Raw genomic sequence first — 60,948 nt, 5'->3', positions numbered from 1 at the left:
TATTGCAGTCTGTGCCAAAAACCCTCTGTCTGCTACCCCAATCTGATCTGTTGTTAACAGCTTGATTATACATTATTCACAAGAAAATTGGGCTTCTGTCATGTGGTTTAAGGCACACACTGTGTGTGTACTAGAATATTGAAATCCTGATTAAAAAATGATACTTCTAACTCACAATGAGAATAGTGCAAGTAAAACAACACTGATTACTCATTGATCAATCACACTACACAGAGTCAACAAAAACTCATAGCACTGTGAAATGTACATGTGTCAATCAAGTTACCCATAACAGATTGTTATTCGTACATGTGTCAATCAAGTTGTCAATAACTGATTGTTATTCGTACATGTCTCAATATAGTTACCAATAACAGATTGTTATTCATACAGGTGTCAATCAGGTTATGAATAACAGATTGCTATTTAGCATGATGCTGACAGCCATACTGGATGTATTACCTCAATATCATCACAACTAAAAACATTTTAGAGAAAGTTAATTTTTATACACATATTGATTGAAATGACTTATTTGACCTCACATTTCCTTTACCTTTCACAAAATTACAAACATACATATGCACAATATTGATATCATGTGCCTTGTGTAGGACAAATAAATATACTAAAATAAGGTACTCTTCTTAAAGGTGATGCAAAAAAAGACTGAAAAATAAAATATTTTGCATGCAAATGGAATGACTAATGAGATATAATAGGTTGAGCGACATTACTTGCCAAGTGTGTGAAGGATTTGATTTGAATACACACAACTGTTTCTTATTGTTTAACTGAAAAAACTTTCTACAAAGATCCTCAAACAGCGTGTGATAAAAAAGCTTGAATATGAAACAGATATTTTAACTAAGGCATCGATTACAATCTTTGTGGATTGGTGCAAATTTATGATTGTTACTTTTTACCACGGAGGACATTCTTTACATATTCAATGTGCTTAAAACTGAAAATCATTTTATGTCAAATATCAACAAAATTTACATCATTGACAAGATACTCCTGAGCTAATATGTACATGTAACCATTGCAACAAGTGCAGGCAACTCTGGATATGACCAAATCCGAAGAATCTTGATGTTCATGATGTTAAATACGACACTCAGAATACAAATGAATAGGCATTTTGGCCGTTTTTTGCTGTGACCTAAATAACAAACATGTTTTATCCAAGGTTGACTGCATATGCGTTGCTAACGAATATTTCTGGTAATTAACTCCAAGCAACTGTAGCAAAACTGTAAATGTGAACATGTTTGAAAAATCACTAACCTTTACACTATGACAAACAGAGGTAGGGTGACATTATGCTGGTGGTCGGTCTGTAGTTATATATGGCAATGAACACAAATAATCTGCAAGGTTACAAAGAAGACAGTCTTAGCAAGGGGAAATTGTGTCACTTGAACATTTAACTTGTTGGTCCAATCTTGCAGTAAAAAGATAAGAAAGAAAATGACATAATGTTTTTCATTTCGAAAAAAATCTTATATTATGTGTGCCATGTTTATAAAGCTGGTCTCAATGGTTTTGCAGAGTTGTCACTTGTGAAATGAGAGTTATCTCCCTTTTGTACATTGTCAAACAAACTTACTAAAGACAGATATCGCATCATTGGCCATTTCACGTAGTCACATTACGTTAATCACATAAGTTTGTTATGCCATAATGTAACATCAGTCATTAAAAAAAATGAGTTTCTGATCCAATTTATTTTCTACAATTAATTATTAGCATCAACAGATATTTACAAAAAAAGTGACATTTTTTTTACATCATCATTCATAATATTTCTACCCAATGATAATTTATCAGGGAACATACCAAAAGGCCAGTCCTCAAACATGAGAAAAAAACCTCATGGTCTCTGACTGGCTGTTTCATGGACTGCTGCGAGTAGTGTAATTTGACACCATGAAGACATTAGACATGTCACTATTCTACTCCCCAATCTGACTATCTGAGTGACGGGAGTGAAATTCAAATTTGGATTACATACTTACATAACTTTCTAAATGCAGTCATATTCCAATATCTGTGTCAGTGTTTTTCACAGTCTGTATTCCTGCCACCCTTCACAAGGTCAAACCAGACAAATATTATCATGAAATTATGTTTGGTTCTTGTGATAGTTCATCAATGGAGTGTTGCTCTGCTTTCAACCATAAGACAACAGGTGCCACTGGAAGGAAACGCCTCCTCCATCTTTTATACTTTTAGTGTGAGTGAGTGAGTGAGTTGGGTTTAATGCCGCTTTTAACATTATTCCAGTCATATCACGGCGTGTCAGCTTAATGTGGGAGGAAAGCCGAAGTGATGCAGGTCTTAGACGTTTACCACTTTGGTGAAACCCACGAGCATGGGTATGGTGCTGACAAACCTAGAAACATAATTGGGGCGAACCGGGATTCGAACCCACAATCATAGGTTTCTGGCGTGCCCAAGGGACGCAACTCTGCACAGCGAATCACGGCGCCTTAGACGACTGGGCCACCCGTGCCCCCGCATCCTTTTAGATGCTTCATCACCTCAATGTCAAATCCTTCTTTGCCCTAGGTTTCATAACAACTAGAAACATCATCCAATTTGATCACAGAACAAGATCAGAATTGCATGATTACACAAAGAATTCAAATGTCATCAACTAATTAGTTTTGATTGGCACAGATCTACATATACCATGAAGGTGAAATGCATACAAAGTTAGGATTTCGTATAGAAATCTTCAGAAGCTGAGCTGATGTAGTTTCAAATGCTAGAGTAAACACCATGCTGTGATGAATCACAGAGCTGACTTACAATGTGTGGAGAGCAAAGTGAAGCAAGTGTATAGACAGGCCACTCAAAGACTAGACAAGGAGTTCTTATTTTGCCATACATCAATAAATGCTCTGAAACTTCTTCTGAAAGTGGTACAGAGAAGCTTTCTCGCAAACAGGATTAGGAATATATCAGCTGGAATTTTAGAAAGAGCAGTTCTGGTTCGTCTGCACTGAAGTCATCATTTTGGAACCAGGCCTCGAGAAGTCGGATATTTCGGATCAGTGATCCCGAGCTTCTTGGCTGTACGTGGTCTGAAAGGAAATAGAAATGTGTGAGAGTGCAGAGACAAAATGTATTAAGTTTTCAAACATTCCACAGGACACTCAAAAAGATGTGAATGTGTGCCCTCTGGAATAGAGGTGTGCCAACTAGAAGAATATTTTGATCCATCATTGAACTAGTTACATCATTTCACCAATAATTGATAAGAAGTAGACAAGAGTCTTCCACAAAATCTGATCCAACTATCTAAATAACAAAGCAAAAGGACACCTGCACTCTATATTATGGCGAAATAATTCTTGAAAGTACTAGACATGTTTAGGTCAGTGTCCGAAATACAGTTAATTACACTTATAACAAACACGCTTATAACGAACTGACGTATATAACCAACATAGTTTTTGGCCCTTGCCATTTGCTGTATATATATGTTGTATATATGCTTATAATGAACTACGGTAGTATCTTACTAAAATCAGTTGTCCCTTTGAGTTTGTTATAACCATGGTTTATTGTAAGTGCCTGCCCGCCGGCCCGTGGCTAGTAACTTTTCTGTCAGGCTGCATGGAATTTTCCTTCCCCTCCCCGACTGTCTGGCAGGTAATTTTAAGACTACTTACGTACTTAGTTTTATTATAACGCCTCATAGATTCTCAAGTAATTCTTTGCATTATTTCAACTGAATCAACACACGATTTGTCTCTCATTTTTCACAACTTTTTAATCTATATAATGTCTGAATGGGGGCAGGTGACTATGAAGATGGGCAGGCAACAGTTATGGGTCACCTGCCCAACTGTTGTTGGGTTTCAAAAAATATTTCAAACACTGGTTCAGGTAACTCACCTTGGAACAGTCTTTTCTCTCCTCTTCCCTGACTTGGGACGTGAACTGAAGATACTCGGACTGGAGAACAAAAAAGGAACTGATAGTTCTTCAGTTTAACATTAAGCAAAATCAGTGAGCCGCTTTGGACAGTATTTCAGTCATATCACGGCGTGTCAGCTTGATCTTCTTGAGTGGTTTATCAGTATCACCTTTCTCAGTATTAATATCATCACATCAAACATTTCTCTTATCGCCACTGTATGACTCTGTTCCTAGGTCCTGCATACATTTCCTGTACATTTTCTCTGCCAGTGAATATCTTAAAAGACCTGTGAAGATATGGGTCAGAATAGGTCTTCAGCAATCCATGCTTGCCACAAAAAGGCAATTAGGCTATGCTTGTCGTACGAGGCGACAAACGGGATCGGGTGGTCAGGTTCGCTAACTTGGTTGATGCATGCCATCGTATACCAATTGGGTGGATCAATGCTCATGATGTTAATCACTGGATTGTCTGGTCCAGGCCGCCGTCGTTTAGCTGAAATATTGCTGAGTGCGGCGTTAAACAGCAAACAAACAAAACAAATTTAAACAATATTCTCTGAACAATTTAGTAAAATCTAAATATTTTTTACATTTGTATACTTATCCTGCATTACTCCGTATTGCATTTACTGCTATGTTTGACAGAGAGACGAACTGTGTGAGATCCAGCTGCTGAAGAAAGTTGTCCCAACCAGCCCAGGAGGCAGCGCCCTCTCACAGTCGGCACGTGACCCGGAAGTCATGACGTCACACAAAAAGACATAACTGCTTTAAACATAACATCTGAAACTTCGTGGGGAGGTAGCGTAGCGAAAGGGAGGGCACTTAGACTTCGTAATGCAGGATAAGTATACAAATGTAAAAAATATTTAGATTTTACTAAATTTTTTAACTTATCCTGCATTACTCCGTATTGCATCTTTATCAGACGGCTTGGCTGGTGGGCATACCTGCAGATGTGAACCATATTAAACCCTCGTCAAGGTCCGATGAATCCGCACCGCATACAAGTGATGACCGGAACATCTACGACCATTCCTGTCTTCAGGAAACAAGAGTCGATGCAAAAACGAAACGCCCGAATAGGTAACCGACATACAATGAGGCGTGTAGCCAAAATATATAACTTACCGAAGAGCGAAAGCGAAACGCAGTAGAACCCTCTAATCTGAGGTGATAAACACCAGAGAGTTCGACGGGCCCCGCTCGGGGAATCGAAGAATCAGCGGCGTCGGCGGCAAAATCTACGACCAATCCCAAGAGCGAATGCGAAACGCAGGAGAGCCCTCTAGGCTGGAGGCAAGGAACACCGGTGAGGTCGACGGGCACCGCTCAGGTACCAGAGAAGCAGCGGCGTTGGCGTTGGCGCCGGTGTCCACATCTACTACCATTCCTGTCGTCAGGAAACGAGAGTTGATGCAAAAAGTAAAACCCGGATAGGTGACAGCAATAGAATGAGTCGGGTAACCCAAAACTAAAACTGACCTAAGAGCGAATGCGGAACGCAAGAGAGCCGTCTCGTCTGGGGTGATAAACACCAGAGAGGTCGACGGGCCCCGCTCAGGGTATCGGAGAATCAGTGGCGTCGGAGATAGATGACCTGTTGGGCTACAACCAGGGACCAAAACTGTGAACGCTGGCGACAACTTTCAAGGCTACATCACTGAAGTAGTGGTTGGTGAAGGCGGTGTCCGATCGCCACGAACAGGCTTCCCTGAACGACGGGATGGAACAGTATACCGTGAAGAACCAGTGTAAATACGATCGCCCTGATCTCATTTTATTTCAGGTAATAGCCTTTGGGGGGAGGGTCCAATCCGGCGGCTCATACGCTTTAAGGATGACCGCCCGGAGCCACAGGGAAAAGTATTCCGGCTGACCAACGACAGCGACGAAGGGGAGACCGGCAGAAAAAGGTGTTTCCTAGACTTGCGGCAGTCTTTAGATCGTAGAATAACCTTCAGTGCCCTTACTGGGCATAATGACGCTCATCCTCATCCTCGGCACCCACACTGGACGAGGGGGGAGGGGACAAGGAATGATCTATCAGGCTGTCCTGGGAGTTGAGTCTTTACGCTGACGTCCCAGTACGGTCCATGATGAACGGCGCCCTGGGTACCGCATTCGAACCGGGCATGGGAGACGTCGAGGGCGTGCTGTACATGGACTCGAGCGGCAGTAGTCAAAACCAGTAGAAACACCCGTCTTCTACTTAAGGTCGTAGAAGGAAGACGAGGGGAGTGGTTCGAAGGGCGTTGAAGACCACATTCAGATCCAACGCAGGCGGTCCGAACTTGGTATTCAGGTCTTCAAGACTGAACGAGCGCAGCCAGGCCCGTAGGTCGGGAATTTTCGTCTTTCTCCGATCGTCCGGGATGGCCAGAACGGAGTAGATGGCGACCAGGTATGTGGGGGTGGTAAGCCCTTCAACCGACGGGTACTACACAAGTACAGAAGGAACTGATCCAGAATCTGCGGTGACGCTGTCATCGGATCCTGGTGTTTGTCAGAACAAAATGCCTGGAACAAGCATCATTTATCAGCATACAGTCCCCCTGTAGATGGACGGTGGGCTGAAGCAATAGCCTTGGTCGCTCTAGCCGAATAGCCCTTGGCTTTCTGCATGCGGGTATGAGGGTGTGGCAACAGACCGTGTGGTTGGACCACACAGGAAGTTCCAGGGGTTGTCTCTGGCTATGTTTCGGAGGTCGATAACCCAACTTCTGGCTGACCAATAAGGCGAGACCAAAGTCAATGGCAGGGGTCGAGTGGCCTGGATCTCTGAAGAACCGTGGGAGGGAGAACCGGAGTCGGAAAAGCGTACGCGCGTAATCCTTCTCAGGAACGATGGAAGGCTTCGACTGCCACAGCGGTCGTATCCGGCACAGGTGGAATGGAAGACGACTGCTGGCCACATTCAGATATGAGGCAAACAGATCTAGGGTTGGGGTGTCGACCGTTTCACATAGTCTGGCCCGAGGCGCCGGAGAGCGTGAGGCGTCGGAGAGCTTGAGGCGCCTGGAACGCCAAAGATGGTTATTCTCGGGGGCGCCGGTCGAGTTTGTAGCGCCGGGAGAGGGGCGAGAACTCTGGGTCCGCAAACACCACACTACGGTGACGTCGTCAGTGGACACGATCAACAGGGCGTGACCGAGAATGCACTGTCAGCAAGTGCCGTCCTGGATAAGCATTTATCTCGAGGCTGTTGCTGTGCCTATGGTGTTGATCTCTGGATCACAGGTGGTCACAATGTGGGCTGGCGTGGGCCACTAGCCACTGACAAGGTGGCAGGGGAGGTAGTCAGCAACAGGGGTCTGCGATTGCGTACCGTCGGTACGATTCGGAAAAAGGTGTGATCGCCTGCGAGCCAACCTCAAGTAGACGAAGTAAACTAGCTTCACAATCGACCGCCGGGGCATCGACGTAACCGGGTAGTAGGAAGTCGAGGCAATATGGCCATTGCACGAAGTAATGAGATCGTTTTCATCCCTGAAGCGGCGTATAAGTACTCCTGTTCTTATATCGAGGTGACGATGGAGGACGACAACACGATACGAGGCAGGTATGCAACAGGGGTCAGTGGGACGGCCGAGGGACTTTAAGTATCAAATCGACACTGTGTCCGGTAGTCAAGGCGGAAGATAGGAAGGTGTCGTAGTCGAAAAGATCAAACCGGACGAAGGAAGGCGATCTTTTCCATCCCTTGAACGCCTATAGGCGCTATCGTTCTTATAGCGAAGGGTTGATGAAACAAGGTTCCTCGTGACAGCCGTGTTGGTAGAGGAGGTCTATTGTTTCCAACATCCGTGCATGGATGGACTGCGACAGGCGCCTGGTTGAGTGGTATCACCAAGCGTACAGGTAGACATGGAAACCAATCTGTAGAAATACATGGCACCCCTTGCCATGGTAAGTTGACCTAAATCCGGTCGGAGTTGTTGACAGTCCGAGTACTTGACACGTGACATGTAAATCACTCTGCGCAGTAGCCGAGAAAACCGCCTTGGAGTCGGAACTGAGGTGCAAACTCCACACACAGACAATCCTCAATGAACTGTGTGAGAGACGATCAAGTGGTGTACCCGAGTTTTGCGATAAAACACGGAACCCCATGGGCGTCGTGTAAAACCCGGGGAGAGCCGAGGAAGAGTCTCTCTCAGGAACGCTGGCGCTAGGGTAGGGTAGAACAGCGTTGATGTCTGCGATGTCGACGAAGTAAACTCTTTGTAAGTGGATGTCGTCATCGAATCTGATACAGACGCTGTTCACATGACGCTCTGTTTCGATGGAAACCCGCAGGTCATCTCTCCGGAATCATAGCGCTTTAAACGACGGGATTATGGATAACGTCTCAGTGGGCAAGCTGAATCAGACCAACTGTCTATTGGTTGAAATGATTCCACCCAGGAAGTAGTACGATAGTCACGATCCCGAAGACCGACGGGAGAGTAGCGACAGGAGCGGCGACAGTTGTTTCACCATGCTTCTCCGTGTGACGAGTTATGAGACGGCAGCAAGAGAAGAGGGCAGTGGCGCCGGGGAGGCGATTGCCGATGGTGCCCCTTAAGCCGCAGTAGAAGATCGGATGGTCGGCTCGTTGATCTGAGCTTGATAAAGCTTGTTGATCTGAAGCTTGTTGAGCGCCGAAGACATCAGAGGATGCGGAGGCGCCGGAGCGCGGAGACATCAGAGGCGCCGAGACATCAGCGGCACCGAGTCATCAGAGGCGCCGGTGGCACCGAGTCATCGGAGGCGCCGGGAGCGCCGAGTCATCAGCTTGTCATGAACAAGTCATGAAGCTTGTTGAGCGCCGAGACATCAGCGGCGCCGAGTCATCGGAAGCGCCGGAGGCACCGAGTCATCAGAGGCGCCGGGAGCGCCGAGTCAGAGGCGCCGAGTCATCAGAGGCGCCGAGTCATCAGAGGCGCCGAGACATCGGAGGCACCGTGTCATCAGAGGCGCCGAGACATCGGAGGCGCCGTGTCATCAGAGGCGCCGAGACATCGGAGGCACCGTGTCATCAGAGGCGCCGAGACATCGGAGGCGCCGCGTCATCAGAGGCGCCGCGTCATCAGAGGCGCCGCGTCATCAGAAGCGCCGGGAGCGCCGGAGGCGCCGTGTCATCAGAGGCGCCGCGTCATCAGAGGCGCCGGAGGCGCCGAGACATCGGAGGCGCCGGGGGCGCCGGAGACATCAGCGTTGACGGTGTTGGAGACCGTGAACGGTCGTATGTCGTGCCAGGGGAGGCAGACTCTACGTTGGGAGCGCTGGAGCCGCCGGTGGAGTAGGAGACCGTGAACGGTCGTATGTCGTGCCATGGGAGGCAGACTCTACGTTGGGAGCGCTGGAGCCGCCAGTGGAGTAGGAGACCGTGAACGGTCGTATGTCGTGCCATGGGAGGCAGACTCTAAGTTGGGAGCCGCCGTGAAGCTCCGCTGAGCGCTGCTGCCGTCAACGTAGGTGGGGGTCGACGAGCACGTTGAGCGAGGTGTGTCCTGGATACTCGCATGAGCTGAAGGATCACAGCGACGAATGACTGCAACATCGGCACTGCCTTGTGAAAGTACAGGGCGTCGTACAATCACGGCAGAAAGGGGCGGCCCCGGCCAGATTTGTTCCCGCGGCAACAAGTGCAGCGAGGCAGAAAATCTGGAATTTAAGCAAAACATAACTATGTGGCAAAGCCACAAAGTGCGGGAAGCATAATGTGTGGCCAATCACAAAGTATGGGAAGCATAAAGTAACTCAAAAACAGTATATTTTATTAAAGTTTATGAGATAAACAAGTACGCTAAAAGGGAGCGAAAAGGCAAAGCCTTAAGCAAACACGTAACCATGTGGCAAAACCACAGAGTACGGGAGACATAATGTAACTCATAAACTTCGTATTATATTGAAGTTTATGAGAAGAAACAATTACGCTTAGAGGTAGCGAAAAGGCAAGGCTTTAAGCACACCAAAACAACATACATAAATGTAATGTATTACCCAAGCCAAAGAGAGAATTCAAAACGCAGATCACGACATTACGTGGCCACGTGGTGAATGGCCAAAATGGCGGGAAAGAAAACAAAATGGCGGGAACAACATTGCGCCCGTAAATTACTGTGACGTGAGCCACAGACGAGCGATAAACGTTACAATTTACGAATGGGAAGACCCTAAGGTCACGGCCCATAACAGGTAACAATGTAGCAGCATATAATGAATGTAGAAACACGCAAAATATAAAAAACAAATAATAAGCTTTAATTTCCACAAGGGATACAAAGTACGTCCGTCCGTGGAGGTGACAAAGCAGTTATGTCTTTTTGTGTGACGTCATGACTTCCGGGTCACGTGCCGACTGTGAGAGGGCGCTGCCTCCTGGGCTGGTTGGGACAACTTTCTTCAGCAGCTGGATCTCACACAGTTCGTCTCTCTGTCAAACATAGCAGTAAATGCAATACGGAGTAATGCAGGATAAGTTAAAAAATCTGATTGTTGCAGCCCACATGTTGGGAGCACTGACCTTCCGTCTATGTCCAGGTCATCCTCGTCCTGCAGGGCAGCATCCAGGGCAGCCTGGACCCGCGGGGCCACTGCCGGGCCTTCGTAGTCACGGGTCGTCCTGTTGGGCATGTCCATTTCAATCTCCAGAATATTTTCTCCCTGAAGTTAATTCAGTTTAATACTGAACATGTGTGAAGGTGACAATTTAAGACGGACATTGGAATAAGTACATGTGTTTAAATTAGACATTTCTGTTGAACTGCATTATTTCTGTTTAACATGGAGCACATGATATCGTTTAGTTTGTCTTAGTCTGTATTTCAGCTATAGCTTAATGTGGGATGAAATCCAGAACTAATTAAAGTCTGACTTTTACCACTTTGATGAAAACCACAGTGCTGACAAAGCTGGAAACAATGAGACAGACTCTAGGATTCTAATCTATGATATTATGAGATGAGATACAACTCTGGACAGCAAAATATGGCACCTGGGCCACTCATATTCCCTCACATGTAAAGGTGATGAGGAGAAATGGGGTTTATATAGTGACGTGCATGCATGTGCGTGTGTGGCTGCTTGTACTAGTCTGGGCTAATGCCAATTTTATAGTGCTATAGCCATCTGAGATACCATGCTGCAGTTTCACAAGAATACCTCACTCAGACACTGTATACTGACTCTGAGCTGACCAGTCCTTGTTTTAGTCCTTAATGCTGAGCGCCAGGAAGGATAACAACAAGTACCAACGTTTGGTATGATGAAGCCAGGGGATTAAACCCCGGACCTTCCGCTCTACCACTTGACCATGGAGGCGATCACACATGTTTGTTTGCTTGTTTGTTTGTTGTTTAACGCCACACCCAGCAATATTCCAGCTGTATAACGGCGGTCTGTAAATAATCGAGTCTGGACCAGACAATCCAGTAATTGACATCATGAGCCTCGATCCATGCAATTGGGATGGATGACATGCATCCTCCAAGTCAGCAAGATTGTGAAAAGGGACTAGTAAGTTTCCTTTAAATAACAGTCAGTAAGTGAGTATAGTTTGACGCTGCTTTTAGCAATATTCCAGCAAAATCACAGTGGGGGCACCAGAAATGAACTTCATACAATGTACCCATGTGGGGAATCAAACCCAGGTGATCAGCGTGACAAGTGAACGCTTTAACCACTAGGCTACCCCACCGCCACCAGGAGGGAGGGGGTACATAAACTACTTTCAATAACAGGAGGGAGGGGGTACATAAACTACTTTCAATAACAGGAGGGAGGGGGTACATAAACTACTTTCAATAACAGGAGGGAGGGGGTACATAAACTACTTTCAATAACAGGAGGGAGGGGGTACATAAACTACTTTCAATAACAGGAGGGAGGGGGTACATAAACTACTTTCAATAACAGGAGGGAGGGGGTACATAAACTACTTTCAATAACAGGAGGGAGGGGGTACATAAACTACTTTCAATAACAGGAGGGAGGGGGTACATAAACTTAGATATATATATATATGAATGCAATAATGGCGACCCACTTGCACTTCACACAACTGAAAATGTGTGAGAGCTTGTATTAGTGTGCTAGTAATCCCCTGTAAAAGTATATTTGGGGGAACGTGTGTGATATTGTGTGAATCCATGATTCATTCCCCGCAGTCGTTATAGTTTGATAAGAAGCTGGATAATCCAGGTATGACAAGTGATTGCAGAAGAACAACATCTTACGAGCACCTTTCATATCACACAATTTGGTTACCTTGAACCGTGGGTTGCCTTTCATTGCTGCAGAAACTTTGGCAAAGTCTGAAACAGGTCGCCTGTTGCCGAGAGCCGAGATTGGACGTTTTGCCATTGACTGAGCACTGCAAAAGAATGCATAAAGACTAACTTAAAGAAATAACAGAGTATCTGCAACAAGGCAAAGAAGTCCGAACTCTTGGCTGAATCTGGCACCAAAATATCAATGTTGTGACAAATTCTACATAAAATCAACTCTAGCAACCTTTCCATGATATAAATAGACAGCAATACCAAAAATGGTAAAATAAACGTAACATATATTTCTGCTTACTGTTTTTCACACAAATTACGGCTTGTCCTTCAAACCTTAACCCCCTGGATGCCAGAGGGACATATATGTCCCTCCTCTACAACCCTCACTTTGAAGTCGAATAAAATTCAAAATACATCACCCACACAACAACACTTTACAGTTTTGAATAAGGTGGGAAATTCCCTGTCCTGTGATATCATCCACTGCCATTTTAGGCCAAGCAAAAGTACTGAACATGACCTCTGAAAATTAGGTACATCGTAAATGTCGCCATTTTTTACACATTACTAAATCACCACTCACGGCGTTATTTACAGCATGTTTTGAGATCTAAATTTCGGATATTTACACGGAGAAATGAATTTCAAAAATAGCATATTAGTGATCACGGGTATCTGTCTTTTATGAAATCACCAATGATCATTCCAAAACGTCTCCGATAACCCTAGAATCGTTTAGAATGTTTTGGGAAAAACGAAAACACGAACGCCGAAGTGAACTTTCCGCCATATTGGATAGTGTTTACAAAATCACGTTTCAGGTACACCGGTTATGAGACGCCTGTAACATCACGTATATTTCAAACTTATCTGCAATACCTACATCCTTGAATTCCTCATACATTTTAGAATCAAATGACCAGTGGTCTTTGTCACCAATACAAAGTGGCTAGATGAAATCAAGCAAAATAACTTAGGTGTGAAAACGAACGCTGTGCTCGAAAAACTGCACATGGTTGAAATGTAAACAAAGCAAAATTCAGATTTTACACAGTGTAGCATATTCTCCAATTTTGAGCTATCCATTCGTCTATTCGTTCAATATATTGGCTCAACATTTTCAGAATATGCATGGGAAGAGAATCGTAGGAAGAAGTACGGAATTTCAAATAGATACATTGCAATGATTAGATATTTTCAACAGTAGTGGTCAAAGTTACCGTTCTGGTTGACGCCATGACTGAAGCAAAATCACGCACAACGACAACGGTATTTATCGGAATTTCTGACTATTTCCGTTTGTTTCTATGAAAAATATGACAACAAATTACAGTACATAGATTGTCAGAATGTTTCTGATTACTTACATGTCACATTTATGTTTATACGATCCCTGAATCAACGAACGTCCCCTCGTACAATCCCGCGTACTGTTGAAAATGTACACGCCATTTTGTAAAAGTGGGTCACAGGTAGTGATGTCATACGTCAACATTGTTGTACATATTTGGTCATTTCTTTGAGGTGAAGGTCCTTGAATGAGAGTGCACACGATCACTGTATCATGCTGTTTACAGTTTCAGTTATGGTGTATATTTTGCATGTCTTTTATACATTTTTTCACACAATTAATTTCACTTTGGATATTTGTCAATGTTCAAAATGAAATCATACGTACACATAGGCCACAACATGTATGAAGGAACCTTTGATAATCTCCTGTTTGTTTGAACATTGTTTACATAACAATGTGATAGGTTTATAGTGTCGACTACGATATTTCTTTCCTTTGGACAAGTGTTACAAGATGAAGTGTAAATGTAACTGCAGCATGTACATATTTCTTGGGATGTGTAATAAGTCAATATTATAAGTTCATATAACCAATGTCCATGAACAGCCGTTTCATTTTATTTTATAACTAAAACTGAATATATTACTTTAACAAAATGGATAATATGTTTCGGTAAAATATATGCACACATTTCTGAAATGTCTTGGTCTTGGATTTGTCTTTTATGTCGTTGGATACAAAGAACAGTGATATCTAACGATTCACCAGGGGCGCGTTAGTCACAAACAATTTACGAATTATTCCTCTCGTTTTGCATTATATAATCAATGGTTACATTATTGTTTCAATATTGTGATCACAGGATAGTAAACAGTTTACTTTATTTCTCCAGGAATTGTAAAATGTATAAAAATAAAACCCATGCCAGGTACCCCGTTGGTTCAAACGTATACGATTACCCTGATAATTCTATACCAATAGAGCTTTCTTTGCATCTTTTATTGTGTAAGAAAAAATAGCATAATCATGAACAAATATATGTCCAATATTGAATATAATTCTGGTTGTTTTGAAATATTCTTTTGGGAATTTCATTACGTAAATTGATGCCAAACAGGTGCGTGTCTTGTCCAGTTAAGATACACGATAAACGTTCTAATTGTTTACATATTCAAGACATTATTTACTTGGTGAGAGCAGTCATTTTATGTTGTGTCGAAAAAGCGTCAAATTCCGTTTCACACATCGAGTTTTCCATACCATGAACGGAAATTAGGGGAGATATATATTAATCAAAATACCAGTGTCGTCTTTTTCCGACGTTATCGAAGACATAAAACCAGCCATGACGTCAAAAGGTATCGTGTTATTTTTAGGGTATTTCATAACATTTGGTGATAAGGCTTGTGCTCCATTAATAATGATGCAACATTAGTCAAATTACACTTACACAATCAGGAGAATGTTGGAATCTAAGGACAAAGTTATAGGTTAGATAAGGCCATCCATTTCTCTATTACCTCCTTTTTATGAAGTACGATTTCATCATTTCTGATGGGTATATTTTATAACTAAACGTGTACAGTTTCAATATTGATATTTGTGTCGGAATAGTTTGGTTCCTCCTGAACAAAACACCACGAAAATATATTGTCCTTACCCACAGTTAATTCTCACCAAGTGACCTGAGTTACAACAAACTAGAGCTAAGCATAGCGGAGTTATGCCCCCTTTTCTTTGTACGTGTGTAACCTCTCTGTCACCTTTTGACGTCATAGAGAAAAAATCAGTTTTCGTCATTTACGGCATGCTATTTTTGGAATTGAATTTATGTCGTTATACATACGCATATAACTCCATTTGATATGTTATTATGTCGTTCAGATATTAGGCATTTTTTTGTTCGCTCACAGTTTCCGTAAAGCTTCTTAATAAAAAAAAATGTCGCACAGTACTTTTATCGGTGTACGATAAAAAGCGGAGAAATTTACTGTTTTTCAACGCAGAATAAATTCTCGGACAACACTTAGGAGTGTCTTCTTTAAAAACCGGTTTGATATTTACAGTTAAATTTACACTATTAAATAAGAAATTTCATATTCTCCACCTCTGGGTAATTTTATAGCCAGAGGTAGATCCATTGCCGCGTGAGCGCAATGCTCGCACAAACTTCACTTTTCCGATCTTAGGAAAATGTGCGTCAGAAAAAACACTCGGCATCCAGAGGGTTAAATGAGTAAGTAAATGCAGTTTTGCAGTACAAGTCAACAATAATCAGACTATTTCACAGCAGCTGTCAATGGTCATCCCGGAACCAGGGCCCTGTTCCACAAAGCGATCGTAGCGCTAAGATGATCGTAACCTCCATACTTTAACATAGACTTACGACAGTCGTAGTGCTACGATCGCTTTGTGGAACGGTGTTCAGACACACAAGTGCTGTTCACATCGAGCAAAAATCCTCACCATGCATGATGATACACACTATCAAGAATTACATTGTAACCACTCGATTCTCACTAGTCGGCTGTTATGACAAGCAGCTGGCAGGGACATAACTAGACCTGCTCAGAGGCTGACATTCGGACCTAAATCTGCAGCAAATGCCAGTAATATTCCCAAATTGGAATTAAACATTTCCCAAATTATGCTGTTATAGTTATGGCTGACGTTATGCCTTGCAGAAGTAACTATTATTTCACTGACAACATGACCAATGTAGAGGAAGGGTTTTTTATGCTCACAACGCATGAGATTACACTGCTTGACCCATTTGTTTGGGTGGTGACCATGGTGATGCTCGGATGTGTTCGGGTGAATTGTTTTCAGAAGCTGGAAACTTTGTTCAAGCACATTTCGAAGAAGAAGGAAAATTGCATAGTGTTAGGATAAGTTTAAAAATGAACAATTTGTCCCAGTTTGACTGACAAGGGCACTTAGTTTTCAATCCTAGACAAGTATCACACTGGGGACCTATTAAATGTCAGCAGTCGGCGAGGTGCACCTACTTCTTGTTGGTGATGGGCTTCAGATGCCATGAGTCATCATCCTCGTCGAAGTAAGCCCTGTTGAGAACCTTGTTCTTTTCTTCGTGTGGGATGAAGTTCTCAATGATCAGCAGTCTGTAACAAGGCAAATCACATCCGTCAATGATACTGACATAATGTGAGTCAGTGTGTTTTTAATGCTGCATTCCAGCAATATGGCTGCAGCCAGTTAATAATCAAGTCTGACCAAACAATCCAGTGATTGATATAATTCAAACAACAATCCCTGCATTCTGGGGATAATAATAAGAAGTCCATTAATATTGAGCCCAATTCCATTCCCCAAGCGAATGCTCATGGCACTACAGTATTATTACCCCGGTCAATGGATCAGTGTGCACTCGACTTTCATTCTCAGCTCCATTGGGAGCATACAACCTGAGCTGCCTGCCCCAATCAGACACAGTATACTGACTGAGAGCTATGTGCTGAATAGTCCACTTTTACTCCTTAAGCCAAATGCCAGGCAGGGTAACATAAAGTGCCATTTTTTTACATCTTTTGGTAAGATGTGGCAAGAGGATTAAACCACCGACCTTCCGCTCTCTTGGCATCACAATCTGTGCACCAAAACACTTGTCATATTGCTGAAATTTTTCATTTTTTCCCAGCATTGAAAGAGATGATGCTCACAAGATTAAAAATCTAAATTGAACATTAGGCTGCTACTAACAATTTCTGATATTAGTCATCCTACTTTTATAAATAACGCAATTTTTTTAATTTCCAAGAAATATATTTCAAGGACATTAGAAGCATGTCACCTGCCAAACCCCAAAGTAAGTAACTGAAGCCTTGTCAATTCAAGCCAGTTCTTACTGGTGAAAAGAAATGTGTTGAATCTTACTTGAGTTTGAGTTCCCTGGTGAGTTCCATCTGTGTCTGTTCCAGTTCCTGGCGTTCCTTGACATGTTCCTCCTGCATGTCCTGGATCTCCTGCTTGGTCTGCTGCAGCTTGCCGAACAGCTGCAGGAACACAAACACAGCATTTGTTTGTTTGTTTGTTTGTTTGTTTGTTTATTTGTTGCTGCAATCAGCAGTATTCCAGCTATATTAAGGTGCTGTAAATAATTGAGTCTGGACCAGACAACAAGTAATTGACATCATGAGCATCGAGCCACACAAATTGGATACAATGACATGCATCAACCGAGTCAGCGAGTCTGACCCCGCGATCCTGTTAGTCGCCTCTTATGGCAAGCATAGATGATTTTTATGGCAAGCATGGGTTGCTGAAGACCTATTCTACCCGGGATCTTCACGGGTCCAGAAACAGATGAGAGATCATGAACTGATGTTAGAAAGTGTCAGACATAAAGCCGTGGACAGTTTACATTAGACAGAAGCGTGACACTGACAGCGTACTAGGGATTGAATCTGCTCAACAATCTGTCAGTGTGATGTCGACACTGCTCAACAATCTGACACTTGCGATTGAATCTCCTCAACAATCTACCAATGTGATGTTTCGAGCATTAAAAGTATCCTGAGTCTTCCTGAGTATTCCTGACCTTCTTCAGCTTCTTTGTCTTCACGTCGACCTCCTGCTGCAGGGAGGCGTACGTGCCCTTGATCTCCTCGGCCGACTCCTCCTTCTCCTCAAGCTTCTGCTGTATCTCACGCTCCACTTTCTGTGTAAGATACAATTAGTTGTTACAATAAACATCACACTCATTGGTTTAATTAGCGCCACACTCAGCAAATATTCCAGCTATCATTGGCAGCCTGTAATGATGAAGTCAGAACCTAACAATACAAGGATCTTATGAGCAAAGTCTAACGTAGTGACATGCAATCAAGCAAGTCACAGAGCCTAAACACCTGATCCATTAAGATGCATCATACATGCAGCATTGGTTGCTGGACACCAATTCAAACCCAGAATCCCCACTAGGTTCAAGCTCATTCAGACAAACAGGTGATGAGAGTGAGTGAGTATCCGATACAGCCCATGCAAGTCTAGATAACTGCAGCATCTGAAAATGAGTCTCCAGGCTCATAACTATAATTTAACAACTGTTGTTATCTGTAAAATATGTTCATTTCAGGGACTAGAGTGCGTGAGTGAGTGAGTTGGGTTTAACGCCGCTTTTAACAGTATTCCAGTTATATCACGGCATATCAGCTTAATGTGAGAGGAAAGCCCGAAGTGATGCAGGTCTCGGACAATTACCACTTCGGTGAAACCCACGAGCACGAGTATGGTGCTGACAAACCTAGAAACATAATCGGGGCGAACCGGGATTTGAACCCACAATCATAGGTTTCTGGCATGCCCAAGGGATGCAACTCTGCACAGCGAATCGCGGCGCCTTAGAAGACTGAGCCACCCATGCCCCCCCTAACAGGTGATGAATATCAGTGAAGACAAATATTGAAGACAGCAGTGAGTAGTTTAATGCTGCTTTTTCAATTATTGCAAAAAACAAAATTATTGAGTAAAACATAAACCTCATAATTACCAAATTAATCTGAACGAAATGTCGGTCCATCAAACACTCAAACTCACAACAAATCTGAAAACACATGTTATCATGTTTATCTCCAAACTGGTCGTAAGTGACTACAACTACTTTGATGATAAAGGAGGTCACAGGTGACCCAGTCATCAAAGGTGCGACAATTTGTGCGCAGTTGTGACCCTTAGGGTCCGAATCCCAAAATGGCTCTGATTATGTTTCTAGTTTGTCAGCACCATAACCTTGCTCATGAATTTCCCCAAAGTGGTAAGCGTCTAAGACCTGCATGGCTTAAGGCTTCCTGACAATCTGTGATATAACTGAAATACAGCCCAGAGTAGGGCTAAACCAAACTTGCTCTAACTGATAGTGATAACTGACCTTTCTGTCAGCAATCTCCTGCCTCCGCTGTTCCAGGGCCCTCTGTTGCTCGTTGGTGTGGTCGACAATGTTCTTCCCTCCCATCAACAACTTGCTCTCCATAGCCTGGGGGCACAAATGATTAGCTATAATTTGACTTGGAGATAAAACATTTCTAAAAAACAAATGAAAATTAAATCCTAATTTGATAATTCAACTGAAAAATACATCACCGTAAGAAAAACATACTCCTAGCATAGATTCTTTTATCTAAACTTGATATAGTTGAAAATTGAAACAGTAAAAAAAATATGAAGAATTTGAATTAAATTCTAGGAAATGGTGATTATTTCAATAGCTTGCTATATTATTACACCTCTTTTTGTCAAAATAGTAAATACCAGCTTTCATTCCCTGTAATTTTTTAGAAATTGGGGGAAAATCTAACCTTGTTATTTATTTGAGAAAAATTCAAGGAAAAAGCTGGCCTGGGCATTGTCCAAAGCCATGTTACTAACTGACCTTGATCTTGCCAGCGAGGGCATCAGTCTGGTCCTTCTCTTGTCTCAGTATCTCCTCCTTCGCCCTCATCTCGTGCAGGATTCTCTCTTTCTCCTACAAGCAATCATGACCATCTGTTAGTGATCTCTATTTACAAGGGCCCTAGCGACAAAATCACTCAATTCTTATTTACCATTTTTGCCCTATCGCTATTAAGTACCCCAAACAAATATGACTGACCAGTACGGGCACCCAGTAACCAAGTGCCCATACTATGCTGAAAGTCTGTAAAGTTTTTTTCATTCCTGAAAATATTAAGGCATGAAAAACATTATTTTTTTTATTTCATATATGTGAAATTATGGTCAGCATATCTAAGCAAATTAATTAAAAACAACCTGACAAGCTACATTATTTGTATGCAGTCTTTTACCCACTGAGCATGCTGAGGGAGTCCACGTTGCTGAGTGAGTGAATGTTGCTAGGGAGTCCACGTTGCTGAGTGAGTGAATGTTGCTGGGTGAATGTTGCTGAGTGAGTGAATGTTTCTGACTGAGTGGTTGTTGCTGACTGAGGTAATGTTGCTGACTGAGTTAATGTTGCTGAGTGAGTGAATGTTGCTGAGTGAGTGAATGTTGCTGACTGAGTGGTTGTTGCTGACTGAGTGAATGTTGCTGAGTGAATTAATGGCTCTGAGTAAGTGAATGTTGCTAAGTGAGTGAATGTTGCTGAGTGAGTGAATGTTGCTGACTGAGGTAATGTTGCTGAGTGAGTGAATGTTGCTGAGTAAGTGAATGTTGCTGTGTGAATGTTGCTGAGTGAATTAATGGCTCTGAGTAAGTGAATGTTGCTGACTGAGGTAATGTTGCTGAGTGAGGTAATGTTGCTGAGTGAGTGAATGTTTCTGAGTGAGTGAATGTTGCTGAGTGAATTAATGGCTCTGAGTAAGTGAATGTTGCTGACTGAGGTAATGTTGCTGAGTGAGTGAATGTTGCTGAGTGAGTGAAAGTTGCCGAGTGAGTGAATGTTGCTGAATGAGTGAATGTTGCTGAGTAAGTGAATGTTGCTGAGTGAGGTAATGTTGCTGAGTGAGTGAATGTTGCTGAGTGAATTAATGGCTCTGAGTAAGTGAATGTTGCTGACTGAGGTAATGTTGCTGAGTGAGTGAATGTTGCTGAGTGAGTGAAAGTTGCTGAGTGAGTGAATGTTGCTGAGTGAGTGAATGTTGCTGACTGAGGTAATGTTGCTGAATGAGGTAATGTTGCTGAGTGAGGTAATGTTGCTGAGTGAGTGAAAGTTGCTGAGTGAGTGAATGTTGCTGAGTGAGTGAAAGTTGCTGAGTGAGTGAATGTTGCTGAGTGAGTGAATGTTGCTGAGTGAGTGAATGTTGCTGAGTAACAGGTGCTTGGGACCTATTTCAACCCTGGTCCCCAAAACATTTCACCACCTACCTCTGCCATGATGCTCTGATCGTTGAGGATAGCCTTCTTCTCGGACTCCAATTTTTCCTGCTGGGCTTCCATGTAGGACTCCACATCATCCTCCTCATCACCCTCATCCTCGTCATCGTCATCACTCACTTCGATTATTTCTCCATTTCTGTCTCTTCTCACTCTCTTCTTCTTCTTCTTCTTCGGACCTCCTTTGGAGTCCAGTTGGTTCTTCAACCTGAAGTAGAGGGAAACCCTTGGTATATGTGGGGGTAGCCTAGTTGTTAAAGTAATTGTTTGTCGTGTGAACACTCAGGTTTGATTCCCCCCATGGGTACAATGTGTGAAGATCATTTCTGGTCTCATCCATCGTTATATTGGTGGAATATTCCTAAAAGTGGCATAAAACCATATTTTATTACTAAAAATGTTGGATAGGATTATTTGTAAATTTCACGCAGACCTGTATACACATGGCATATTCCTAATAACACATTAAAATAAACTTCCATGTATACTCAGACCTCCAAATACTTAATTATCTTTGAGCTGATTGTGTTCAAATATGTAAAAAAAACACCCGAAGAGCAAAACAATTCTGAGCCATTTTGTTTGTTTATTTGTTGTTTAACGCAACTTAGCAATATTCCAGCTACATGACGGCGGTTTGTAAATAATCAAGTCTGGACCAGACAATCCAGTGATTGACATCAAGAGCATCTATCCACGCAATTGGGATATGATGCAATGAATCAACCAAGTCAGCGAGCCTGACCACCCGATCCCGTAAGTCGCCTCTTACGACAGGCATAGTCGCCATTCAGGGGAAGCATAGGTTGCTGACAACAGTACATTAATAGGCATATGGAGGGTATATACTTCCTTCGTTCGAATATCATGGAAACAAATATTCTGTATGCTTCACACCCATGATCGTGGATTTCACGAAAGTGGTAAACATCTAATACTTTCATCATTTCAAACTATTCTCCACGTCAAGCAGCCACGCTGTGATATAACTAATATAGTTGATAGAGACGCAAAACCAAACTCGGATCTACCCTGGATCTTCACGGGTCCAATACTGAGATTTACCCAGTCTCTTCAGCTTGTGGACCTGTATTTCCGTACAGATCATTATTCACCGAGTGAGTGCAGGCATCACATGCATGAACACACATAGTTTTCTGCCTTTACAAACCTACCGGGCAATCTCCTCCTGAAACTCTCTCAGTAGGGCATCCTTCGGGTCTTCATTGATCTTGGGTATGTTTTTAATATTCTTGGCTCTGTTGGCATACCTGTCAAACAAACACACCTCAGTCAAACAGTCAGTACTGGCTATGTGAAACTCTGAACCAGTAATATCAGATGTGGTGAGGTGAGGTGAGGGGTTTAACGTCGGGTCCAAGATTATTGCACTTATATAGCGATAGTAATTTCAGAAGTAAAAAAACATGAAACTCATTATGCACAAAGACTTTGTTATTTGAAACACTTCAGGGCTACTTAGTTTCTTTCATATTTGGTCTCAACTGTTACCATGGTTACACGTGATCTCATACACACGAGATAGGATCTACAACCCAGCATATACTGTGTTACGGACAATCCTCACTACAAGGTCATGGGGAATTGCAGTAATCTGCACAGGGTATCATGTTTGTCAAGTCATGTAGCCCTTGAATGATTTTTTGTTGATCAGGAGGACATGGCGTATTGTCGTAAACACCTTATCCTGATGTTAGGTACATTAGTTCTTGGACTTTATCTAAACATCGGTTGACAGATCTGCAGAATAGTGCAAGCAGTGATAGATTCACACATCTGTGGATAATCATCGATTTACAGGGTTAACTTACACATCTGAGGGTAATCATAGATTCACAGGGTTAATTTACACACCTGAGGGTAGTGAATGATTCACAGGGTTATTTTACACATCTGAGGGTAGTGAATGATTACAGGGTTAACTTACATATCTGAGGGTAGTGAATGATTACAGGGTTAACTTACACATCTGAGGGTAGTGAATGATTACAGGGTTAATTTACACAGCTGAGGGTAGTGAATGATTCACAGGGTTATTTTACACATCAGAGGGTAGTGAATGATTACAGGGTTAACTTACACATCTGAGGGTAGTGAATGATTACAGGGTTAACTTACACATCTGAGGGTAGTGAATGATTACAGGGTTAATTTACACATCTGAGGGTAGTGAATGATTACAGGGTTAACTTACACATCTGAGGGTAGTGAATGATTACAGGGTTAATTTACACATCTGACGGTAGTGAATGATTACAGGGTTAACTTACACATCTGAGGGTAGTGAATGATTACAGGGTTAATTTACACATCTGAGGGTAGTGAATGATTACAGGGTTAACTTACACATCTGAGGGTAGTGAATGATTACAGGGTTAATTTACACATCTGAGGGTAGTGAATGATTACAGGGTTAACTTACACATCTGAGGGTAGTGAATGATTCACATGGTTAACTTACACATCTGAGGGTAGTGAATGATTACAGGGTTAACTTACACATCTGAGGGTAGTGAATGATTCACAGAGTTAATAATCATAGATTCACACACCTGAGGATAATCATAGATTCACAGGGTTAGGTTATACAGCTGAGGGTAGTGAATGATTCACATGGTTAATTTACACACCTGAGGATAATCATAGATTCACAGGGTTAACTTACACATCTGAGGGTAGTGATAGATTCACAGGGTTAACTTACACACCTGAGGGTAGTGATAGATTCACAGGGTTAACTTACACACCTGAGGGTAGTGATAGATTCACAGGGTTAACTTACACACCTGAGGGTAGTGATAGATTCACAGGGTTAACTTACACACCTGAGGGTAGTGATAGATTCACAGGGTTAACTTACACACCTGAGGGTAGTGATAGATTCACAGGGTTAACTTACACACCTGAGGGTAGTAATAGATTCACAGGGTTAACTTACACACCTGAGGGTAGTGAATGATTCACAGGGTTAACTTACACACCTGAGGGTAGTGATAGATTCACAGGGTTAACTTACACACCTGAGGGTAGTGAATGATTCACAGGGTTAACTTACACACCTGAGGGTAGTGATAGATTCACAGGGTTAACTTACACACCTGAGGGTAGTGATAGATTCACAGGGTTAACTTACACACCTGAGGGTAGTGAATGATTCACAGGGTTAACTTACACACCTGAGGGTAGTGATAGATTCACAGGGTTAACTTACACACCTGAGGGTAGTGATAGATTCATCATAGTTGTAGCTGGCTGGACCGATGTTGGCCACCATCACAGTGCGTGCATTGCCTCCTAGGGAGTCTGTAATGATAGCAGATAGTTCAGTTGCTTTTAATAAAGCCTTGGCTAGTTTACAAATTAAATTCTTGGTAAGCAGGGTTAGAACTAAACTGAAAAGCTTTATTAGCCTGAGTAAGGATAAAATACCCTTGTAATGTTAAAAAAATGGGGAAATTGGGAAATTTATACTTGCCAACAGAAATATGTACCAGCCCCGGGCTAGCGGGCTAGTGTTAATTTCTAACACTAGGTAAGTGCAGTAAGTTCTCTCCATTTCAAACGCAGTTGGATTTGACAGACCCTCTTCATGAGTGGGTAAATGTTCTTAAATACCCAAGTCAGCAATACTTGAGGCATATCATCATTAGCCATAGCAGTCTGTAAATGATCAAGTCTGGACCAGGCAAACCAATGAATGAAACCAATGAAAATGAAAACTGTGCTGTCTGATGTTAATGATATCTCCACCTACCCTGCAACAATCTGGTGAGTTTGGAGTCTCTGTAGGGGATGTGAGAACACTTCCCATCTACCAGAGCAGAGATGACGTTACCAAGGGCAGACAGGGACAGGTTGATTTTGGTAGCCTCCTTTAAGCGATCACCCTGACAAAATAACAGACAATAGTTAATATCTGTAGGATCGATATGAGCATAATCAGATCACCCAACAACCCAAGGATCATACCAGGGTGGAACAAGTCCAGTTTCCACCCTTGCCGAAATAGGCTGGAATTTCTGGGCTTGATCGTAGCCCCACCAGTGGCTATTACGGCTTTTGTCCCTTCTATGTCCCTCCTATTGACCAATCAGATTCCACCTCTTATATCACTTGCCTTTGCTTAAAAAAAAAGTGGTGCCAAGTGAAGACAATCTGATCAATAATCAAGATCTATATTGTAATAAAACAGGTCCTACTTTGCGAAGCGCATCAAATCACATGAGCACCTTTATTAAAACCATGAAAAGATTTGGAAAATATCTGTTGACACTATGATGAGGCTATGCAAATCCTGCAATCGACCGAAATCTGCAGTGTAGTTTACGAACTGGATGTCAATTTCGTTGCTTGATTTTGTTTGGACTAGGCATACACTCGTTAGTCCAGCCAAAACATAACTCCATAATTCTAGCCTAGTTCAGCAAGGGTGGAAACTGGACTTTCCTAGTCAGTTAATTCCTTTGCCTCAGGAAGATGCTCTTCACACTTAGTGTCTTTGAACACAACGTCACAGTCGTATTTACTGTTCAAGACTGCACTTAGCAATATTCCAGGTATATAATGCAGTCTGTAATCCATCAAGTCTGGATCAGACAATCCAGTGATTGATATGAGAAAAGAACCTTCAGGGTACACAATCAACCAAGTCATCAAGTCTGACCACCCTATCCATTACAGTGTATGACTAGCATAGCTTGCTGAGGACCAGTTCTAACCAAGACAACCACGGACACCATAAAGACTACAACATATACTGACTGTAGCTCCCGTCTTGGCCTGCCGCTCGCTGCCTGCTAAATCCACCATGTTCAACTTGCCAACACGGATGTGGTTTTCACCGTCTACTCCCAACTGAAAACAAATACATGGAGAATGTTTTTGATCACTTAAAACATAAGATTTTACTTCAGCTTCTATTTATACTTAAGAACCACAAGAAAATAAGTCTCCACTGTTGGGATACGGAAAGCGACATATTGAGGTTTGAGTGACAGTAAAGCTTATGATTCATTTAATATCAAAATTAAGGAATGACCTCGTTAACATTACATTACGCTTAACCAGTGTCTTGTGTGAGTTATAAGGCTCCAAACATTCTGCTGGACCACTCAGAACATACCACCAGGATGTAAGCAACTTCTATTATTATTTAGAGTGAGTGAGTGAGTTGGGTTAAACGCCACTTTTAACATTATTCCAGTTATATCATGGCGTGTCAGCTTAATGTGGGAGGAAAGCCCCAAGTGATGCAGGTCTCAGACCTTTACCACTTCGGTGAAACCGACGAGCATGGGTATGGTGCTGACAAACCTAGAAACATAATCGGGTCGAACAGGGATTCGAACCCACAATCATAGGTTTCTGGCGTGCCCAAAGGGACGCAACTCTGCGCAGCGAATAGCAGCGCCTCAGACGACCGGGCCACCCGTGCCCCTAATATTATTTAGAAAAAATTAATTGTCAATAAATAATAGCAGAAAGATCAGTGATGGTTTGTTTGTTATTCAAACTAGCATTACAAGAATAACCTCATAAAAGTTCATTTATTTACCATTTAGACTAATCTTGTTGGGACATAATTACTTCATAATAATTTAAATGCTGCACTTCCTATGTTAAGGTACAAAAGACATCAATGGGCGTGTCCATTGTATATATGACAGACAGGCACTGTACCAAGTACATAAGAACAATTACAATTACCGATAACATGGACACAAAATATAATACGAACCAACACTGAAGAACTTGTTGACTACAAATGCTACTTCTGTTGAGAGTTACAACAACCCGACAAAATAGGATTCACTTAAGACGTACCTCACTACACTCAACAGTGACAATGAAAATGGCATGAGATCGGGAGCTGTGTTCATTCATATTAGTTGCACTGAAATCAGAAATATTAATCCATCAAAATCATTCCTAATATTCCATGCAAAATTGTATGTCATATGTCGCTGACTCATTGAAACGTAGACCTGACCTATCAAATTTGTAACACAACCAATGCACTCAGAAATATTCTATAACTACATGATAGTGACCTGTAAATAATGAGTGAGTGAGTGAGTATGGTTTTACGCCGCTTTTAGCAATATTCCAGCAATATCACAGCAGGGGACACCAGAAATGGAGTTCACACATTGTACCCATGTCGGGAATCGAACCTGGGTCTTCGGCGTGACGGGCCAACGCTTTAACCACTAGGCTACCCGACCGCCCCCTGTAAATAATGAAGTCTGGACACGGCATTCCAGTTGTTGATATTATGAGAAACACTCCACGCGGTCAGGGTATGAAGATACCGAACCCTCTTACGACCAGTGTATGTTGCTGTGGACCTATTCTAATTCTGTAGCCCCATTCGAGTTCAGTAATGCAAGCAGCTGATTCCTGACCAAGAGTATCAAATCTCAGCCAACACATCTATTCTTATTTCCAAGACTCGTCACATGTCAATTATTCAGTAATACAAATGATACAAGACACACAGTATCAAATCTCACCCAACACATCTATTCTTGTTTCCAACATTTATCACACGTCAATTATTCAGCAATACAAATGATACAAGACAAACAGTATCAAATCTCACCCAACACATCTATTCTTGTTTCCAACATTCAACACACGTCAATTATTCAGCAATACAAATGATACAAGACAAACAGTATCAAATCTCACCCAACACATCTATTCTTGTTTCCAACATTCAACACACGTCAATTATTCAGCAATACAAATGATACAAGACAAACAGTATCAAATCTCACCCAACACATCTATTCTTGTTTCCAACATTCAACACACGTCAATTATTCAGCAATACAAATGATACAAGACAAACAGTATCAAATCTCACCCAACACATCTATTCTTGTTTCCAACATTCAACACACGTCAATTATTCAGCAATACAAATGATACAAGACAAACAGTATCAAATCTCACCCAACACATCTGTTCTTGTTTCCAACATTCATCACACGTCAATTATTCAGCAATACAAATGATACAAGACAAACAGTATCAAATCTCACCCAACACATCTATTCTTGTTTCAAACTTTCATCACACATAATTTATTCAGCAATATAAGATAGCTACACAATAAATTGCAAAGAACAATGAAGAACGAAGCATGGAAAATTTCATGATAAAACATTGTTCTATCATGACGTCATTTCTGGAGATTCGAATATGTGCTTGCAACTTGATGACGTTGAAAATTGAACGTTATTTTTGAGAGAGAAGTGTCTAGTGAGTTGTTCATCATAGATGTAGCTGGGCAACGTAGATAAAAGCAATGGCCGAACGATCGCATCCCAAGGTGGGAGATGTGACAATCGGTATTCGGAGAAAAGGTACAGATAATTAACTTGAAAATTGTGAGAATATGTGGAAAAGACCAAATTTAACCCCCATGTTCATGAAATGGACTTGTCCGACATTGCTGAGTTCGGATTCTATTCAGGGAGTCATTATTATTTAAATACGGGTAAATATTCTTATAGCTTGTACATCCTTATAAAGAGGCTGTACCTAATATTGATATCACACATTAGAAATGAATGTTCTGGTTGTTGTTTATCGCACAATAAAACCTGCAGGGAGAATCCATCCCACATGGTTTGTTCTCCCTTCGGTGTTTTATTGTAAGATAAACAACTCCCACTCGCCGCTTATCTCTTAAATACAAATGATACAAGACAAAGAGTCTCAAATCTCACCCAACAGATCTATTCTGGTTTCCCACATTCATCACATGTTCAATTTCCTTGACACTCTTCGTCACAAAGGAAGATAAGTCCTGAAAATAGACAGCATCTATGCATTATCCCCCAGAACCAGCATGAAACACCAGTCAGTTCCTACTACTGGTTTACCTAGTATATACCTGGAGTCAAAACCCTCTGGTGAATACAATCACTGTAAATATAAAACCAACTTTCTACCTCTAGGAATTCTGGTCTTCAAAACTTGGCCCATATGCCAAGACTGGAGATGTATCTAGGATTCAAAACAAAGTGCGCTTGGCAGTCTATTTGGAAAACAATTATGATATTGTTCCATATTGAATGCTTTTAATGTTCTCATTTTTTAAATTGTGAGGAATTGGGATATTTTATATACAAATTGGGAATTTTTACTGTTATGTACTCCAACTTGAGGCTGAATATAGGCCTCAGAGCAGGTCTAGGTAAACCCCTGCATTAGCTAACAGCCTTTTAAGTAAATTAGGTGAGGTGAGGTGAAATTGGGTTTAACGTCGCGTCGAAGATTATTGCACTTATATAGCGACGTGCATGCACATGTGTGTGTGTGTGTGGCCGCTTGTACTAGCCCGGACTGATGCCGATTTATAGTGCTAGCTCACTGAGATACCATGTCGCAGTTTAACATGAATACCCCACCCAGACACAGTATACTGACTCTGAGCCGACCAGTCCTTGTTTTAGCCCCTTAATGCCAAGCGACAGACAGGGTAACAACAAGTACCATCTTTTAACGGCTTTTGGTATGACGAGGCCGGGGATCAAACCCTGAACCATCCGCTCTCCGGGCGGACGCTCTACCACTAGACCACAGAGGTGGTCTAAAGTAAATTAGGTGAACTATTGTTAACTAGTGTGTCTTAAGCCTGACTGCTATTGTCTTATCTCACCTCTTACAGGGGTTCATTGATCTTCATGCAAAAAGAAGCATTCAGAGTAAAAGATCTGATTTTAATGAAATAGCAAAGAAAACATAATTATCGTTTCATTTTCACTGTTAAGCCCAACTTAGTCAAGTTCACATGGATCCTTCTTAGTGCATGGGAATAACATCATATAACATTTTTCATCTGAGACTACATTGACTGTGTTGACTCACCTTCACATAAACACCAGTATCAGGCCTCTCCTTGAGGTCCAGGCGTTTAGACTGATCCTTGGACAACAAGTCCCGCACCTCCTCCTGCACATACAAGCAATGTCAGTCAGATAGTCACCTGGCTTCACACATTCAGTGTGGTGTATATAACATGTGCAGAGATTTGCACTCATTTGGCATCTAAATTTGGGAAAAAGTGTTTGTTTTTCAAATTAGGGATCTTTGTAAGTGCTTAGTTTACTAAACTCAGAGGAACTTTAGTATTGCATTCCAACATTACAGGCAATGCCATAAAGTAAAAGAAAGGATGTTTTTCTGTATAGGTTCTGCTATTAGTGAAAAACAAGTCCCTCAACATTGCCATAACATTACTTATAACTTTAATAGCATGAATAAGTCAATTTTGAACTTTAATTTTGAATTTTTGCTGACATCTGCTGTTGAATCTCGGACCCCAGGCAGGTAGTTTTATGGCAAAATTCTCCCATACATATTCCCAGCAATTAATGGCCACCTGGTAGGATGGTTGTTAACCTTCTAGCACCTAACAGGCAGCTTGGGTTGTATACTCCCCAGGGAGCTGAGAATGATTGTTGAGTGTACACTCATCCATTGACAGTTAATAAAGGCCTAAGCGCTTAGAGCATGCTTATGCATGGAGTACAGCGCATCATAAATGGACTATTATTATTAGTATATTTGTCCAGATGTGTCAGTTGGTTTGTTGATAATTTCAAGCACAAGAGAAAGAGAAATTCTGTGATGTTAGAAAGTTAGCGATGAGAATGATGGAGATGGTGACATCACTTTCAAGATGAAGCAGGGGCACAGGTGTCCCAGTCGTCTGAGGTGTCGCAATTTGCTGTGCAGAGCTGCATCCCTTGGGCATGCCAGAAACCTATGATTGTGGGTTTGAATCATGGTTCGCCCCAATTATGTTTCTAGGTTCGTCTGCACCATAACCGTGCTCGTGGGTTTCACCAAAGTGGTAAACGTCTAAGACCTGCATCACTATGGACTTTTCTCCCACATTAAGCTGAGACGCCGTGATACTGGAATACTGTTAAAAGCGGCGTTAAACCCAACTCACTCACTAACTCACTCCAAAATGAAGCTATGATGGTGAATTTATTCAAATAAAAGAGGACACATAAGTATGATACTACAAGAAAACAAACAGAATAGTTTCAGCCACTTTACAGCAGGGACACTAAAAATGGGCTTGACACATGTTGGGTGAACAGAATCCTGGGCTCTGTTTCACAAAGCGATCATATCGGTACAACTGTCGCATAAACTTTAACACAAACTTAAGACAGTCATAGCACTAAGATGGCTTTGTGAAATGGATCCTAGAACACTGTTCCACACCGTGATCTTACTGCACAAGTCGTAAGTCAATGTAATAATGGGATCTCGGGTGTGTCAACATGTGTAAATGACAGGCCAATGTTTTAACCAATAGGCTACTCCACTGATTAGTTGGTGGTGTGTGCACACAATCAGGCCTGGTGCACCAACATTGTAAAACAAGTGGGACAGTGTTGCAATCTCATTGAGAAAAGCTGTCAAGTATGACTTGAAGCTCACACGTCTTCTCACCTTTCCACTTTTTCTGAAATACTTTTCATGTTGAGCAGTTTTCAAACCTAAACATGAACTCATCAAGTCCATGCTATTACCTTAATGTTAAAGAGGTAAAGATAAAGAGGGACCTTAATTCAAATAGACCCGTAAAAATCAAGGGTAGAATAGCAACCCGTAAGAGGCGACTATGCTTGTTGTAAGAGGCGACTAATGGGATCAGTGGTCACATTTGGTTGATGCATTTCATCGTATCTCAGTTATGTAGATTGATAGACATGATGTCAATCACTGGACTGAATACTTACAGACTGCCCTCATACAGCTGGCATATTGCTGAGTGCGGTATTAAACAACAAACGAAACCAATTCAGATACCATAGGACCAAACATCAAGGAGCACATGACCACCTTTATTATCAAATACCTTAAGTACCGTTTTTTCCTTCAGTTGGTTGGTTGGTTTGTTGTTTAACGCCGTACTCAGCAATATTCCAGCTATATGCATGATATGACGGTGGTCTGTAAAATAATCGAGTCTGGACCAGACAATCCAGTGATTAATATCATGCCCATCGATCCACGCAATTGGGACCGATGACATGTATAAACCAAGTCAGCGAGCCTGACAACCAAATCCTGTTAATCACCTTTTACGACAAGCATAGTCGCCTTTTTACGGCAAGAATCACAACCCAAAAAATAAGCTGTTTTACACAAAGCAGTATTTTTTCACTTAAATTTTGTTGTCAACTTCATGGACATCAAGTAATACTTACCTGATATATTTCTAAATACGACGCTCGAACAAGGTACTGTTGATTCTGTGAGCGGGAAATATGCTGGAATATGTGTTCAAAAGAATTGGGAATCACCCCTCGCATTTCTGGATCGTTCTTGACACCTGGACAAAACAAACAACATAGAGATCAGACCAAATCAAACAATTATTAAGACAAATCATTGGAATAGTTCAGCTGTTTCAAGACATGTCAGATTGATATGCCAGGGAAGCATCAAGTGATTCAGGTCACAGACCTTTGTTGGATCCTTGTAAGGCGAAAGGAGTGAGTGAGCTGGGCTTATTGCCACTTTCAACACTATTCCAGCTATATTGTGGTGTGCCAGCTTGATGTGGCAGGAAAGCCCAAAGTGGCGCAGGTCTCAGATGTTTACCACTTTGCCGAAACCCACAACCATGGGTAAGGTGCAGACAAACTTAGAATCATAATTTGGGCAGCGTTAGAAAGTAACAATTTTAGTCCACATAAGTGAGTGAGTATGGTTTAACGCCGCTTTTAGAAATATTCCAGCAATATCACGGCGAGGGACACCAGAAATGGGCTTCACACATTGTACCCATGTCGGGAATCGAACCTGGGTCATCGGCGTGACGAGCGAACGCTTTAACCACTAGGCTACCTGACCGCCCCTAGTCCATATAATGTTAGCATATAGCAAAACCTTTATCATTGTTTATAAGGAGAAATTTTTACTAGTCCTCATGAAACCTTAACTATTGGGCACTTTGGCAAGGACTATAGGACCATTGTTAATTTCTAACGCAGCTGGGTGAACCAGGTTTCAAACCCACAATCATAGGTTCCAGGTGTGCCCAAGGGATGCAACTCTGCATGGTGAATTGCAACACCTTGGCCACCCATACCCCTTGAAGGGACACTACTCGGATACAAATTGTGTCACTTAAGGCCACCTGTGCTCTGTATGTCATTTGACAAAGCACTGAATCAAGTTATCGGGATGATAGCATGTTAGAAGTTGTCTGTCCATACCTTGCATGGTGAATGTTTTCCCTGTTCCAGTCTGTCCATAGGCAAAGATTGTACCATTGAATCCCTGCAGGACCGACTCCACCAGGTCATGGAACGTCTCGTCATACAGATCTCTCTGCTTGGAACTGTAGTCAGCAACACAAAGCAGGGTGAGTAAGTTTTGGTTTAATGATGCTTTGAACAGTATTTCTGTTGTACTAAGGTGTGTCAGCTTGATATTGAAAGAAAGCCTAAAGTGATGTAGAGTACATAGTTTTTTTGTTTTTTTTTTAAATATTACAGCTATATGACAGTGGTTTGTAAATAATCAAGTCTGGATCAGACAATCCAGTGATTGACATCATGAGCATCAACCATGTAATTGGGATACGATGACATGCATCAACCAAGTCAGTAAATCTGACCACCGGATCCCATTAGTCGCCTCGTACGACAAGCAAAGTCGCCTTTTACGGCAAGCATGGGTTGCTGAAAATCTATTCTACCCTTGATTTTCATGGTTCGCTGACATATCAAGTAACATATCCAGGGTGAACCCAGATTCAATCTTGAATCATAGATCTGTCTGGCACTTCTAAGCAATGCAGCTCTACACAGCCGATAGGGGCACCTAAGATGACTGCCCCATACAGGACAAGGAGTGAGATGGTTTTATGTTGCTCTTTACAAAATGTGAGACAATATCTAACAGGAAATTGTATATAATTTAAGACATAGAAAAGCATAAAATGTTTGTTTGTTGTTTAACACCACAGCCAGCAATATTCCTGCTATATGACAGCGATGTGGAAATAACTGAGTCTGGACCAGCAAATCCAGTGATGATATTTGTGAGCAACGATCCACATTGTCAGGGTACAAAACCACACTATCAAGCAAGTCAGTGAGCCCCACAACCAATTCCATTCGGTCGCCACTTATGACCAACATAGGTTTCATGCGACCAATTCTGCCCGGAATCCCCATGGATTCAAAGCATAAAATAATAGAAAAATGATGGAAAAAGCAATCTCTGTATGGGAAAGAACAGTTGTCGTCCAAGACTTACTCAGCGGGAAGGTGGCATATATTGCACTTGTGCCCAATTCCATTGTCTTTTTGGACAATAAACTATGTGTTAACTAACAAAGACTTACTTCCAGTCATAGACGGAATCAAATGTGAAAGTTTTAGGCGGTTCTGTGGTGGAGCCTTTGGTACTGCGGAGGTCTATCACGCCCCTGTTCACATCCATATTCACCACCCTGGAAACACAACATAATGCCATAATAACATTTGGCCCACTATAGTGTATATAGTTCGGACAAGTATACTGGTCCACGAAACAAATGCCAGTCAACATAATATCAGGACCAGAATGTTTTAAATTGAGGTGGACCAACTGTTTAGTGAGTGAGTGAGTTGGGTTTATCGCCGTTTTTAACATTATTCCAGTTAACAGGTTAAATCACGGTGTGCCAGCTTAATCTGGGAGGAAAGCCCGAAGTAATGCAGGTCTCAGACATTTACCACTTCAGTGAAACCCATGAGCACGGGTATGGTGCTGACAAAGAAACATAATCGGGGCGACCCAGGTTTGGAACCCACAATAATAGGTTTCTGGTGTGCCCAAGGGATGCAACTCTCCACAGCGAATTGCAGCACCTTAGACGACTGGGCCACCCGTTCCCCCCACCTGTTAAGTGGAACACTAGTACATAAATGGTTTCATTCTTCATAGAAGGAAAGGTTCAAAACCAGATATCAGGGTTATCAGAGCATGAATAAAATCATAATGACACAGTTAATAAAGTTCCTGTTGCCATACAACCATGGAGATGAGAGCAAATACTGACCTACTAAACCCACTGGCTGTTTCTTTTTCGTTCATGGGCCGACATCTCACCACCACCTTCACACATTCACCACCTTTGTTTGACTTGCTCTGAAAACAATGTTGACAAAATGATGACTTGTGGTCAATCACAGTATGAACATCACCAAGAATATAGTCATGCCAAATGCAGTTTCTGTTGGTGCCTAGTTTACAGGTTGTTTTGTTTATTTGTTGTTTAACGCCACACTCGGTAACATTCCAGCTATATGATGGCGGTCTGTAAATAATCAAGTCTGGACCAGACAATCCAGTGATTGGTGAGGTGAGGTGAATTTGGGTTTAATGTCGCGTCCAAGATTATTGCACTTATATAGCGACGTGCATGCACGTGTGTGTGTGGTTGCTTGTACTAGTCCGGACTGATGCCGATTTATAGTGCTAGCTCACTGAGATACCATGGCGCAGTTTAACATGAATACCCCACTCAGACACAGTATACTGACTCCGAGCCGACCAGTCCTTGTTTTAGCCCCTTAATGCCGAGCGCCAGACAGGGAAACAACAAGTACCATCTTTTAACGTCTTTTGGTATGACGCGGCCGGGGATCGAACTCCGGACCTTCCGCTCTCCGGTGGGACGCTCTACCACTAGACCACGGAGGCGGTCCAATCCAGTGATTGACATCATGAGCATCGATCCACGCAGTTGGGATACAATGACATGACATCCATCAGCGAGCCAGATCACCCGATCTCGTTAGTTGCATATTACGATAAGCAGTCAGCTTTAAAGGCAAGCATGGGTTGCTGAAGACCCATACAAAACACAAAAGTACCATTTTGTCTTTTTGATGTATTTCTCTTCCAAATGATCCTCAACACATGTCAATCAGCATCATTTTCATCAGATCTGAAAAGATAAACAAACCATAGAATATTTGAAAGAAATGTTGGTATATTTTGTTATAAATATCATTTACATTATTACACCTACGGTATCATGTAGGGCTGGGACGAGGCCAAATTTACCACCCAGGTACCCCACCCCCATTTACCCGAAAATACCTCGGTACCTGCAGAAGGTTTGGTACAAAATGTCCTCTTAGGAACTATTTTACTGGAGCCAGCTGGGAGCCCTAGCAAAAACCATTGATATACAAGTTTAAAATGATCAGATCATGCATACACTAAAGATGACTGAATTTATCTTTACTCAAACATATAAAAGTCAGGAAGAATGTGTGCATAGTCAGATAGAAACACGAACATTAGCAACTTGTAGTAAAACCATGGTGTTTTATTGTCATTTACAATATATCACGTGACTAACCATGGGTCCGGGTATTCCTGTGGGTCCTACTCTGGACCCACTGGACCTTAGGACCCAAGTTACCAACACCATCCCTAGTATCATCTGATACATGCTATAGCTTGAAGAATTTGTAACAGATGGAAAAGAATCCAGCTGATCTATGGGTTAAACATGTTAAATGTTATCACATACTTAGAGAGTAATCTACATGAAATTATCATGATAATGGATTCCTTGGCCTTGGTGTTTTTTTTGGTTTGGTTTGTTGTTTTACGCCGCACTCAGCAATATTCCAGCTTTATGACGGCGGTCTGTAAATAATCGAGTCTGGACCAGACAATCCAGTGATTTACACCAGGACCATCGATCCACGCAACTGGGATACGATGACATGCATCAACCAAGTCAGCGAGCCTGACCACCCGATCCTGTTAGTCACCTTTTACGACAAGCATAGTCGCCTTTTACGGTTGCTGAAGACCTATTCTTCCCAGGATCTTCACGGTCGGCCTTGGTGTACACTGTAATTCCAACTTGTGACTGTGAGTAGGTTATTTTACATTTGATCAGTAAATATGTATCCGTAAAAAAATCCATGTACAGGTACGTCAGCTGAAAAGAATACTGAGTACTTACACAGTGTTTTTAAATAATTGGTTTTTAAAAAAAATTTCCATGCATATTTTAAAGTAAGTAGCTCAAAACTACCTGGGTAATGATGATTTTTTTTGAGCATTTTACACAAATACACAACTTATCTGGAACTCTTTTACAATCTATAACACAGGGTCTTACAATGACTTATAAATGGTTGCCTTTCAGAAAGTACTTGCAATAAATGTGCAGTAATTACCTGTTATGTAAAACACTGTATCATACAATATGTTTTTTGGAATTTCTTCTTCAGATGTGTCACAGCTAAGAATAGAAAAACACTCATTGTTTTAAATAGGAACCAAAATTTTTGGAACTTGTCCAAATTCCCCTGTATTTTGATACACATGTAGTTAGTATAGTTGGGTTATAGCTAAAATGGCACTTCAGCAAAACGTCACCGAGCCAAACGGCATCAAATGGCAAAATCGTCACCTCCCCTAAAGCAACAAAAGGCTACTATTGCCAGGTGAAAACGTCACCTTATTTTTTTATACCTTGGTACTGAAATACATGAAATTTAACTCACATGGTCACTTACAAACACAAATAATTGTCAAATGTTAAGATAAATATCAATTTTATAGATATTTCAAATATATCTCCCCTTTCTTCTAGCAGCTGACATCACAGGAATGTCTCTGCTGATAATAGACCTTGGCCCCGCCCAAGGAAAGCATACATACAACATAACATAATAAAGCATGTAAATAAAGCATATATATACTACTACATAAATCGTTCTTATCGTTATTAAAAACAGAGGTGACGTTTTCGCCTGTCAATTAGTAGGTGTTGTTGCCAAATGAGCTGCGGTTTTCGCCCAAGAAATCGGTGACGTTTTGCTGAGGTGTTGTTTTAGCCTGCAGCCCTGTAGTTTTGGTCAGGGTTTGGTTTCATTGTTGTGGGTTCCGTAACATGCATTATTCCTGACCTCAAGTGAGCAGTGATACCTACTGAAACAACATCTTGATGTATTTAGATCAAATAGATTATGGGGATAGAATTGACAATAATCATCATGATCATGAATATTCACACAAATTTAATGATATTTTGAGGAGTGAGTGAGTGAGTTAAGATTTAACGTCACAGATATTTTGAGGAAATGATACAGAACAAAATTATTTTTTTTTTATTGCAAAGAACAAATATGATAAATATCACCAGAAGATTTCGTGGTCTAGTCAATGTAACAAAGCATGAGATTGTTAGTGTTACTGTCACTGTGTGTGTGTGTTGTGTGTGAACTCCAATAAACAACGTACTGTTGATATGACACACACAGTCACATACCATCACTAACTGATCCCTCCGTTTCAAGTTGTTTTCTACCAAACTGAAAAGTGAACTGTCTCGATCTGAACGCACGATAATACTATTAGAATATTCATTCATAATGAGAATTATCATAATTACAATGCATACCTCAACGGTTTACTATTTGGGGTGATTTACGAACATGAACAATAAAGAATTAGACTCCTGTATTACCATGTCAACTGTCAAAACATCATCGTCGCCGATTCTTGTCAAATCCATGCAGACCAAACACAAGTATTTTGGCATGCGCTCTATGAACTTCCTGTTTATACAAGGGACATAACTCCATTCCATTCCAACTATCGGATTCGGATGCGAAATGCGTTCGTAAAATATTCTCCTAATAACCGATGAGCATGAGCTGTTCCCTTATTTTATGCGACCAACCCCGCCCCCAAACAATAATATCATTGTACTATTCGTTGTTCTTTAGTGGAGTAACTGGGCACCAATAATATCATTGCACTATTCATTGTTCATTAGTGGAGTAACTGGGCACCAATAATATCATTGCACTATTCGTTGTTCATTAGTGGAGTAACTGGGCACAAATAATATCATTGCACTATTCGTTGTTCATTAGTGGAGTAACTGGGCACCAATAATATTATTGTACTGTCCGTTGTTCATTAGTGGAGTAGACCCGTGAAGATTCCGGGGTAGAATAGGTCTTCAGCAACCCATGCTTGCCGTAAAAGGTCTCTGCTTGTCGTAAAAGGCGACTAACGGGATCGGGTGGTCAGGCTCGCTGACTTGGTTGATATCATTGCACTATTCGTTGTTCATTAGTGGAGTAACTGGGCACAAATAATATCATTGCACTATTCATTGTCCATTAGTGGAGTGACTTGGCACCAATAATATCATTGCACTATTCGTTGTTCATTAGTGGAGTGACTTGGCACCTATAATATTATTGTACTATTCGTTTTTCATTAGTGGAGTGACTCGGCACCTATAATATTATTGTACTATTCATTGTTCATTAGTGGAGTGACTCGGCACCTATAATATTATTGTACTATTCGTTTTTCATTAGTGGAGTGACTCGGCACCTATAATATTATTGTACTATTCGTTTTTCATTAGTGGAGTAACTTGGCACCAATAATATTATTGTACTATCCGTTGTTCATAAGTGGATTAACTGGGCACCAATACTAATATTGTACCATTCGTTTGTTCAGTAGTGGAGTAACTGGGCACCTATAATATTATTGTACTATTCGTTGTTCATTAGTGGAGTAACGAGGCAACAATAATATTATTGTACAATTCGTTTGTTCATTAGTGGAGTACCTCGGCACCAATAATATTATTGTACAATTCGTTTGTTCATTAGTGGAGTACCTCGGCACCAATAATATTATTGTACAATTCGTTGTTCATTAGTGGAGTAACGAGGCAACAATAATAATATCGTACAATTCGTTTGTTCATTAGTGGAGTACCTCGGCACCAATAATATTATTGTACAATTCGTTGTTCATTAGTGGAGTAACGAGGCAACAATAATATTATTGTACTATCCGTTGTTCATTAGTGGAGTAACGAGGCAACAATAATATTATTGTACAATTCGTTTGTTCATTAGTGGAGTACCTCGGCACCAATAATATTATTGTACAATTCGTTGTTCATTAGTGGAGTAACGAGGCAACAATAATAATATCGTACAATTCGTTTGTTCATTAGTGGAGTACCTCGGCACCAATAATATTATTGTACAATTCGTTGTTCATTAGTGGAGTAACGAGGCAACAATAATATTATTGTACTATCCGTTGTTCATTAGTGGAGTAACGAGGCAACAATAATATTATTGTACAATTAGTTTGTTCATTAGTGGAGTACCTCGGCACCAATAATATTATTGTACAATTCGTTTGTTCATTAGTTGAGTAACTGGGCACCGATGATATGATTGTACTATTCGTTTGTTCATTAGTTGAGTAACTGGGCACCGATGATATTAATCAACATGCTGAGGGTGTCCCTTGGACCGATGTACAGAGAACAGGTAACAAATGAGGCGAAGTAGACCAACGATGGTCGCGTACATGTTGATGGGGGAGGCCCATCGTGAAGCAAGCTTGACTCTTGTAAGTTTCTGGGGCTTCGATCCTGCCCCACACTAAAACACGTGACACATGATGTCTCCCTCGGCAAGTAGATATGTTCGAAATATGCCTCTGTTTCCCCGGCATTGAATGGATGGCCGGAAGGATGATATGGTAATGCAACTTTTGTTGTTTGTTGTTTAACGCCGCATTCAGTAATATTCAAGCTATATGACGGTGGTCTGTAAATAATCGAGTCTGGATCAGACAATCCAGTGATTGACATCCGCAGCATCGATCCCCGCAATTCGGATCGATGACATGCATCAACCAAGTCAGCGAGCCTGACCACCCGATCCCGTTAGTCGCCTTTAAGACAAACATAGTCGCCTTTTACGGCAAGCATGGGTTGCTGAAGACCTATTCTATCCCAGATCCCTACGGGTCTAATGCTTTGTGTTGTATACTTCCCAGGAGCTGAAGCTGGAGTGCATACTGATCCTTCGACCGGAGTAATAATATTGTGTAGCACATCTCAGTGGCTATTCTAGTTGGAAGTCAAGAGCCCGATCCACAGAGCGTTCGTAACTTGCACAGATTGTAAGAGTTAACGATCGAAATTAAGATAATTTTACTAATATGTACGACAGATCCACAAAGCTTTTGTAACGTACACAGATTGTAAGAGTTTCTACCTTTTGCCGTAACGCGAAATGTGTTATGCATTAATAATAAACCGCAAGCATATTTTAATAACTTCCTGTATTTACATGAGGCGGATACATGATTTTTAAAAAAGGGGCTGGGTGGGAGTTATCATGTAAGTTATCTGAAAAAGGGGGATGCGAAACTCATCCCCACTCTTGATCCGCCAGTGCTCGTAGACAAAGTTAAACACATATACTGACAACAATGTACACAATACATTACACAAAGTGGTATCCAGCCTATATGGTTATGGTATACTTGAACACAATCTATATCAACATTAAAAGAAATAAAATAACTGATGACCACATGCATCGCACGTTTTGCTGTAGAAATGTAAATGCGCGCTTGTACATTCCATGAAACGCATAGTCATTAAAAGTGTACGTAAAATGTCTGGTCAGACATAGCTGTAGGCTCTTATTATATTTGTTTAACTTTCTGACTCTTAGTTTACTTTGTGCACGCTACTCATAGAGGGCGCTTTGAAGTTTTCAATTTGTATTTTGTTTGCATGTATGCGACAATTGGAAACCCCAGGAATCCTTTATATCGGCGTTCATCCTAGGCAGGCATTGTTTGTGTGAAACAATTCAATATTGTTTCCAATGTCTCTCCTCGATGACTCTTCGTTGTGTCGCTTGAATCGGCATTTATGATATAACATTATTCTAATATTTACGGTAGGTTAGAAAAAACAGTTCGCTTTGGGACCATAACGTGGAACTTTGTACACACACCAGCAAACTGTTAAAAGTGCTTTTTGTTATTCAAGATTAACAAAAATGTGTTCGTTTTGTTTGCGTTTTCACGGCAGAAAATGTGACTGTGGAAATGAAGGTTGGGTTTCTCTTCCTAAGCATTATTCATAACCTGTTCAACATTAATCATGAAACTTTGTAGACACATCGGAGACGAACTAAGGCAATACATTGAATTTATGTTCATAGAGTTCATAGAGTCGGGTTCAATTTCGGAGTTTAACTCATAAGCTGTTCTATATCACTTTCTTGTGAAAGTTTGCATAATATCAGAAAAGTGCTGAACTGGTAGTTTCTACTATTAATTATATTAATTATTCGTTTGAAAGGGCTAAACAAAATGGACTTTGTTGAGATGTAGGTCGGTTTCACTTCCGGAGGGGCGGTCGGGTAGCCTAGTGGTTTAAGCGTTCGCTCGTCACGCCGAAGACTCGGGTTCGATTCCCGACATGGGTACAATGTGTGCAGCCCCATTCTGGTGTCCCCCGCCGTGATATTGCTGGAATATTGCTAAAAGCGGCGTAAAACCATACTCACTCACTCACTTCACTTCCGGAACACTATAACTCGTAAATGGTGGGTTTCACCGAAGTGGTAAACGTCTGAGACCTGCATCACTTCGGGCTTTCCTCCCACATTAAGCTGACACGCCGTGATATAACTGGAATACTGTTAAAAGCGGCGATAAACCCAACTCACTCACTCACGAACACGTGCTTGTGAATATTGATCAAATAGCGATGAAATCAGGTGTTCACAAAAGATGAGAGTATCATGTACATCCGATAATACCCATCGCAAATACTTTGTTTGTTTGTTGTTTAACGCCGCACTCAGCAATTATCAGTAAACCATCCATATCATTTTCACTGTTTTTTTGTCCTTTAATGCCAAGTGGAATCTGTTTTAGCAGATTATCGAGACTAAGTATTCTGTGGCTTTGACGTTATATTTTTTCAGTTTAGCTCAAATTCCTGAAAAACGATCCATGACTGTGTCGTGAAACAACGAACAAACACAACCAAGTTTAGTTACAATAGCAGCGTACTCTATTACAATTGAACATGGTCCATATATAAGTACTGGTCTTCAGCTTGGTGGTGGTTGGACAACTGACATGTCTTTTCAAGACCCGTGAAGTTTCGGGGGTAGAAAAGGTCTTCAGCAACCCATGCTTGCCATAAAAACTGACTATATGCTTGTCGTAAGAGGCGACTAACGGGATCGGGTGGTCAGCTCGCTGACTTGGTTGATGCATGTCATCCTATCCCAATTGCGTGGATCGATGCTCATGATGTCAATCATTGGATTGTCTGTCCAGACTAGATTATTTACAGACCGCCGTCATATAGCTGGAATATTGCTGAGTGCGGCGTACAAGAAAAAACAAGCAAAACATATAAATATGATAAAATAGATGAACATGTTTTGTAGATAGGATTGGTCTTGTGTTGGATAGAGGCAATTGCTTCAGTGAGTGTTCCTAGTAGACAAGGATTTTGTGGTTATATTTGGAACATGCTCATCCTGAGTAACAATCAGTGAAGCAGAAGCGGCAAAACTAGCTCCGTAATCTACGGAGCATGGAATATTGCAAGGAAATATGATAATGCTGTTGATGTCTTTGATAGTGGAAATGTCAACTTGTTCACATGGAATTTTCCCTTTTTGTTAAATGTTTAACCCTGGCAAAACTGATCATCAAGGTTGAAATTAAAGTGTCAAATGTTCTTACAGTGAAACACAACACTAGTCTCTGAGAAAATGGCATCACAAGTCAGTATCTCGTGTGTCCACCATTTGCATTGATGACTGCCGTGCAACGTCGATACATGGAATGGATGAGGCGGTTGATGAAGGCCATAGGCACTTGAGTCAACACTCTGAGGAACGCCTGACGCAGTTCAGCTGCAGTTGTCGGCCTTGGTCGGACGTCATTCAGCCGTCTTTGAATCTCGTCGCACAGGTGCTCAAAGGGCATGGTTCTGATGTCATTCAGCTGGAGGAAGTCTCTTGTTGCTCTCGCAGTGTGGACACGGGCGTTATCATGCTGAAACTCGTTGTTGCGGCGACGTTCCCTACAGCGTCACCATCTGCTGTTGAGATACAGTAATGGCTCTCGTCTGAGAAGAGGACTCTTCTCCACTGCTGGTGGCGCCAATGCTGGTGCTGTGTTGCCCACTGAAGACGGTCCCGGTGATGACGTGGTGTCAGAATGGGTCCTCGGTGTGGCCTGTGACAGTAGAGGGGTCTGCTCGTCAATCGTCGACGCACGGTGTCCGCACTAACGTGTCTCTGGTGTGTCCCCATGGTCTGTCCAGCAGTTTCCGCAGCAGAAACAAAGCGATCTTGAAGATGCTGTCGCACAATCTGACGATCCTGACGTCGGGTGGTTACCTTTGGTCTTCCACTACGTGATCGGTCATCTGTAGTGTTGGTGGTCTGGTACCGTTGCTGGAGTCTGTATATGGTACTTACATGGACTTGAAATGCATTGGCTACTTGCCGGGCGGTTTGTCCAGCTTGCAATCGTCCAAGGGCGTGGTGTCGCTGATTTCTTGTCAATCTTGGCATGTGCGAGCAATTCAATACCGAATGAATGTCATCCGATCTGGATGGATTTTTATAGGGCAATAAATTGGGAAACGCATGTGCATTTCAATTTGCACGGACCTCAATTTGCATCGGATTACCATGGCTGTTGCCGTGATGCGTTTTGACTATCGGTTTTATTGTCATCTGCTTTGTTTTTTTATCCTCAAATTTCATTTCTCCGGACAAGGTAATGCTAAATGTTAGTAAATTTTACAAAAATTACTCAGATATTTAAATGACAACGTTTCATGCAATGTTACTTCGGGTGAACTTTCTTTTGCGGTTCAGTATATATTTGAACTGTTACGATATCGCAATGCGTATTTCATTATTAGCAATGTGCGAGGACGGGTTATGTCCCTTTAACGGAAGTGGGGGTGCACATGTTATGAAAAATATTAGATTAGATGAGATAAATTTTTAACGCCGCACTCAGCTATATGACAGCTGTCTGTAAATAATCGAGTCTTGACCAGACAAAAGCATCAATCCACACAATTTGGATATGATGACATGCATCAACCATGCCAGCGAGTCTGACCTCCCGATCCCGTTAGTCGCCTCTTACGACAAGCATAGTCGCCTTTTTGCGGCAAGGATGGGTTGCTGAAGACCTATTCTGACCCGGATCTTCACGGGTCGGTTTTTTATGGTTACCCAGACATGTTGGTATCATTGGTAAAACAACGGCCAATGCTGCAGCTAAAACAGCACTCAACAAATCTGTGACACCACTTCCATACAACGATTGTAAACCTGTGATCAGATGTTACATCAATGACCTTCTGCAACAGAATACGGATACCCAAGTAGGTATAAATAAATTACATGAAATATAACCAACTATTGGTTACACTTACTTAGGTTGTCAGTCCCGATTTGAAGAGGTCATTTTACGACGATGTCTTATTGGCCATTCCCCATACATTCATGACTATTTATTTAGGCGAGGATCCTCCGACTTGCATCACTTGTGATGAAATATTCGCCCTAAAGCATGTCCTGTTTTATCTTCCCGAAGCAAGTGAGTTAACCGACTTTAAAAGTATGGAAAATATGAAGTATGCGATGAGGTGCCATATGTCAGAACGTTGCGATTGCAATACCCATTGAACTTGTCAAGTTTTGTTTGTTTGTTGTTGAACGCCGCACTCAGCAAATATTAAACATATATGACGTCGGTCTGTAAATAATCGGACATTTTGAGCTGGTTGGGAGGTCTACCTCTTGCTTCACCATCTGCCAGGGAGGAGAAGACGGTGGGTGATATGATGTTGAGATCTATTTTAGCTGCAGTGATGTGTGGTTGCTAAACTTGCTAAACACTCGCCAGTAACTAAGGGGAGGTGTAAATCCTTCAGCGTTGTTCACACCACTAATGTAAACAGACTGCAGCAACTGCATGCCATGAAATTGTGTTCTTACCGAGATGCTTGCATTACATGATGTTTGTTTGTTTGTTGTTTAACGCCGCACTCAGCAATTTCCAGCTATATGGTGGCGATCTGTAAATAATCTATTATGGGCCAGACAATCCAGTGTTTGACATCAGCAGCATCGATCCACGCAATTGGGATACGATGACATGCATCAACCAAGTCAGCGAGCCTGACCATCCAATCCCGTGCTCGAGTCGCCTCTTATGACAACCACAGATTGCTGAAGACCTATTAAAGCGTAATTTATTCATGAGGGCGTTTAACAGGATTTATCACAATCTATATCAACGAGCCTTTGTATACAATCTGTATTGTATTAAACCAGTTTCGAATATTAATTTTGCAATGTTAGATTTGGTTTGTTGTTTAACGCCGAACTCAGCAATGTTTCAGCTATATAGAGGCTGTTTGTAAATATTCGAAGCTGAACTAGACAATCCAGTGACTGGCATCATGAGCATTAATGTACGCAGTTTGGATACGATGAAATGCATCAACCACCTTATTGTCGTAACTGCTTTCGGGCGTCAAGTATTGCCGTTCCTGGTCATCATGGTCAATTAAGCCATGACTTTGCCACTCGCCTTGTCATCAGTGACTCGGCTCCGTCAAAGAGTGATTGGTCTAACGACGCTTACTCCAAGTTGTCTCTATCAGCATTCATACTCGCATAATAAAGAAACGCAACACCAGCTTTATACTCACATAGTTTTACTTACTCTCAGCCCATCTATCAAAACAGGACAGGATCAGAGGGTCAGATTCGTCACTAAATGGGGAAAACTTAGAACGATCGGGATTCGACTCGATCGATTGCAAACCGCGCTAATGTTGAAGGTATCATTTTATAGTGTTCGGGCCTGGCCTGTCTTTGTTACATGTCACAATACCTCATTTTCATTCGTTAAAAGTTAGATCTGACTATGATCTCATGTGTGTCGTAATCGGAAAAATACCGAAGCCTACGTGCCGGATTGAACATCTCTATTGATTTTGTAACTGACTCCGGATGCTACAAATGAAAAATAAGTATCTTGCCTGGACGATAACCTGGAACCAATCCAGTGATAAACATGAAATATCAAGAATACACTTGTGATAAATGTGAAATGTCTTTTATCTATTTATTCCATTCAAACAAAAGGTTCTCTGTCACTAACTATATCTAATGCAACTCCTCATTGCAGCTATAACGGTTTTATTTGTTCCCATTTTCTAATGTTTTTGAGATGCATTTTTTTTACCTTATAACATTATCATCCCGCAAGTCGCCTCTTATGACAAAGGTTGGTTGTTGAAGACCAATTATGTCACTATCAAAGCATCAAGACATATCAACAGTTAAATATCTTACTATATGACACCATATATATTTAACAGTTAAGTTTCTGATTGTTTCTCCAAGTGAAAAGTCATCATGTAATACGAACACAACCCAAATCTTAAGATTACTCAGCCCGCAGTACAATATGTTGGTTGGTTGGTTGGTTTGTTGTTTAACGCCGCACTCAGCAATGTTCCAGCTATATGACGGCGGTCTGTAAATAATCGAGTCCGGACCAGACAATCCAGTGAATAATATCATGAGCATCGATCCACGCAATTGGGATCGATGACATGCATCAACCAAGTCAGCGAGCCTGACCACCCGATCCCGTTAGTCGCCTTTTACGACAAGCATAGTCACCTTTAACGGCAAGCATGGGTTGCTGAAGACCTATTCTACCCCTGATCTTAACGGGTCGCAGTACAATATGTACATGTATCAGTCAGCGTTTTGTGTTCCAGGAACACTGTCGTTCTATGACAGTGACTGCGATTTCTCTCATGTCATCAGGACAGCGAAGAGACATCGTCAACATCGTGCATGTAGAGACCGTGTTCTTGTAGACAAACCCCACACATTTCGGTTCCATAATACAGGCTTTTGCGCACTTCAGTCGACTACCATCTCGACGAAATGACGTCAGGGGACAGTGGCTTTCATAGGCTCCTTGTTGTGTTCCTTTTGAAATGCTAAACTCGCCTGAAATAAATCAAAACTTAAATTAAAGTGATTGAGTTTGGTTTTGCGTCTCTATCAACTATATTAGTTATATCACAGCGTGGCTGCTCGACGTGGAGAATAGTTTGAAATGATGAAAGTATTAGATGTTTACCACTTTCGTGAAATCCACGATCATGGGTGTGAATCATGCAAAATATTTGTTTCCATGATATTCGAACGAAGGAAGTATATACCCTCCACATGCCTATTAATGTACTGTTGTCAGCAACCTATGCTTGCCCTGAAAGGCGACTATGCCTGTCGTAAGAGGCAACTAACGGAGTCGGGTCGTCAGGCTCGCAGACTTAGTTGATGCATGTCATCGTATCACACTGCTCGGATCGATGCTCGAGACTCGGATTATTTACATGGCATTGTGTTGAATTCTAGTTATCAAACACTAAAATTATATTGAAGAGTAACAATAAAATCGAAAATGAGAAAATGCTATGATGTCTTGATTAGAATATACACGCACGCCAAATTTCTGTGGCGTCTGTCAAGCAATTTCAAAACAGAACAAATGTTCCTTGCCCAATATAATTGACTGGAAACGTATTATCAAGTACAAAGGTCCAATCAAAAGGTCAATATCCCATTTATGATATCCCGTTACTTCAACTAGATTAGGGTGTTGTTTTGTTCAGGTTGGTTCAATTTTGCACTCGGCAATGTTCCAGAGTTTTTATATAATTTTATACACCAGATGATCAAGTGATTGATATTCTGAGCAACCATGGGATATTATTGAAAACAATGAATTGTCTCCGAAACAATTGATATGAAATATTTTTGCTTCATACTTTAGGAAAAAATATATTGATTACCACAAAATTTACATTGTTGCAAGATGTCTTTCAGAAAAAACATATCTAGGTAAGTAAAAACAATCTGGTCTTGCAGCTGTAGCTGAAACATATCTAGTCTCCATTGAAATCCTTGCCCCCAATATCAAATGGTTGATCTCTTATACTGTAAATGTCTTGCTTACCAAACTCATGTCGTTTTTGGCAAATGAAATGGTAATGCGTATTACAAGTTTGATCGGCCAAAAGGTGTCTTTTGTATTCCCGATCAATATATGTTCGACACAAGCGCACACAGGGACCACTGCCATTCGGCTCCTCGGGTCGCCAATTTGATGACTCGGGCAATGCTTTGTTTTCCCACCTGAAAGCTAAAATCAATGCATTAATTTAAGGATCCACGTGACAGTGATCTATCTATCTATCTATCTATCTATCTATCTATCTATCTTTCTCGTTTAACCCGTCACGTCATCTAGCCTGCAAGCTAGCTCATATTGTGTATGATTAATTACGCAGGTAAGTTAAAGAAATCATACTTCATCGACCTCCTAACTTATATGTCACTTAATATTCACATTAGAACAAACGTATATACATAATTACAAGTTCAGCCGCTCACTCAACATTTCTCCATAGAAAGTCATGGACAGAACGCTATCAGGTATTGGTATCTGAATGTAGGTTCCCCAACAGTCATTCCAGATGATAGAGCCTGGTTCAATCCAATCCAATCCAGATTGTCTTAATGACTTCTTTCTGACAGTCAAATCGTACATGTCCTCTTTTTGTTACCACAATCTCTTCCTCCAAAAACCCATCCAGGTCCTCTGCTTTTATTTCGCTTGACAAATTTGGACTCGTCAATTTCTACGATGACTCCTGTCTTGCCCCTTTCCCTCAGCTATTTAAACCTCCAGCTCAAAGGTGGCCCAGATGACATCGGTATTGTTGGGTAACCCCATTACATGAGGAATAGTCTTCAGTGGCGTTCTATACACTCAAAGGTAAAGTAAAGGAAGTCCAACACTTCCTCGAGAGTCATGTTACTCTTCTAAACAAATGTCCTTGTTCTAATTCTCAGCCTATTTTCCTGTTTCATATAGGTCTTGTCGTCTGATAGGCTGTCGTCACATACACGGCAATTGCAATCCAAACGCTTTACAGAACACAAGGGTGCTCTTCTGCTCAGTACGTAAGTGTGGGTCATCTTCTTGTTGTAGCTTACCATGTGCTCATCGCTAACTTATATTCATACTTTTCTTGTCGCTCCATGTTCTTTCTTCATAACTTTTCATCCTTCGTCGTATATGCATTAGATGCCCAGACTGCGCAGAATCTCCGACCAGACCGTACTAAACCGTTTAAGAGCAGCAGGTCTACGCGCAAGACCTCCCGTTCGACGCGTCACACTGAGACGTCAACAACGACTGCATTGGTGTCGTCAACACAGAGTATGTCCTTAACTGCAATGGAGAGATGTCTGTTTCAGCAACGAATCAACATTTCTCCTCCGTCGAGGTGATGGAAGAGCATATGTCTACAGACCTCAGGGAGAACGTTACGCCGGAAACTGCGTACAGGAAGTGGACAGGTTTCGTGGGGATAGCGTTATGATGTGAGCGGCTATCTCAAAATGCCAGGACAGGTTTGGTCCATATCCAGGGCAATTTTACGGACCAACGATAAATCAACGAAATTCTTCGATCACACCTCCTACTAATTGCAGCCAACGGCAACGATGTATTCCAGCAGGACAACGACCGCATACATCACGGATCACAAGAGCCTGTCTGCACAACAACAACGTTGATGTTCTCCCCTGGCCCATCTTCCCGAGGCAAGTGAGTTAACTGACTATAAAAGTCCAGTTTCCACCCTTGCCGAACTATGCTGGAATTCCTGGGCTCGATCGTAGCTCCACAAGTGGCTATTACAAGTTATGTCCCTTCTTTTCCTCTCCTATGGACCAATCAGATTCCACCTCTCGTATCACTTGCATTTGCTTCAAACAAAACGGCGGCGCCCAGTCAAGACGATCTGATGATAATCAAGATCTCTATATTGTGATAAAACGAGTCTTACATCGCGAAGTGCATCAAATCACGTGAGTACCTTGATTAAAAACAGGAAAAGATTTAGAAAATATCTGTTGACAACGAGTTAGCGGTGCACATGCTTTGCAAATCCTCCAATCGACCGAAATCGGCATGACAGTTTACGAACCGGATTTCGATTTCGTAGCGCGATTTTGATTGGACTATGCATAGACTCGTTAGTCCAGCCAAAATGTAACTCCATAATACCAGGCTAGTTCGGCAAGGGTGGAAACTGGACTTTTAAAGTCAGTTAACTCACTTGCCTCGGGAAGATGCCCCTGGCCCTGGCCCCCGGATTTGAACCGGATAGAGCACCTGTGGGGTGAATTGCATAGACGGCTACGCCGACGTCAACCACAACCCCAGACGTTGCAGCAGTTGACCTTTGCGTTGCAGGCCGAGTGGGCAACCATTCCCCGTGATGCGATTCGCATACTCGTCTCTTCCATGGGCAGGAGATGTCAGGCCGCTATCGATTCCACCGGGGGACATACACGTTATTGATGGTAGCTTAGACTTTTCCTATGTACCGATAACTGAGAATACTACAATCACCAAGTATTCTCTCCACAACATTTTGGCTTATACCTTGTTAGGTTCCTCGTATAAATGTACTTTCCTACATCACACAAATCTGGCTTTGCGTTTTTTATAAGAGTATACTAATTCGCTCTCTTTTCTTGCAGATTTACATGTACATATTCTCATGTTTCACAGGTTTCCAGATGTCTGGTAACTATTGTGGTGAGTGAGTGAGTGAGTTAATATTTAACGTCACATCAGCAATATTTCAGCCATATTGTGACGAGAGGTTATACATTATGACTCCATATATTTAGACTAAATAAAATCCTGTCATCGATGGACAGTATAATAAATAGAATACCACAGATTAATATCTAAAAAATCATACAACCATACACAATATCAAGATATGGAACAATAAAAAAGGGCTATAGATGGCCAGCAACTGAAGGTAGATCACCATACTAGGGACCATGAGGACTTACAGTACGTTTGCTACCTGCATGGACCACAGCAGGATTTACCCCATCCCTTCAGTGGCTGGCGATTGTACGCAATAAAGCTATCACTTAAAATGAACAAATGTACGACGTTTAAAACTGAGGTATGAATAAATACTTTGAATGATGTGGTCTTACTTATCCTCTCAGGGGGACAATAATTTTACGCTACTTCACCTCATTTGAGGATACAGCCATTAACCATCTAAGTTACAGATTAAACACTACCAATATTATAAAAATAACTATCTACACAATTCAAAATTTATTCAGTAAGTTCTATTTTTTTTTAAAATGATGAATTGAAATACTTATCCCTTGTCATGGAAAAATCAATACAGTCATGCAGGACCATCTTCCCGAGTCAAGGGAGTTAACTGAGTTATCACTTACATTTGCGTCAAACTAAATGGCGGCGCCCAGTCAAGATCCATATTGTGAGGAAACGGGTTTTACATTGCAAAGTGCATCAAATCACGTGAGCACATGAAAAGATTCGGAAAATATCTGTTGACGACGAGTTGGCGGTGCACATACTTTGTAAATCCTGCAATCGACCGAAATTTGCACGACTGTTTACAAACCGGATTTCGAATTCGTTAAGCGATTTTGATTGGACTTTCAAAACACACACTTACCACGCGATCCTATATTATTCAGGCCAACCCAGAATTGATCCTTGCTTGTGGTAAGCATGCCCGTGATCATCTCGAACACCGCCTGGTCGTGAAGCTGGGCCAGTTTTCCATTCATATTTTCGCATGTTTCCTTAGCCTCGTAGAATGTTTTTTTCTGTGTGGAGAACCAGTAGCATATTCCAGCATTTTCAAAGGAATAGCATATTCCTGTAATACAGACCCAAACATTGTATTTAGCATCATATTGTTGGTCGAGGGGCAAATGTTAGGTCATAAACTTGTGTTACACGCGTCACAAACACATACAAAGGCAAGTCAATTGTCCACTAAAAAACACGGAACATACCGTACAAGTCAAATCAGGGAATTGCATTGGACACCATATTTGTTTCTAAGTGTCAAATTTGGCAATGTTCCCCACATTTCTACAACAGAAAGTTTACAAATCTTTACTGGGCCTTGAATGTTGTAACCCGTTGAATAATATATATGATACACATTATTTGACGCTCTTCTATCGGATACGTCATCTGGGCCTGCATTAGGAAGAATCCATGTTGGAACAAGATTCACTAGTTCAAGTGACCATCACATAACAACACAATCTTCAGGCTATCACTAAACTTCTTTAAACGTTGAACAATGTCAAATTGTACAACTAATCTCTAATAACCTCAAATCCTTTTCCATATTCGACCATCTTGCAGGAAGAACGTATGCAGTGTATAGTGAAATCATGCATTATAACTGCTCCCTTACAGACTGAGTCATGTAATTACCGGAAAACACCGAGTGGTCCCGAAGTGGTCCAAATATTCAAAAGCCAATGTTCACTTGTAACAGGGCGGAGGATTATTTTAGGTCACATTTTACCGCCGTACGCTAACATCAGCTGTATAATGGAAGTCCGGACCAGACCATCCAGTGATCAAGTCACCGAGGTTCACCACCCGATCCATTTACGAAAGACCCGTGAAGATCCGGGGTAGAATAGGTTTTCAGCAACCATTGCTTGCCGTAAAAGGTGACTGTGCTTGTCGTAAGAGGCGACTAACGGGATCGGGTGGTCAGAGTGGCTGACTTGGTTGATGCATGTCATCGATCCCAATTGCGTGGATCGATGCTGCGGATGTCAATCAATGGATCGTCTGGTCCAGACTCGATTATTTACAGACCGCCGTCATGTAGCTGGAATTTTGTTGAGTGCGGCGTTAAACAACAAACAAACAAACAAACAAATAAACAAATATAAACGAGAAAGCCTAGCTTGCTGTTTAACCCAACATACACGCCAAAGTTCAGTTCCCCTCAGTCTAGCTTTGTCAGCATGTTCCTGGGAGAAGACTTTTACAGAGACCTATATGTCTTTTGAGAGAATTTATGAACAAGGTTGAAATGGCCAGTTAATGGCCATCATCAGATTTTTCAATAACACTGCCGTAAGTTATACTGAATGAAAGCGGACTGACATGCATTTTTCTCGATCTCCATACAAGTACACAACTGAATGGCTTTGTATTGGTTGGTTGGTTAGTTGGTTTGTTGTTTAACGCCGCACTCAGCGATATTCCAGCTATATGACGGCGGTCTGTAAATAATCGAGTCTGGACCAGACAATCCAGTGATTGCTTTGTAATGGGTCAATTTATACAAGACAGGAGATGTAACAGAGCAACGAATTCAAAAACTCTTCTCTTTTGCTTAAGTATGCCATTTCTGAAATTTAAAATAAGTTACTATACTGTATCAGTTGACAACAGCCGTAAGAAGATGGACAATGTACATTATATAACTCTGCAGGTTGATTCATAAACCCATGTTTAGAATAAGGCACGAACCAGCAGGATTCTATTCTGAGCGTTTTATCACTTTTTTTAGATCTGTAAAGTTGGTTCGTTTGTTGTTTAACGCCGCACTCAGCAATATTCCAGCTGTATGACGGCCGTCTGTAAATAATCGAGTCTGGACAAGACTATCCAGTGATTGATATCATTAGCATCAATCCACGCAATTGGGATCGAGGACATACATCAACCAAGTCAGCGAGCCTGACCCCCCGATCCCGTTAGTCGCCTTTTACGACAAGCATAGTCACCTTTTACGGAAAGCATGGGTTTCTGAAGACCTATTCTACCCCGGATTTTCACGGGTATAAACATGCGAATAACAAAACACAAACAACAACTCGGGTGTTATGCTTTGATTATTCTAATGTATGGTTGAATAGTCATGGAGTGAAATGTCAGTGCTGTTTATTTTACGTCTGCAACTTACTCTATTTAAACATCCCCGTATTAATGGAGAATGGATTTACGAAACGTAAAGATCCGGGGTAGAATAGGTCTTCATCAACCCATTCTTGCCGTAAAAGGCGACGAAAGGGATTGGGTGGTCAGGCTCGCTGACTTGGTTGATGAATGTCATCGGTCCCAATTGCGTGGATCGATGCTCATGATAACAATCACTGGATTGCCTGGTCTAGATTCGATTATTTACAGACCGCCGTCATATAGCTGGAATTATTGCTGAGTGCGGCGATAAACAACCAACCCACGAAACGTGATAATATATTTTTGGCAATATGATATCAATATTGTTGTACACAGTTACGTCAGTTTACACTCACCTTTCGCAAATAATAGAAGCATGATCACACCTAGAACATACGACACATAGCACATTAACTTCATTGCGACTTTGAACGTGCATGCAGACAAGTCACACAAGCTACATGTGCTTCGGTAATTCTTAGCGACGATTTTGGTCATAGATTAAGAATGCTTGTTCTGAATTGTTAATAATTCAGACGTAGCACAATACGCGAACAACGGAATCGTACAATCGATTTTGCTTTTGGCAGATTTCAAATGAATATGGAAAGGATCATGTCGTTTTTATTGTTGGTGTTATTGTATTTGTTATGGAAAGGGTTTTGTTGAACTGACTCATGTTGTGATTTGTTACAGCAAATATAGAAAGTATTTGATTAAATCCCCAAACCCTTTTTTCATTAAAGCTTAACTTGATTATGTGTCTCTAAGGCACAGGGGGCACGGGTGGCCCAGTCGTCTAAGGCCCCGCGATTCGCTGTGCAGAGTTGCGTCCCTTGGGCACGCCAGAAACCTATGATTGTGGGTTCGAATCCCGGTTCGCCTCAATTCTGTTTCTAGGTTTGTCAGCACCATACCCGTGCTCGTGGGTTTCACCGAAGTGGTAAACGTCTGAGACCTGCATCACTTCGGGCTTTCCTCCCACAGTATGCTGACACGCCGTGATATAACTGGAATACTGTTAAAAGCGGCGTTATACCCAACTCACTCACTCACTCACTCCAAGGCACAACCTTGGACTTCGTTCAAATGTAGGACGAGTCCATTTCCGGACCATAACACATGAAATCCGCGAAGATCTGGATTAGAATATGTCTTCAGCAATTTATACGTAACATGTGACTAACGGAATCGGGTGGTCAGGCTTGCCAAAGATGATGACATACATGCATTTGTTGAATGGGCTTACTGTTGTGTGTGACCTGAATAGAACGTTATAATGTATCTTCCTGTCGCTGTCCTTTTAAGTCCAAATTTAAAATATCTAAATCTTGTGAAACACATTCTCAAATGTAAAGGAACAGCAATGCACATGTAAACATGCACAGTTGGAACATTTATGAGAAGTGTGTAGTGCTGAAATAGAATATGTTTCTGACCCACAGCACAATATTGGTGTAACCATTGCATCATAAATCCTGAAAACATCAGTACAATATTATCTACAAATCCTTGTACTTCCGAGGTAGAGGCCCATGCGGGATTCGAACCCACACTGTCGCCTAATGGTGACATGTTTTCACTTTGCAGTGAGTGAGTGAGTGGAATTTAACGTCACATCTGCAATATTTCAGCCATATCGTGACGAAACAGTTATAGTAATTATATTTTGATTTAATAAAAAGCTGTCAACGATGGACAGTGAGATAACTAGAGTAACACAGTTTCGTTTACAAAACTAGTTGAGAACAGTTAAAAGAATACATTTTCAATCAATAATATAATATAAAAATGGGCTATAGATCACCAGCAGCCAAAGTAAGGTCACCTTACTAGGGACCGTGGGGACGTACATTACTTTTGCTACCTGCACGGCTCCCCGGTAGGATTTACACCATCCCTTCAGCTGCTGGTGATGGGATGCAATTAAGCCAACAATTAAAATAAACAAATATACTACGTTTAAAACCGATATAAGAATAAATGTATTTTGAATGATGTGGTCTTACATATCCTCTCAGGGGGACAATAATTTTACGCTACTTCAACCCCCTTTGAGGATAGAGCCACTAACAATCTAAGTTACATATTATACATTACCAATATAAAATATAGCTATTTATACAATTCAAAATAGATCAATAAGTTCAATTTCTTTAAAAAAATCTATAATTAAATGAGAATTGATTCTATTAAAAAGATCCGTTATTGATGATGATTTGAAACATTTATCCCTTGTGATGGAAAAAACAAGTCAAGCAGGACATGCTTGACCGTGACTCTTTCATCACAAGGGCCACACAGAGAAGGATCCCCACCTGTCAACAAATACTCCTGGGTGTAACGAGAATGGCCAATACGACATCATCGTAAAATGACCTCTTCAAATCTGGACTGACAACCCAAGCAGGTGTAACCAATATTTCGTTTAATGTCAAGTAATTTATTGATACCTAAATGGGTGTCCCACTTCCTTTGCATCAGATCCCGGATATATGATCCAATAACGGGCTTGTAATCGCTGTATGGAATCAGAAATGGTGTCATAGATTTGTTGAGTGCTGCTTTAGCAGCAGTATCAGCCATTCTGTTACCAATGAAAACCAGGAAAAAACGATGTCGTATTGGCCAGTAGCAAGTTGATTAGATAATTCAAGAATTTCCATTTAAAGTGGATGTTTTGAAGACTATTTGCAATTGCCTGAAGACAAGAAAGAGAGTCGGAAAATATAATAAATTGTTTACGTTTTGATTGTTTATTTATGTATTCTAGTTCTAGTTATATTATATTATGCTGTTAATATGGCCTTTGATTCGGCTGTAAAAATTGAACAGTTATCTGGTATTCTGGCTGATATAGTTCTAGATACAATGACAGTGGCGTTGGCAACTGCATCACCATCATTGGATCCATCTGTAAAAATAGATTTGTAGGTACTGTAAACACTTCTTAATTGATTATATTCTTGTTGATAAATTAGTTGATTGGTTTCGGATTTCTTTAGCTTAAATGATGTAAGATTCACCTCTGGTTTTACAAACTGCCATGGCGGAGAAGACAAAAGCTGAGTGGGGGCTGTATAGTCAAGATTTGTTTTAGCAGCAAGGGGCTTAAAAACACAGTCAAACGCTGGATTGGAGTCATTAGAACGTAATTTAGAGATATATTATAGAAGGAAGTTCTGAAGGCTCCAAGGCAAAGCCTCGGGCCCTGATGATGAGTAGTATCAAGTAAATTACTCTTACAAGCCCCACCATATATGATATAGTTGGAGGAGTTTTTTTAATCTCCTCCCCACTTTGAATTTGAGACAACTTTTGATAAATCCAGGTCCTTCAAGCATTTATTCTTTAAGTATTTAATGTGGGGCAGAAAGGTCAAATGAAGATCAAAATTTACCTAAGAATTTCGATTCCTTTACAACTTAAATGGGATTGTATCTAAAATTAATTCTGGATCTTTGTGGGGTTTATATTTTCTACAAAAATGTATACAGTTTGTTTTAGATTTTGAAAATTTAAAACCATTTTCTAAAGACAATTTGTGGATTTTTTTAAACATAGCTGCAGTTGCCTTTCAATAATAGTATGCATGTTTTTGCCACGACAAGAAATATTAAATAACCAAAAGGAGCGATCCGTCTATTAAATCATTTAAAACTTTAGACAAACAATTTATCTTAATACTAAACAATGTGACAGACAAAAAAACTGCCTTGTGGGACACCCTGATCCTGATTATAATGATCAGACAGGGTAGAAACCACGTGGACTTGAAATTGCCTGTCACTTCACAATTCGGATATAAATTGAGGCAAACGTAGTCCAACATCATGTAAAATCTTTTAAAAATAGTGTCATATGCTTTTTCTCGATCGAAAAAGATAGACGCTGAATGTTTTTATTTATTATTGCATTTTTAACAAATGATTCAAAGCGAACCAAATGGTCGATGGTACTTCTGTTTTTCCAGAAACCACATTGTATATTAGTTATATCATTATTGGATTCCAGGTACCAAACTAGTCGATTATTTATCATGCGTTCCATGGTTTTGCACACGCAGCTTGTCAATGATATCGGTCGGTAATTTGATGGGTCAGTATGATCTCGACCGGGTTTTGGTATCGGGACAACTATAGCATCACACCACGAAGGAGGAAACTTCCCTGAGGTCCAAATAACATAAAACATATTTAATAGTGTTTCTAAAGATGAATCTGTTAAGTGCTGCAGGAGTTGATAATGTATGTTATCAGCTCCTGTAGCAGTATCGTGATCTTGTCCTAGGGCAGTGTGGAGTTCATGAATAGAGAATAGTTCATTATAATCTTCCCCATTATCTGAATTAAAATTCATAGGTTTCTTTTCTTGCTGTTTTTTGATACTTTTGGAATTGAGGTACATAGTTAGATGAGGAAGAGTGTTTAGCCAAAGTTTCACCAAGTTTATTAGCAATATCTGATTTATGAGTTAATGAATGAGTGAGTGAGTAAATGTTGCTTTAAGGTGCATCAGCAAAATTCCAGCTATTCGCGGCTAGAAAAACAAAATCAATTTCCTTTAATTAACATTATTTAAAAGTGATGACGACGATACTATAACTTCAGTCCATTATCACAGTAAACAGTAAAAACTGACATTCAAAATTTAAAATCTATATCTTTTCATATAGTTTAATTCTTTTAAATAGGCTAAAACTACGTGGTTAGAAACGGTATTGAAAAGTTCAGAAATAGTTTGAACTGTGTAAAAACGTTGACGAATAAGTGCGAAATCCGCACATTCCAACAAAAGGTGCTTGATAGTCGAAGGACAATGGCAAAGTATACATTGAGGAGGATCTTCTCCCTTCAATAAAAAGGAATGAGTCAAATGACTGTGTTCAATACGACACCTTCGTATTACAACTTCATCTTAAGTTGTTTAATGCCATTGTTAAACCCAGTAAGGGCATGATTTCCAATCAAGGATTGTACGGGATGAAGCTTATTCCACCTTTGCGGCCACATAGTTTCCTGCAAACAAAAGGCTGATGGCTTGAAATCTTGAGTTAATAGCTGCAAATAATTAAAATCATTTTTTAAGTCCTCTGCAATTCATACAGGTCATGGTGGTTCTACTGGGGACCTGGACCGGGAGCGAGGTCTACTCCCATGGTCTGTTTGTGATTGAGTGACCTCCATCGCCAAAGGTTCAAATTGGTTGTGAACCTTAAGAGTCGTGCACTGAGAAGGCACCTCCAAGTGTTGGAGTGCCCTTTCTTCAGTTTCTTTTTCTCTGATTTTGATAAAAGAAAATCTGTTGCTTGTTCTGTGATTTTATTTGCAGGCTGTGAAGGTTGTACAACCTCCGTTTGTGAAGCTGATGTTGCGGTATCAGTCTGAGATGTTTGAGCTGTAATATCTGGCAGCATCCGCTGATCACCAATCCAGGAGATGGTAGTTTGGCATTCCGTGGACACTGTGGCAACTTTGATAACAGGAATAGCAGTTATTGCAGCCGAGTAAGATTTAGTTGAGGTATTTGGAGATTGTGACTGAACTAATTTTTTAGCTTAATGAAAAGAGATATTGTTTGTGTGTTTGATGTTTAATATTTGTGATTGAAGAAGAAATGCTGGACAGAGTTTAGCTGAGGCCAAATGGTCCCCCTTGCAATTGGCACATTTTATGGCAGCCGTGCACTCAATACTCTCATGCGACCCACTGCAGCGGGCACAGATTGTACTGAGAGTGCAGGTCTTAGCTCCGTGCCCAGACCGCCTCCGTGGTCTTGTGGTAGAGCGTC

At 41.2% G+C, this 60,948-nt stretch overlaps 1 protein-coding gene across 2 annotated transcripts; it reads right to left on the bottom strand.

Moving 5' to 3' along the window:
* Positions 1-2,401: 2,401 nt before the first annotated feature.
* Positions 2,402-38,969, bottom strand: LOC124151670 (kinesin-II 95 kDa subunit-like). Of its 2 annotated transcripts, none has more exons than XM_046524255.2 (23): positions 38,882-38,969; positions 36,258-36,331; positions 35,441-35,529; positions 34,742-34,849; positions 33,606-33,730; positions 32,592-32,716; positions 30,229-30,312; positions 29,085-29,164; positions 27,172-27,241; positions 26,110-26,202; positions 25,103-25,235; positions 24,564-24,651; positions 22,503-22,598; positions 21,319-21,535; positions 19,889-19,981; positions 19,388-19,492; positions 18,059-18,178; positions 17,395-17,513; positions 16,509-16,622; positions 12,190-12,295; positions 10,448-10,587; positions 3,910-3,969; positions 2,402-3,092 (listed from the first exon to the last, which is right to left on the bottom strand). In XM_046524255.2, the coding sequence occupies exons 2-23, from the start codon at positions 36,258-36,260 to the stop codon at positions 3,020-3,022; spliced, it is 2,241 nt and encodes a 746-aa protein (XP_046380211.1). In that variant the 5' UTR covers positions 36,261-36,331; positions 38,882-38,969; the 3' UTR covers positions 2,402-3,019. The 2 variants fall into 2 exon arrangements, with proteins under 2 accessions (XP_046380211.1, XP_046380212.1); XM_046524256.2 differs by lacking the exon at positions 38,882-38,969 and adding an exon at positions 37,173-37,192.
* Between the last annotated feature and the right edge of the window lie 21,979 nt (positions 38,970-60,948).

Source organism: Haliotis rufescens, unplaced genomic scaffold (genome assembly GCF_023055435.1).
Source record: "Haliotis rufescens isolate VD_foot unplaced genomic scaffold, xgHalRufe1.0.p SCAF_6, whole genome shotgun sequence".
Taxonomy (NCBI): Eukaryota; Metazoa; Mollusca; class Gastropoda; order Lepetellida; family Haliotidae; genus Haliotis; species Haliotis rufescens.
This window is presented reverse-complemented; position numbering and strand designations above follow the sequence as displayed.

What these genes read in the sequence shown, in the direction of transcription:
- LOC124151670 (XM_046524255.2), bottom strand. An exon ending in ATACTGGTGTTTATGTGAAG is followed by an intron (nt 29,165 to 30,228) that starts GTGAGTCAACAC and finishes GTCTATTTTCAG; the next exon opens with GACTTATCTTCCTTTGTGAC. An exon ending in ATCAGAGCATCATGGCAGAG is followed by an intron (nt 19,982 to 21,318) that starts GTAGGTGGTGAA and finishes GATTGCTTGTAG; the next exon opens with GAGAAAGAGAGAATCCTGCA.